Source organism: Oryzias latipes, chromosome 1 (genome assembly GCF_053564925.1).
Source record: "Oryzias latipes strain Hd-rR chromosome 1, Olatipes_Hd-rR_3.1".
Classification (NCBI taxonomy): domain Eukaryota; kingdom Metazoa; phylum Chordata; class Actinopteri; order Beloniformes; family Adrianichthyidae; genus Oryzias; species Oryzias latipes.
In genome coordinates this window covers 1,234,443-1,305,769 of record NC_136237.1, presented here as the reverse complement: position 1 = coordinate 1,305,769, position 71,327 = coordinate 1,234,443, and the positions used below count along the sequence as shown (strand labels likewise).

The 71,327-nt window shown below is 47.6% G+C and overlaps 2 protein-coding genes across 21 annotated transcripts in view; both read left to right on the top strand.

The window, feature by feature from the left end:
* Positions 1-5,174, top strand: part of add3a (adducin 3 (gamma) a) — a 138,563-nt gene extending 133,389 nt beyond the window's left edge. For 16 of the 19 annotated variants that reach the window (XM_078947541.1, XM_023951081.2, XM_078947566.1 and 13 more), the window contains one exon: positions 2,294-3,146. In XM_078947541.1, the coding sequence (XP_078803667.1) occupies positions 2,294-2,538 (245 nt within the window). In that variant the 3' untranslated portion in view covers positions 2,539-3,146. Of the gene's footprint in view, positions 1-2,293 lie in introns of all 19 variants that reach the window. The other 3 variants (XM_078947176.1, XM_078947195.1, XM_023951023.2) reach the window with 1 other exon arrangement.
* Positions 5,175-31,763: 26,589 nt separating this feature from the next.
* mxi1 (max interactor 1, dimerization protein) lies at positions 31,764-62,108 on the top strand. 2 transcript variants are annotated; one of them, XM_023952580.2, is made up of 6 exons: positions 31,764-32,124; positions 34,085-34,187; positions 39,880-39,909; positions 55,723-55,837; positions 60,794-60,989; positions 61,394-62,108. In XM_023952580.2, the coding sequence occupies exons 1-6, from the start codon at positions 31,896-31,898 to the stop codon at positions 61,555-61,557; spliced, it is 837 nt and encodes a 278-aa protein (XP_023808348.1). In that variant the 5' UTR covers positions 31,764-31,895; the 3' UTR covers positions 61,558-62,108. The 2 variants fall into 2 exon arrangements, with proteins under 2 accessions (XP_023808348.1, XP_023808371.1); XM_023952603.2 differs by lacking the exon at positions 31,764-32,124 and adding an exon at positions 33,755-33,963.
* The last annotated feature ends 9,219 nt before the right edge of the window (positions 62,109-71,327 follow it).

Genomic DNA, 71,327 nt, shown 5'->3' with positions numbered 1-71,327 from the left:
TCATCGTAAGCTTTCTGTTTGGCCTTTGCCACCTCTCTCTTCACTCTACGCTGCGCTTCCTTGTACTCCTGTCTACCTTCCTCAGTCCTTTCTACATCCCACTTCCTTTTAGCCAACCTCTTCCTCTGGACGCATTCCTGTACTTCCTCGTTCCACCACCAAGTCTCTTTACCGTCTTTCCTCTTTCCAGATGACACACCTAGCACCTTCCTACCTGTTTCCCTGATAATCTCTGCTGTAGTTTCCCAGTCCTCTGGAAGCTCATCCTGACCACCCAGGACCTGCCTCAACTTCTGCCTAAATTCCTCACAAGTTTCTTCATTCTGTAGCTTCCACCACTTGGTCTTCTTTTCTGTTTTCCCTCTCTTCTTCTTCCTGACCTCCAGAGTCATCTTACACACCACCATGCGGTGCTGTCTGGCTACACTCTCTCCTACCACCACTTTGCAGTCATTAACCTCTCTCAAATGACCTCGTCTACATAGGATGTAGTCCACCTGAGTACTCCTACCTCCACTTCTGTATGTCACTCTATGTTCCTCTCTCTTCTGGAAGTAAGTGTTGACTACAGCCATTTCCATCCTCTTCGCAAAGTCCACCACCATCTGTCCCTCCAGATTCCTTTCCTTCACACCAAACCTGCCCATCACCTCCTCATCACCTCTGTTGCCCTCACCAACATGCCCATTAAAGTCTGCTCCAATAACAACTCTCTCTCCTCTGGGAAAACTCTCTATGACCTCATCCAACTCACTCCAGAATCTCTCCTTCACTTCTAAGTCACAGCCAACCTGTGGCGCATACCCACTGACTACATTCACCATCACCCCTTCAATTTCTAACTTTAGGCTCATCATCCTGTCTGAGACTCTTTTCACTTCTAGAACACTGTTTACAAACTCCCCCTTCAGAATCACTCCTACCCCGTTTCTCTTCCTATCAACACCATGATAGAACAGTTTGTATCCTCCTCCAATACTACGTGCCTTGCTGCCCTTCCACCTTGTCTCCTGCACACACAGTACATCTACCTTCCTTCTCTCCATCATGTCTGCCAGCTCTCTGCCTTTCCCTGTCATTGTGCCAATGTTAAGAGTCCCTATTCTCAAACCTATGTTCCTGCCTTTTCCCTTCTCTCTCTGGCCACGGACCCTTCTGCCTCCCCTCTTTCTTCCACCAACAGTAGTCAAATTTCCACCGACACCCTGTAGGTTAACAGCATCGGTGGCGGTCGTTGTTAACCCGGGCCTCGACCGATCCGGTATGTCTAAAGTGTTGTGGATGATTCGCATGGTTATTTTGGCAATTTTTACGCCGGATGCCCTTCCTGACGCAACCCTCTCTATTTATCCGGGCTTGGGACCGGCACAGAAGTTACTGGCTTGCAACCCCTGTGGCTAGATTGGATTCAAACCTGTGACATTAAGAAGAAATGGCAGCATTTACAGCAGAACGAAAGGATTTGTCAGATTCTGGAGTTGGTCCCACATAGAAAGAGGATCTGTAACGTTTGAATACATCACAAGGATTCAGGAAATCACATGATCTGATTTTAAAGAATGTGTTTGAATAATGGAGCAGAAATGAAGAATTTATCTTCTACAAACGACCTTTTAGCTCCTCCATCCTCCACTGGTTCCCTGTATTTATGTCAACTTGTTATCTTTATCAAAGACGCCCTTTAAGAGTCAGACTCTGCCAGGACCAAAGAGCTGTCACAGGACACCAGATCTGAACCAACCCTCAGCACGGGGGTGGAAGCGTCATGCTGTGGGGCTGCTCTGCTGTGAACCGGACAGGATGACGGAAAGAATAAATATGTGGGAAGAAACCTCGTTCCATCAGCGAGAGCACGGAGGATCGCCATGGCAACGAACAAGTGCCGATGTAAAGAGCATTTCAAGGTTCTGGAGCGGACTATCCCGTCTCAGGAGCTCAATCCACCGGAGAAGGGTTGAGAGTCTGTGTTGCCCAGAAACATCAGAGCTCTGGAGAAAATCTGCATGGAGGAATGGACCAAAACAGCATCTGCAGTGAAGACCAACAGGAAACCTTTTTCATTGAAGGCCAAAGCTACGTTACAAAGTGTTTTTTGTATTTTCTGCTCCATTAAATAAATCAATTCTGTAAAAATCTCTCGTGTTTTCATTCCGTCTGCTGCTGTTGGAGCGTCTGCACGGAGACGCCGCGGCGGCGTGTTGGCGGGCCACAGGCTCATCTCATCTCTGTAAGCGGGACGCCTTTGCAGAATGTGTTTTTGACGAGACCCGTTTGGGTTTTCCTTCTTCTGCAGAGATCCACCCGGGCCTGACGAACGGCAAAGACAACCACGAGGAGGAGGAGCTGTCCAAGCGCGTCAGCGCGCTGACCACCAGCGTGGAGAGCGTGGAGATCACGGTGCGCGCCGGCGAGAAGATCGAGGAGGCGCTGTCCCCGGAGAGCTCCCCCTCCAAGTCCCCCAACACCAAGAAGAAGAAGAAGTTCCGCACCCCCTCCTTCCTGAAGAAAAACAAAAAGAAGGAGAAGACGGAGGCCTAAAGCAGAGGATCAGCATGGGGGGGTGCACGGGAAAAGGAGAGCCCCCCCCTCTCTGTCTTTGATGTTTGTCCTTTGAAGATGTCTTTTTATGTTCATAATTTTATTTGATTTTTTAACCAGATGTTTTATGTGCAGCAGATGCCGTTAGTTTGGAGTTAGAAACTGGAAAAGTCTCAGAGTGACGGTTGGGATATGATGGGGGGGCGTCGGCTCAGGACAAACGGCGAGGATGATGTCACGGCGCCCGGGGGGGCCACAGGGATCCAGAAAAACGTCTTTCTGCTCCTCTCAGTTTTCTGGAATGGTTGGATTGCAGCATGTGGAGTTTTCTATTGTAATCTTGCTGCCTGGAAGCCAGCCGACATTTTTCACTGGAAGCTGGTGGCTGAAGGTTTGTGTCCACCTCCAGCCTCCTGACGGGGGCTTCAGAGACGCCTGTTGGTTCCAATGGGGGGGGGGGGCAGCAAAACCCATATTTATGTAGCAATCTCACACCTTCTACTCGTCATCAGGGTGTGTTTTTGCCGAATGTGGGGTTCATTTTAGTCCAGCATTGCTGTTTGTCTCTTGTTTGTCATGAAATGAAATCTGAATCTTTCTATTGCAAACAGGTTTGGTTTTAGTCTGCATTATTTTGTACCACTTTGGGAGCTTTTCCAGAGAATTCAGATGTTACATCTTTGTTTGTTTTTTAGTAGAAAAAAGTTCTATTTAGTTGACTTTTTCTGTAGGAATCAACTTCTCAAGTAACATCCTGGTCCTCAGAGCACAAAGTCATCACTCAACACGTTTGAAACTGGAAATGTGGGCTAGAATGCATTGGTTCAATGCAGCACCTCCTGTACGGCTGCAGGGCGTGGTGACTGCAGGGCGTGGTGACTGCAGGGCGTGGCGGTTGCAGGGCGTGGCGGCTGCAAGGCGTGGCGGCTGCAGGGAATGGCGGCTGCAGGGCATGGCGGCTGCAGGGCGTGGCGGCTGCAGGGCGTGGCGGCTGCAAGGCGTGGCGGCTGCAGGGCGTGGCGGCTGCAAGGCGTGGCACCTGCAGGGCGTGGCGATTGCAGGGCGTGGCGATTGCAGGGCGTGGCGACTGCAGGGCGTGGCGATTGCAGGGCGTGGCGATTGCAGGGCGTGGCGGTTGCAGGGCGTGGCGGCTGCAGGGCATGGCGGCTGCAGGGCGTGGCGGCTGCAAGGCGTGGCGGCTGCAGGGCGTGGCGGCTGCAGGGCGTGGCGATTGCAGGGCGTGGCGGTTGCAGGGCGTGGCGGTTGCAGGGCGTGGCGGCTGCAGGGAGTGGCGATTGCAGGGCGTGGCGGCTGCAAGGCGTGGCGGCTGCAGGGAATGGCGGCTGCAGGGCATGGCGGCTGCAGGGCGTGGCGGCTGCAGGGCGTGGCGATTGCAGGGCGTGGCGGTTGCAGGGCGTGGCGGTTGCAGGGCGTGGCGGCTGCAGGGAGTGGCGATTGCAGGGCGTGGCGGTTGCAGGGCGTGGCGGCTGCAAGGCGTGGCGGCTGCAGGGCATGGCGGCTGCAGGGCATGGCGGCTGCAGGGCGTGGCGGCTGCAGGGCGTGGCGGCTGCAAGGCGTGGCGGCTGCAGGGCGTGGCGGCTGCAAGGCGTGGCGGCTGCAGGGCGTGGCGGCTGCAAGGCGTGGCGGCTGCAGGGCGTGGCACCAGTGAAGGACAGAGTGAGGCTTTTGGCAGAAGTAGTGTAAGTGGAGAAAGCAAAGAGATGATGTCTGAGAGCCGTCAGGACCAAGAAAGTGCAGCGGATGGAGAGACCAACTCTCTGGTGTCACATTTGACCCGTCAAGCGCCAGCCGCCAGCGACATGTGGGTCGTGGCGTGGAGGCGTGTTGTGTGTAACCAGGTCCTGGTTCTGCCCTCACAGGCGCTGTGGAGCGGTGCAGCTGCTGCGTGGACTCCCGTCTAGAGCAGCTATGTCTCCTTTTCCGTTTGTCAGAACTGGAACTTTCACACATTGAGACTTTGATTTCAAACCTGTTGGCTGTTTCTAAAGCCTCCACTGTTGCAACACAGCTGCTCCGGCGGCGTGTGATGCGGCCCGAACTGGACGCACCGTTATCCCAGCTAGCAATGTGAAGTCTTGGATTTGCAGGGAGGGGGACCTTAAGGTGCAGCTTCCGGTGGGTTGGGCTCGGGGCGAGAGCGGCCATCGCTCAACTCAAAGGTGGAGAAGCTTGTAACTGAAGAGGGGGGGGCGGCGTGGACGGCGTGAAGCTACCGCCGCAGTTTGATCTCTCAGTTTTCCGTTTCTCCGCTGCCTTTAGATTCATCTCTTCCATTCTTCACCGTTTCTTTCCGTTTGCAGAGATCCTAGGCTTCTTTCTTTAATTCAAATTAACCCTTTGAGGGCAGAAAGTGCTCAGAAATGAGCATGGCAGGCTTTATTGCCCCATCCTGTTCTGTTTTCTGACCTTTTGCACCTTTCCCGACTAATGCCTCTCCTCCCTCCAAAAAAATGAAATAAAGAGGATAAAAAGAAGCTGTTTTGCTTTGGCGTCGCCGCGTGAGCCGAGCTGCTTTCTGACCTGTGAACATCAGACATGAATGCTTATCTAATGGAGTTGCTTTAAATGTATTGCTAATCCATGTAAATTGACAAATAAAACAGTATTTTAAGGAATATGACTTTATTTTTTTATGTGTCCATCACATGTCATGTTTAGTTCAACATCAGACACTCACCTCCGCTCTCCCATCATCATCAACGTGCTTGGATGTGCACGGATCGGTGCCTTTGTCATTGTTATAAACAGAAACAGGAATATGTAAATGTGGAAAAAGCACATTGGAGACGCCGAGTCCTTCTGCTGTCGGTCGCCGTTCAGCATGACGGCTGTAGATGTTGTTGTGGGGGATTCTTTCTCAGAAAAGAGGAGCTTTTAAGGGACTCTTGGTGGTTCAGGGATCCAGGAGGATCTCCTGAGAACTTTAGGACGGAGGTCTTTGAACACAGTTGTGTTGAAAGTGCTGATGAGACAGTTGGTGACGTTAGAACGCTGTTTTCTCACCTGAGCGAGTCCAAAAACAAACGTTTTTGGCAAATATATGAAGGGTTTCTTGTGCAAACGTGTTCTTTTTGATATGATATTAGATTTTTAGAGGTAAATATATAAGCATCTCGATTCCATAAAGCGCTCCACATGGTACACATGTGTAATTCTTAAAGAAATCTCACGTCTGATACCAAAGAACCCAAATCCTCCACCTCAAGTTTTTCTGCAGGAATCTGCAGTTTTTTGAAGATATTTTTGCCTTCTTGTTGGAGCTACTTTGTCTCCTAAAATTGCTTGATTTAAACACTGGTGGGGGCCACGTGGCCTTGCAGGCTCTGGTGCAGCTCTCCAGTGTTTGGCCTCCGTCTGTGCAGAAGAAAAGCTGGATTCTGTCTGACTTTGTGCTGTTTTCCTCCAGAAATGTTAAAGGTCTTGTTTGCTGATGGGCTTCAGCTCTCCAGTGTTCAAGCTGCATTTGTCAGAGCAGCCTGGTGCCTTTCCTGCTCTAAAGCTGTCAAATAAAACCCAATGATGCCAAAATCCACATCAGGTCGGCGTTTTACTCTTTGCTTCTGCAGATCCAACATTCGCCTGAATCCCAGTCACTCATGTTTGGATGGATTCATAGAGAACTTTCCTAAATCCCGTCGTGTCTTTTTTTTGGACTAAACTGCTGCACATTTCAGGACTGAAGGTCAAATCTTCTATTTTCATGGTTTTATTTCATGAGATCACTTGGTTTAGAGTCTTTCTTTTCATGAAAAGCAAGCGAGAAACACAAAGAGTCCCATGTTTCACCTCTTCTCCTGTATTCTAGGTTTTATTGCCTCTTCATCTTCAGGGGTCACCAGACGTGAAATCAGTGATGAAGACCTCGTTTGGCTCCTCTGCTCAATGATCAATGATCCACATACAGAACTTGATTGTTTGGAGGTTAAAAGTCTCACAGATTGAATGAAATTTAGATCCTGAGATCCTTGAGGTTGTTTTCTGGATGTGACTAAATGTATCTCATAAACTGTGAAAGCTGAAACGTTTCTCTGACTCGGTTAGCATTTCATCTGCTGCTCTTTTAATCACGACGATGCAGTTTTGGGCTAAAATCTGCAAACCATATAGTCATAAATGTCATAGTTTCTGCAGAGCGGCAGGAGTTCATCAGTTATTCACCTCTGACTTACCTGTGAAGCGTGTTGTTGGACTGAGGGAGGAACCCCGAGTGCCTGCAGAGAGCCCCCCCATGCACACGGTGAAAATGCCGCAGCAGCACGTTAAAGCCGATTCCATCAGAGGCTCTTTGACTGGAGGACGTCTGCAACCAGCAGCCCCTTTCTGTGGTTTGGACCTGAATATGCCAAATCCAGACCCACGATGACCATGCAGACGTTTGAGGGTCACCTTCAAAGCACGTTTGTGCTATCAGAGGGAAACAAGGCTGGATGGAAGAGGGGGGGTCATTTTAAAAACGCCCCCCCCCCCTTTGGTCTGGTCCCTGACAGGTAAACAGTTCTTTGTTTTGAGTCTAATTCTTCACAGGCTTCCCTGGCTGCCGTCTCTGACAGACGCCTTCGCCGTTGGACGGATAACGCGCTAACCACACGTTTACAAATCAATAAAGTTTGAAGTTTGAACTCTAGGGTGGGGTCACATAGACCCCAAGACACTGTTTTCTTTTATTTTTGTTTCTGGGCTGAATTTTCACTGCCGTCTCTGGTAAACGTAAAATCCTCTCCCATGTGGAGGGAGAACGCGTCAAAGGAAGGGTGGGGTCACGTTGACCCCTCAGGACAAATGTGAGGGATCACCAAACCCTGTCCAGCTTTGCAGGTGGGAGGGTTCATGAAGGGGGGGTCCTCTGATCCTGCCCACGCTGCTGATGTCAAAACATGAGCGTCTTAGTGTCCACATGGATTACCCACCAGAGGAGCCCAAACTACACCCCCACACACAAAGCCCCGCCCCCAAAGCCCCCGGCTGGACACGCTTGGAACCCCACGGCTCAGCAGTGATGCAGTTTAGCTAAAGTTACTAGTTACATCGCCCACAATGTACTCGAGTTAGTAACTCAGTTACTGTATCCTAAGAGTAACTAGTTACTCAGCAAAGTAACTCCAGTTAGACCTACACGTGTTTGTTAAATTATGGCACTAATTCTTATATTTTCTGAGCTGCCCACAAAAATCCCAAACACGTTTAGAGTAATAATGTAATGAAAGTAACACTTCCAGTACTCCGGTCTAGTTCTGCTGGGGCCTCATTTATAAAACTTTGCGTAGGATTTGCGTCAGAAGTGGCGTACGGATGAAACATAGGACGTGCGTACGCAAAGAAATATTCGGATTTATAAAACCGTGCGCACGCACATCCTACGCATCTTTCCCTTAATAAATCACAACCAATTCTGAATGCAGCACAGCTTTTGCGGCTTCATGACACGCCCATAGTTGCCCATAAATAGTCCGTGAAACGCCCACAAATGAATATTCATTGATTGCGAAACCATGGCAAACACCGAGAGGAAATCAAAAAAACGTAACTTCACTCAATGTGAAGTAGAAGTTATCGTTGGCGAGGTGGAAAAGAGGAGAATAATGTTGTTTGGAGGGCACAGTGTGGCCTTACTAATGCCAAAAAGGCACGTGAGCGGCAAATGGGGGCAGACGCTGTTAATGCTGCAGCCTCACAACCTCAGACCGTGGCCGAAATAAAAAAGAAAAGGTCGGACATCAAAGTCGAGACAAAAAAACGTCTAGCGCTGAACACCCCCCCCCCCAACACACACACACAAACACCCGGGGGGGGGGGGGGGGGGACCGGAGCTGACCCCTCCTGATGAGAGGCTGGCGGCAATAATTGGGGAATCCCTTAAGTGGAGTGGAGACTGAGGCGGAGGGGGACACCAACGCGCCAGATGAACCAGGTGACACCCCCCCAAAAGCCCGCAGGGGAAGTCAGAACCGGCTCATAAGCCACTCATCCTCGTTTGCCAGCAAGTCTCCTTGCTGTCTAAATATGCGTTCACTCCGAATTCTTCCATTTGCCACATCTTCTAAGAGCGCCAGATCAGCCATTGTGCGTCATTACGCATTGTGATGGGGCATTTTATATCCCTCCATTTAATTACATCTGACAAGCTACAGATGTCGGTAATAATCAACGTGGAAATGGGAAATTGATCAGCAAATGTAATTTCTTGTTGCTTTCTGAATGGTTGAGACATACGCCATACATTGTTTTATCAAAAATAAAACTGTTGGTCTGTACTGTATGTTTGTAACATTTGAGTGTGTGTGGACAGGCCACGCCCCTTTTAGAATTGTTTTACATCTAAACCTGACAGTAATGATTATAAACATCCAACAAACTTGTTGCTTCATGCTGCTTTATGATTTTACGGCCCCCCCCAGCATCCCTCTCTCTTTTTGCATCTTAAGGTGAACCCAGGTGTGTCTTACAGCCTCATAGGACCACCTCAAAGGACGCCATGAAAATGGACCGTCCCATTGTTGTGTGTGTGGTAAGTGTATCATGAAGTATTCATAAGGATGATGGAAGTTAAAGACACGTATGACGTCCAGGTGATGCTGTCGTCACGCCACGCTGTAGTCGTTAGTGAGGTGTGAGTTCTGGCTCCTTCCTGACCGCACACATGCTGCACGCACGGGGCGTGCACGTGATCCGTAGGTGTCTGAAGGACGTCCACACAAACTACCCTCTGATTGGCTGATTTCCTCATTCCTAACAGTCAGGCTGCAGTGAGGAGCGTGCACGTGTCACGTGAACAGCTCTAACGGCTCTTTGTATCGTCTGCAGCATTTGGGAGGTTGAAAAAATGAAAAATTCTGACAACCCGCCTGCGTCTCACCGACTTCCCCTAACGTGTTGTCGAAGGTTTCTCTACGACCTTCCTCCCGCAGCATGAATGTAGAAAAACGTGCACAAACATTTGCTCGCTAAGGGTCCACTGAGCGGTCTACCGCCTTAAACAGCCCAACTCCACCCCCCGTTAGGGCAGCAGGGGTGAAGGCTTGAGGTAAATCAGTGTCATGTGTTGCTGAAGAGACTCTAAAGGTCAAACGTAGCCCTAACTGTTCTAGAAGCACAAGACATGGCTGAATGAGCAGAACTGAAGTTTAACCCCTTTTTGCCTCTTTAGCAGCGATAAAGAGAACAATTTCCTGGCACCTGCCAGATTTATGAGTGCACACGCTTGTGTGGATACATCATGTCTGTGGGGGTCATGGGACATGAAATACACGGCACTGACAACAGCCTAATGGAGAAGCTGCTTTTCTTTTTTCCAGGTCTTCTGTGTTTTGCCTGCACAGCCCATTGAGGGAGGGGAAGAGAGGGCAGATAAGACCATCGACGTCTATAAAGCAGGTCAACGGGGGCAGACAGGCTGCTGTGAGCTGGATCTTCCGGCCTCCTCCTTTGTCTTAGCCGGTATCTCTGCCCTAAAGGCCAGCAGGAGTCTTTGTTTTCTCTAAGTGACGCTGACCATCAGTCGGCTCAGATCCCTGTTCAGTTAAAAAAAATGCTTTTTTTGGGGTTTTAGGTTCCGCTCCGATCATCTCCTGATCTGTTTTCAAAGCGTTTCCACTCGTCTTTTCATCATCATGATGCCGTTTTGAGGCAAATTCCTCACATCCGTTACATTTTCTAGGACGTAGTTTCTGCAGAGCAGCGGGACTTCATCAGAAAATGTGGGCAGAACTTTGGGTGCAAAGTGAGTCTGCCTCAATTACCCATCATCCATCCATTTACACTCTCTCCCACTAGCTTAAAGCCCCTCACAACCCTAAGTTAACACTACGGTGCAGCAAAAAGAGCGATATCAGAGCCATCCAGCCAAACAGTTTCCCAAAGGACAGTTTAGTGAGAACAGTTCTGCAAGTCTTTAATGTTATGATGAGAAATGCTTCCTCTGATCCAGTCTGCAGCTGTTTTTATGATCGTGCCAAATGACTGAAAGGAGCCAGAACTTGAACTCGGTCCAGCCGTAAGCAGCGTTCCTGAATGCTGCTGTTGCCTTAAATGACTCACAGACGACAGAACTATGATGGAGTGAAACAGCGTTAGCTGACTGACAGACGCCAAAAGCCGTCTTTGTCACGGATTTGATTCAGAACCACAAACTAAAGAATAAAGCAAATCAGAAAATCATGACAGTACTGATCTGTCAGGCCGTTTCATGTTGTTCCTTCCAAGTGCTGTTCCAGGCCAAACAGTGGAGCTGCACTACAACAGGAAAAGGTGTCGACTGAAGGCTTAGTGGTTCATCCAGACAGTGTTTCATGGAGTTTTTGGCCTTTCCCTAAATCCTACAGTGGCCAAAGCCCCCGCAGGTGTGAGAACAGCCTCCACAACGTTTAGGTGAAATACTGCAAAAGGAGCTAAAAGCTCAATGACTTCAGAGAATCCTGCAATGTTAAGCTGCTCAGCAAAACCTCAGCCTGTCATTGGATGAGCAGGACCTTCAGGTGCCACCGGTAAAAACTCCTGAGGGACGTATTTGTCAGATGTGTTTTATTGTTGATGGTCATTAAATGTTCCTCCTGCATTATGTTGGAAATGCTGACGTCAATTCGGTTTTGATCTGATCAAAACTCCACGTGACACATAGTTCACTTTTTGTGAAAAAAGGGCTCCAAACCGTAAACATACCAAGAATTTAGGACTAAAAACTGAATATTTATTTGTTTTGTAAGTGATCATGGTATAAGTGAGTTGATGGCCTTGGAAGTGTGTATGATCAGAAATTAACGCACGTCGTGCCAATCTCTAATGATGCACACTTCGTCGGCCATTAACCCTCAATTTTTACATACATTTTACGCAACTGTGCACGTTTTGAAATTTGCAAGCAAAAAAGGCATAACTGTGATAAAGTCATAGATTAACGTGGAAAAAACTCCATCGGTGTCTTTTTACTGGAGCCTAGCTCAAAGATGAAAGATGTGGAACATCTTGTGAAGCTTTATTTCCAGATAGGTTTAAAGAACAAAGACATTCTGAACCTTTTGGCGGCTGTGCGGCGTTGACTTGATGCTCTGAATGCTCACCTCCACTTTAAGTTACGAGAAAAGAACTCGCAAGTTTACGAGTTTTTTTCTCATGATTTTACTTTTTTTGGGTGTAGATGTGAAGCGAAAACAGTCTCTTTAAAAATCCCTTCTTCCTTCCCAACATGCTTTCAACTGGAAACCATGGGCTATCAGAGGAGGGGGGGGGCAGCAGGAGGGAGGAGGCGACATGGAGCCGTGGCTTCATCCTCTATCTGTGTGTTTTCCTGCCATTCAGGAGTCACACTGACCCCGATTCACTGGTCGCTAATGAGGGCGCTGACGCCGAGCGCTGTGACGCTGCACTCTGCACGCACACACATGCGTGTGGGAGACGCTGGAACAGACACTCTTTTCTTACACAGTAGTGCTCCCTCGTTGTGTTTTCGTGCACACGGCCTCTTGCACAATCCGCCCTTTATCCTGCTGGCTCACAAACATGGACCTGTCCACGCAGCTTGGACCCAGAGTTGTAAATGCTCTGGATGTACATCAAACATGCACTCACTCTCTCATCCATATGCACACATGTTTGTAGCGGCGTGGACCCTCAGTAATGCACTGCAGACTCTCAGCATCCGTTGGCTTTGAAACAGCCGTGCACACGTATAGCAGCAGGGATGCAAACGTGCACTCTTTAAAAGCCCTCAGGACAACGTTGGTCCAACACATGTACTGTCTGTGTGTGTGTGTGAGTGTGTGTGTTTGTTTGTTTGCATCGGGGTGTGTGTGTCTTTATGTGTCTGTATTTGTGTGTGTATTTGTGTGTCTCTGAGTGACAATACCTTCCCCTTCTTTCTGTGTGACACCCGTCTTCTCGTCTTCCAGCACATACCGCTACACACCTCACTGTCCTTCTTACGGCGTGTGGCGTGCTGCCAGACGGCGTGCTGCCAGACGGCGTGCTGCCAGACGGCGTGCATACATCCCACTGTCCTTGATAATGCACACATTGTGGTCAAATCCCCCTGGATGAGGAGTGGGATGAAAAGAGCCTCACTGTGCCTGAGGACCCTCCAGATAAGCCACAGTAAGCCTTTCAATATCACAATCCAGGCCCCCCCCCCCGCTGCAGCAGTCTGGATGTGGGTCACGGGGTCAGAGGGAAGAGCTGCACGTTACACAGGAATTATGAAGGATCCTGGCTCTGCTCCTCCTGTCTGCTGCAGATTATCACACAGATTATCCCTCATCCAGTGCTGCCCTTAACCAAACACTGCTTAGGGAAAGTGGAGAATGCATGTTGACACGTTTGGAGGTGCTGACACCTGAACACAAACGGAGGGGGGGGGGCTCCATCAGCTATCAGATGCTGGTCAAATAACAAAACAAGGTGGTCTGCTCTGGGAAAGGTCAGTGGGGTCAAAGTGACATGAACACATGCAAACCACCGTAGATCCCATGTTGACATTTTCCTCTGAACCCTGTTCTGTCTGTCCACCACGTCCCGTGGAAGAGCGCCGTACTGACCCCCCCCCCCTCGATTTTCACCGGAGTCCCTCTGTGATGCGACAGGACTCTCTACCCTGGTGACCTCCTGGTCAGTGCAGGTCATGGCGTCATGCCTGCGCAGCGACAGAGCAGCAAAGGCTTTTTTATCCGCCTGTCAGTCATGGAAGCATTTCTGTTAAAAATGAAAGTCAATAGCAGAAATGCTTCCATGGTCAACACGTTAACGCATCACAGAAACAAGATGGTCAACACGTTAACGCATCACAGAAACAAGATGGTCAACACGTTAACGCATCACAGAAACAAGATGGTCAACACGTTAACGCATCACAGAAACAAGAACACATTCAGGAAAACTCCTCACTGATTACCGCAGCAGGTTCCTGTGACGCCATGACTGCTGATGTGTGTCACTGTTTGTGTCAAACATTACACTTCATGAAACATCAAAGACCCACAAAGTGGATTAAAACGGCATTTCTGAGTATTTCTTCATTGAAGTTGTTGTGAATCTTGAGCAGACGAAGAAATGCCGTTTGAAAAAGTTATGGAGTACAAAAGATGCTGGGGGGGGGGCACAAGCTCCCGCTCTGCTTAAACAAAGAGCTCTCAGCGGTGGGAAGGTGGAGCGGGGTTGCTTTGCACCAACGGTCCCACCCACAACTCAGAGGTGAATTTTTAATGAGCCCCTGTCGCTCTGCAGAAACTATGTCCTAGAAAACGACGACAAACGACATCACCAGCTTTTAAAAAGCACAATCTGAAAATCCATCAGAAGATGATCTGAGGGGGACCAAAAAACGGAGGGAACATTTTCTCTCTTTTTGTTCAAGAGCTGCAGGTTCTCATGTAAAATCCACCAAATGAAATCAAATGATCCTAGATTTTCTGCAGGAACACATTCCAGCTTTGATTGTGTTTAGACATAAGGCAGCTGTTGAATGAGGAAGTAATGATGGCATCTTTGGAATTCAACAGTAATGAACAGAAATCTGTCCTTTCTCTTCAGGTCCGGCTTTTACTACATCTGAGCCTCGTCAGCATAAATGCAGCCGCAGCCGCAGCTGCAGCCGCAGCCGCAGCCGCAGCCGGCTTGTCTTGGCTTAGCAGGAGAGGACAGAGGGCAGAAGCAGGCCTGGCCCATAGAATATTGGATCATACTCACTGAATCCTGTGTGATAACAGCTCAAAGCTCACAGGGCTGTCATCGGACACGCTGACAAATCTCAATACATCAGATCTATTTTAATCTGCAGCTTCATGATTTATGACAATGATGTTCAATGTTTTCTCTGTTTAAACATGCTTGGCGTTCTGCTGTAGACGAACCAGCAAAGATCCCAGTTCCTCCACCTTTTTGGCCTTCTGGCATCTTGTTCTTCCTGAATCGCTGCTGTTTTTGCACGACCTACAGAGACACCTTCTATAAAGTTCATCGTTTGCCTTTTCCGTATTTTTCCCTGTGGCACCGTGATGCCACCATGGTGGCGGTTTGCCTCTGCGGGGAGACGTCTGATCACATGACAGACACAAAAGCGGCGGCGGGAAAACGTTCTTGTGTCTTGTTGGTTCCCTGCGTTCGAGCCTTTCAGCCAAAACGCTGATGACCAACAGAATTAACATAAGTGTCTGCTGCAGCAGGACACCCCCCCCCCCCCCCCAACGCACTTACTTACTTGGGCCGTTTCCATGACAAGGTTTCCCCCCCCCCCCAAACACACACACACTAAAAAGACTAGTTGGGCTGTAGTAGGAAAGATCAACTTTTTTACATTGATTTAACTTAATTATATAGTTTGGTGAACATAAATCATTTTTTTAAAATAACGCGTCTGACGTATTTGTTTTACTTTTAACTTAATTCAATGAAGTTGGATCAACTTTTGTCTTTTTAGAGTGCATTTCCATGTTTGGGCATCCTTCCCACCTTCCTGTGTGACCATGCAAGGTGCAAAGGTTGGGGGTCAGGGGAGAGGGGGGCATTGGGGTGATAAAGAGTGGGGGGGTTCAAGATCTGCAAGGTCTTATTCTAAGCAGCCCCCCCCCCCCCCCATCGGCAGCTTCTTTCATTGGGGGGCTGACATGAATTCCATGGGAGGGCATGGAATTCATGTCAGCCCCCCAATGAAAGAAGCTGGCGTCTGCTTGCCCCGCCCCACCCAAAGCTGAGGAGGGGCAGCTAGCCATCTGCGCCCTTTGTCTGAGACAGGGGGGTGGGGGGTGGGATTGTTACCCTGTTTCGTTTCTCCACACCCCCTCACACACAAACAGGACAGCCTGCACATTTTAAGATTTTCTCCAAATAAGGGGGTGTTTGGCCCCTTGTTGACACACTGTCCAAATGAGCCCCCCCCCCCCCGTTCAGTCAGTGTATCAACTTTTCCCTCTTCTGTCCGCCTTCACCTCAGTTTCTGCCGTCACGCTGGCAGACAATGAGAGGCTGTGTCTGCTGGGGAGTCGACGATTGACTCACTGAAGTTGTCCTCACAGCTCATTGTCTCTGCCCAGACAGTCTGGGGGGGGGGGCACAAAAATGTCCCCCCAAAAGGTTGAGGACATTTCTTCTGACCAAACTTACTGTGATATTTCGTTTTTTGTGTCAACACAAACCGCTAAGCTGTAACCCTTGATCCATCCTAGGCACTTTAACATTGGGAGTGGGGTCATCTAGACCCACTAGACAGTGCTCTGAACCTTTTTTCTTCAATGATTTGTGATCTTCACTGGTGTCCATGGATTACATGAAATCTTTCCACCTTTATCCACCTTTGTCATGGTAGGGAGAACACCTCAATGGAAGGGGGGGGGTCATAAGATAGCACAAGGGCTAAACTACCATTAGCTGTCACACACCTAGGTTCATTAAATTTGTTCTCCACATTTGACCCCTCCCCTGGGGGAGCAGTGAGCTGCAGATACAGCTGTGCTCTGGAACCATTTGGGGGTCTAACCCCCCCCAATCCAACCCCTGAATGCTGGGAGTCCAGCAGGGAGGGTAGGGTCCCATTTTTAGAGTCTTTGCTATGACTCGGCCTGGATTCGAACTCACGACCTTCCAGTCACAGGGCGGACGCTCTACCACAAGGCCACTGAGAAATAAGCAAATTATAACATGAGACCTGAGACTAAGCCCCCCCCCCAAACTTTCAGATCAGAGACCTGAGGGTTAAACCCTGAGTGTCCTGGTGGGGGTGACGCCTTCTGTTTGGGTTTTCATGTCCTCTCCTTTGCTAAAGGGCTCCCCGTGATCACACGCTCCACGCTCTCCCGGTTCCTCCTCCACACGGCTGTAGAGTTGTGGCTCATCTGCTCACACGCTCCCTCACCCCATGCCACTCCATTGTCTGTGGGGCTGAATGGAAGACCTAGTTTTTGGGTGGGGGACACTTTCCCTTCGGCTGCTATTGTTTGGCTGCATCGCTCCATCCCAGATCTATTTACCCAGAAACCTCCGAATGCTAAGACCCCCCCGCTTCCCCCCAGTTGTCAAGGTAGATGTCAAGAGGTGATCTTTGTCAGAGTTGTCGTATTGTTGTGTATTGTTAGCACAGTTTAAAGGCGCACATGCAGGTATCCTCAACTAATGATTCCACGATGAAAGCAGAACAACACAATCAGGGGGAGCCCCCTTCTGCTGTGAAGTAAACTCCTCTGGATCCATGTGGGGGCTCTTTTCCACTGACATTTAGCTGTCAGCAGCCGTGGTTACGTGTGCAAACGTACGTGTCCGGCCGCTGCCGGTTGTCTGAGTCCATGGAGGGTCACAGGGAGGAGCGGTTGCATCTTCAGAGGAGCTTTTCAGCCCCGCCCAGCAGCTCAAACTGTATTTTGTTTTCCTGCTCCTGGTTCAATTCAGTTCCATTCAATGTGATTTATGTAGCCCAATATTACAACAACGGTCAGCTCTATCAATGAAGACATAAAGAATAAAAAAATACTCAGAAATGCAGTTTTAATTCTGATTTTCCTTATGTATCATCAGAAAAATGCCACAAGAACAAATTAAAATGGACCTTTTTGACCAGAATGCGTCTTTTAGACTTACTTCATGTGGACGGTTACTATAGTAAAAGCTCCAACTCGCTGTGATCAGCTCTTTGTCCTAAAGACGTCTCCAAAGCGGGTGGGAGGTAAAAGGGGGGAGACATTTTGGAATTCAGTGCTGAACCGATGAGCGTCTGCATTCATGGAGCAGCTGAACAGCGTTTGACGAAAGGGAAGTTTGACATCAAGTTCTGAGGTGGATGAAGGAATCCATCAAAGCTGCTTGTGACATGCTTGAAATTCTTGGCATACCCCCCCCCCCCCCTCAACGTTCCTTGAGTCTGCACCCCCTGACCACAAACTGTGGTCCAGAGTCAGGAAGCAGAGAGACGTCTGTGTTTGATTCCTCCTGTGAGGAGGATCCTCATGACTCAGATGGGATGCGTTGCCATGACGCTTGATCTTCATCTTCATGGATGCCAGGTGCAGCCTCAAACCCTCCTCCAGGACTCAGCTTTTCATTCACCCCCCTGATAATGACCCAAACATCCTGTAATACCCCAGAAAGGGTCAGATTTTGCTGACAGAGGCTCTGGAGTGTTGGACTGAAGGATTTGGGAGCTGCAGTCCCACATTTGGGGGTCTGTTTGTGTGCAAACCTGCAGGAATGTGTACGTCTCATTTATTTACCCCTTAGGTTTAGTCAAATGCCCTGAGCCTGTTACCCCCTATTGCCCCCTCCTCCATTTTAACCCAAGCACACACAAAAGGGAGCTAAATGGGCTGTTTGAGCTGTCAGGGTGATGGGGGGCTTAGTGACGGGGCACTCCCCAAGATGATAATGTAGGGAGGGGGGCCTCTGGGGGCCACGCTCCCTTATAATTTACTCATGTTATTCCAAAACACTATTGTGCTGTGCAGTGGTCTTTAAGTGTGGGATGTGTTTTATTCATCTATTTCTGGTTTTCTTTCGTTCTGCCTTGTTGATGCCGTGTTCACTGAACAGACAATGAAGTCTGTTTAAATCCACATTTCCTCATTGTTTCCCAGAAATGATGTATTTTCTTTTTCATTGCTTGCATTCTGACACAGAGGAACACGACCAGCTTAGGCCTCTGTCCCAGCTGCCCTCAGGGGGGGGGGGGGGGGGGGGGGGGGGGCTGTCTGCAGGTGAGACATGGTCACACCTGTGGCGCTCACGCAGGTGAGCCGCAGGAAACGTGAGGTCGTGGGCCGCTCAGTGAGCCCAGAGAGAGAATGTTCATGCACAGTTTTCTACGTCCATGCTGCGGCGACAGGTCATGGAGGTCACTTCTACAACACATGAGGGGGAGTCAGGGGGGCGTAGGTGAGACGCAGAAGAAGAAGAAGAAGAAGAAGAAGAAGAAGAAGAAGAAGAAGAAGAAGAAGAAGAAGAGGTATAAATGAATTAGCAAACCTTCTCCTGCACCGACAAAGACGTTTCTTGTTTTAAACCTGAAAAATCTGGTGTCGCACAGCTGCGTCTATCAAACCTCCATAGCGCCCCCCCACCCCCACCCCCCAGGCAGCATGCCTCCCCCCGCTAGGCTCCGTCTTATCCTGATGGGATTGCCATGGTGGAAGTCTCCCAATAATGACAAGAAGGAAATCAGCAGAAGAAAGGGGACCACGCCCCTCATGGGCAACCACCTCCAGCCAGACTGAACTCTTCTCACCCTCCCCCAAGCCCCCCGTCTCTCAGGGAGGGGTGGGAGGGGAGGCAGGACTGATGATGAAGAGTTAAGTGAAAACTAGAGAAGTTCCATTAGTTTGTCCTCTTAAAGAACGTCACTAGATTAAGTCGTTTTGATGCATTTTCTAACCAAAAAAGCTTCTTTTTCTCATTTGAAGTTCTCCGTGTTTTGCAGACCGAGCAGGTAAACGGGAGCTTCTTCTGTGACGGGAAAATAAAAGCGGAGGCGACAGGAAGTCCAAACAAAAATGACAGATTCCAGCAGCATGCGTGCTTTCTTCTCCAGGATGCTGTCACAGTTATCTCGTGTTTCATGGGGTTACATGAGGGCAGCCTCCCCTTTAAGAAGAATAAAACAAGACTTAATGTTACAGGTTAACATTCCTGCTGCATAGACTAATGTTTACCCTCCTGTGTATATATTTTAAAGACACAGAGATGCAGCAGACGTTTCTCAGTGTCCCAATATCAACAGTATCAAAAACCCTATTTTTGACTGTCTGATCAGAAGGACTGTTTAATTAGGAGTGGAAAAATGTTGTATCTTCATCACACGATGACGGCTTTGATCCTCTGGCCTCTGGGGAACTTGGGCGCCAAGTGGCAGAAAATGCCCCGTCTCTGATTCCTGCTTCAGGCTGAGTCCCTGGACAAAATGAGATTCATGCCTTTCGTCATTTCTGAAATTGAAATGTCCAGTCGTATCTCTTTAATCTCTTTTATCTCTTTCGTGTCTCTTAGCCGATGTTCCAATGGTGTCGGGCTCTTTGCTGCAATGACTAACGAAGACAAACCTGGAAAAGTCCTTTGGTGTGAACAGCTGAGGAAGACTCTAAAGACCCCTTTTTACCCTTCTACTGCACCACGTTCCCTGGGATTCTAGTCTTAGGTTGTTTTTGTGAGTCAGGCTTTTTACACTCGAGCTGTCACATCCACCCAAGTGGACCATTTCAGGTCAAACCGATTGTGGTGACATTGTGCGGCAGGCGGAAGGTGGCGGGTGGCAGGCGGCGGGTGGCAGGCGGCGGGCAGCGGGCGGCAGGCGGCAGGTGGCGGGTGGCGGGTGGCAGGCGGCGGGCAGCGGGCGGCAGGCAGCAGGCGGTGGGCGACAGGCGGAGGGCAGCGGGTGGCGGGCGGCAGGCCCACTGCCATCATCTTCTGATCTGTTTTTCAAAGCGTTCCCAGTCGTCTTTTCATGATGATGATGCTGTTTTCAGACAACATCCTGTCGTTTTCTAGGACATAGTTTCTGCAGAGCAGCAGGAGTTCATTAGCAATTCTCCTCTGAGTTGTGGGCGGGACTGTTGGCACCTGCCCTCATTTCCCATCATCCATCTGTTTCCACCCTGTACAACTAGCTTACAGCCTCCAACCAAACATTAGTGGTGCAACAAAAATGGCAGACATTCATGGATCCATTTGTCTGCCTCCGAAGGGGGCGGAGCAGGGAGACTTTGGCCCCGCCCAGCGTATTTTCTGCATCACATGTGTGATCTTTTGTCTCATCCTGATTTCAGCATTTGTTTCTGATCCTGGAATTAGGATTCTTGTGAATCAGAGTTTTTCAGTTTGATCAGCGTTCCTTTGATCTGAAGACTACACAGGGATGAAACCCCGTGTCTTTCTCAATGACTCTCTACATGGCTGCAATAACTGCCCCCCTCCACCCGATCTGTTCGTTAGTGTCCTGAACCTGCTGTCCTTCTCCGTCCGGGCCACACCCACTCTCTCTGATCTCCCCTCTTTCTCCTCTCTGTAATTAGCAGAGGAGACACGCTGCCCCAAAGCCTTTCCTGGCTAATTTGGCGATGTCTCACATCAGAGACAGCGGGTGCGGGCGGCTGGCCGAAGGGCGTGTTGTTTTAAGGGAGGTGAGCGGCCGCAGCTCCAGCGGAGCAGCAGAGACGGCAGTCTGAAGCCCCGTGGATGGAGGACATTCTTCTCTCTGGCGTGCAGGAGAAGGTCCCACAGAGAGGATGTGTCCCATTTGTTTGTCTGGTTTGCTCCACAGCTGGAGGGAAAAATCTGCTTTCGTCTTTGTGCTGAAATGCTGCTTTGATGTAATCCCTAAAACCCTTAATAAGCGTTTACAGCCCTGACTGGCCTTCCAGGAGGCTCTGTGTGTTTGCTGGTGTCATTCTCAGCATCGTTGGGGGTTGAGTCAGCCGTGTCCCGTTCTTCAGGCCTCAGCTTCAAAATTCATTTCTGCACAGAAAGAAAGTTTTATCTTTTAAACCACTTCGAAAACTCCTGAAGTTCTGCATATGCTTCCTGTGAGGAGAAGAAACAGATCTGCTGCTCTGCTTGTGCTTTGGTTTTCTCATTTTCTTTCACTTTTCTGAAGCCTGGGAATCCAGCCGGGTTTCTTGGCATGAACTGTTGTCTTTTCAGTGGCTTCCTACCGGCCAATGAGATCCCCACAGATCCGTGTCTGCATGGGAACGGGGACAAACAATGACTGCTAAAGGCAAAAGGGAACCTACTAGGGAGGCCGTAAACAGGCTTGTGTTTCACCCATCTCGCCTTTTCAGCAGCGTATTTGTGAGGGACGTGGCTGTTTTGTTTGCTGCAGACCCCTGAAGAGTCGGTGTAGAAAGTGGAAAGCCTGCACAAAGCAGAGTTTATGACAGAGAGTGAACACCATGACTGACAGGTCCAGCGGTTGTTGCATCAGCTTTGCTGATTTGGGCAAGAGGGTGCAACTGTGTGATTTCATGTTTGGGACAGGCTGGAAATATCCCGAGCTAAAGATGGAACATGGAAAGGATTTCCCAACGGCTGTGAGACGTAAGCCAAACAAAAGAAGTGCAATGGGGCAATCTGGATGGAAGACAGATGATTATCTGTGTCAGAAAGCCCGGACACACCAACCACAGCCTGTAGAATTTACATGAGGAAAAGGGCTTACAAATAAAAAAAGTCTTCCTTGTTTGGATCCCGGGACGCCATTGGACCAGTGCTCATGCTTTGGACAGAGTCCTGCTTAGCTAAATCCTCAGTTTAGCTGTAAATTTGTCTGGGATTTGGGGATTTGGCACTCAGGTACAAACAGGTTAACATATGAGCTGCAACTGGAAGTAAGTTTCATTTATTTTTTAGTAAGTTTTATTTCTATAGTGGCTTTCCCAGATGAAATCACAAAGCGCTGAACAATAAAACACAGAAACAATCAATTTAATGTGATGTTAAACAAAACTAAAAATCAGAAAATAGAACAGAAATAACAATGAAAGCAGTCAGCTAAAAGCTTTTTAAACACAAGTGTCTTGAATGTAAGTGATCCATGGAGGGAAAAGACCACCGTGATGATGACGAATGAGAAAGCTCAACCTCCCCGATGACAAAGCAGCTTTGGTGGAGGAGTTCAGACGAGGAAAACACAGAGCAGACCAACAGAACTTGACTCTTCTGGATCCATCTATCTAAAGACATTTTTGACCTCCTGCTAGTGCCTGAATGTGGCTTCATGACATTTAGCTGCCCCGTCTGTCAGTGAAGGTCTCACAAAACGGCAGTTTGTAGTTTGATGGATGGGAATTACAGTTGTTGGGCCAAAATAATGAGGAAACTTATCATACGTGTTGATCTGACGTGCTCATTTTGACGATCATAAAATCATTTGTGTTTGTTTTCTCTAATTAACCCTGTACATTTGTTTTTCTTTGTCCTTGTGCTGCAGGCGGCTCTCGGCCAATGAGAATGCGGCTCTTTGCCTCTTACCATATTTTCTATATACCGTATTTTCACGACCATACGACTATGGTGGGGTGCACCTAATGTCTTGTTGCATGACTTTGGTAAAGACGATGTATGAGAGGACAGCATGAGAATGGTAAGGAGAGAAGTGAGGACCTGAAAGAAGACACCCCCCCTCCCCGAATAGTACAATCGTGCAGGTATGTGCATAATGCAGAACAACATGGCTGAACCACAGCTTCAGAGAATTCAAGATGAATGAATCCACGGTTCACGAGCGGAGGAAGCTGGAAAACGAACTCCAACAGTCAAGAAGACGCAGCTGAGTTTCCATGGAAACAAGGCGAGGCGGCTCGAGACCGACTTGACTCCTCCTTCTTCCTCTTTCGGCTTCTCCCATCAGGGGTCGCCACAGCGAACAAGTCGCATGGTAAATTTGGCAATGTTTTACGCCGGATGCCCTTCCTGACGCAACCTTCTCAAACCGGGCTTGGAACCGGCACAGAGGTAGAGAAGGGAACAGGGAGCAGCCCGGAGTTGAACCCTGGTTTCACGGACGGAAGGCGCCGCAAACCAGCACGAGCTAAACCAGCTCGAGACCGACTTGACTGAAGGCAGGAATGCTAGCAGAGGAAATGAAAACTGAACATTTTCAAGGAGGTCCGTCTTTGTGCTTTAGTTTTATGAAACGGGGTCATCTTGCCATCCAGGTGAGGACTACAGTCGCACAGCAACTTCCAACGGATGACAATGAAAAGCTGTCCACCCTCTGCTCCTTGTGAGGCAGCGCCAGGCGAGTTACGCCACAGTTTGTGAATGGATGGTAGCTTGGGCTAACGTGTCAGCTTGCACTGCTGTTGAAGGGCAGAAAAGCCGGCAACATTCATGAGGAGCCGCACGGCAACGAGACGGACTCTGACGATGATGGAAGGGAAGCTGGTGTGTTTGATAGAAATGTAGCCCAGCTGTTCATTTCAGACACGGAAGAAGATGACTTTGATGGATGTTTGGATGCTGATTGATGACTGAAAAAATGAAAAATAAATCACTCATGATCAAAGGGTCGATCCCCGTTCCCTCCAGTCCACTGTCGTTGTGTCCTTGGGCAAGGCCCTTCACCCCCCCTGCCTCCAGTGTGGCCCCACTGGTGTGTGAATGTGCATGAATGTCCCGGTGATGGTCAGAGGGGCCGTAGGCGCAAACTGGCAGCAACACCCCCGTCAGTCTGCCCCAGGGCAGCTGGGGTTACATCAGTGGTTACCATCACCAAGTATGAATGAATGATGGACACATGGGAAGAAGTTTGAGCACCGAGAATTAGTGCAGACAAACCTGATCCATTATTATTATTATTATTGGCAGGAAAGGGGGGGGGGGCTCTTTGACTCTCACCGTTAAAAATTTCAGCTCTTTGTGTCCAACTTGTTCGCCAGCCCTGTTTTATACTACCTGTCTCCTCTCTGCTTCCTCATGCAAACACACATTTGCACACAGCCTTCAGTGTTATTCAGAAACCAGCTGAAGTGGTCCTAAAAGAATGATCCATGATGGTGAATGCATGGAGCCCAATATCACAACACGGTCGTCTCAACGGGCCTCACTAATTGTACAAAACATAAAACCAATTCTAAATTACAATAGCTAATTGCTAAGCTAAACAAACTAAGCTAAATGGGATGTTTCCCAAAGTTTCTGGGCAAAGAAATGAGTGACTGCGAATAGTCATTGTGAAATAAAAGTCCAAATATTCAGACCCTGAGGAAAACTCTACAAAAGCAGAAAAATCTCCATCAAAAACTTTCAAACAGAGGTGCAGCTTCAATCCCTTCAAAAAATAAGGAAAGAATGATCTTTCCTTCTAGACCTCCACAGCAGGGGATAAAAGAGTTTTACAAGAAATGGAGGAAATGAAAAGAAAAGAATTAGGGACAAGAGTTAACACAGCATGAAAGGCAGATTAAAATTAAACAAGTATAAAAAATATACTTGTAAAAACTGAACATAAAGAGCACATAATCTATTTTTAGAGCAATAAAACTGTGAAGCAACACAAAGTCAATTAAAGCCGCAAGCGGCGTTGTATGGCCCGCAGACGCAACCCGCCTTCCACGCCCAACTCTACGCACCACCGCTGACCTCACCGCCCTCACTGCCCTCACCGCCCACAAATTAAAAGCTAGTCAAGGCTGATTTTGCTAATTATGCTAACTATGCTAGCTATGCTAATGTAGCTTAAAGTGCTAGCATAGCGATCAGCATCATCAACTGACTCAGAAAAACACATTACCTAAAATGCTAATTATGCTAACTATGCTAGTTATGCTAATGTGGCTAAAAGTGCTAGCATTGTGATCAGCATCATCAACTGACTCAGAAAAACACATTACCTAAAATGCTAATTATGCTAACTATGCTAGCTATGCTAATGTGGCTAAAATTGCTAGCATAGCGATCAGCATCATCAACTGACTCACAAAAACACATTCCTCCATTGGTGAGAGCTATATGTCATAAGTTTATAAAAAAAAACACTTTTTCCAAAATGGCGGCTTTTCTGTTGATTTTATCTCCATAGCAACCATTTTATGTTTTGGTCCCCTCTGGAGGACGAACAGATTGACGTCAGTTTCGGACAAATCGGTAAAAGTAAACTTTTTGTTGTCCTTAGCAACAGTGGTTTTATGCTAACCACGCCCACATTCCTTTTATTTCCATATCCAGTGTTTTTCAATGTATTCAGTTTCAGGCATTAATGCATGCATTCAATTTTCACTGTATTGTATTGAAATGCATGGGAGTTATAACAGTGCGCCACTTTGCTAGCTTGCCACGCGCACGCCGTTCAAAATCTACAACTTCTAATTCCAACATTTTTTACACAGTAGCTTGCCATTGATGCCCAAAAAGTTTTGAGACGATCGAAGAAAATTCCAACGACAAGTTTACGTTTGAATCTGGTGGTTAAGGTGTTTTTTATAGAAAATTCAAGATGGCCGCCTTATCCCGAGGTCAAAGGTCGACGAAACTCCAGAGGTGATTGTAGACTTACGCTAGGGACATGCGCGTCAAATTTCGTGAAAATCGCTCGAAAAAAAGTTCATTTATTCATATCGTGTAAAAACGCGAAAAACGCAAAATGGCAGATTTTGGCACAAAATGGCCGCCAAACCGTAGGTCGTGTCGCCATCACGTAATGATTTCAAAACTTTGTTTGGATATACCCGACAAAGTTATCTGGGTTTCGTTAGCCGATTCTTAAAAATAAAATCCGAAAAAAAATTTTTTTGCCGAGTCAGCACTTTTTTTTGCGATCGTTTTTTGTTTACCACGGCCACATTCCTTTATCGATTTTGTCGTATGTGACATCGTTTTGTTCAGTGTGGGCCAGGGTATTGCATATTTCAGTTTCAGGCTATTCCGATAAAATATGTGCGAGCTAGCTAAAATGGCGACGGATGCGAATTCGCCACGCGCACGCGTTTCAAATTCTACAACTTCTAATTCCAACATTTTGTCCACAGTAGCTTGCCATTGATGCCCGAGAAGTTTCAAAAAGATCGATAAAAATCCCTAGGACAAGTTTTCGTTTGTATCCGTTACTAAAGGTGCTTTTTTATGAAAATTCAAGATGGCCGCCCCTTCCCAAGGTCAAAGGTCAACGAAACTTCTTTGGTTATTGTAGAATCAGGGTCTTGGCATGTGTGTGCAATTTCGTGAAAATCGCTTAAACAAAAGTGTCGTTTTCCCATATTGTCAAAAAACACGAAAATCGCCATTTCTCTGTGTTCGCCACAAAATGGCCGCCAAGCCGTAGGTCGTGTGGCCATCCCATAATGATTTCATAACTTCTCTGGGATATCTCCAACATGCGTGTTTTGGTTTTGTAAGTGTATTTCAAAATATTTTTTTTTTGGCCCCATAAGCAATTTTCGGCCCATTCATTTTTTTTACGGGAACGCTCGCTGTGATGTCATCGACTTTGGGGGGGTGACGTTCTCTTTGCAGAAAATTCATTTTTAATTTATCCTAGGTGTGTGCCAATTTTGGTGAGTTTTCGGGTATGTGGCAGGGGTCAAATTTGAGCTCAAAACGTCCGTAACAAACAAGAAACGTAATAATAATAGTGAAACAAAGCAGAAACAATATAGAAGTTTTTGCGGTTAGGATTTCCTATGTATTTCAATGCGGCCTCTCTTTTACTATAGGCTGGGCATGTCTTTTTGGCTTTAAAACAGTCTTTTGAGGGCTTTTTGGGGCTTTTTCGTGTTTTTGTCGTCATTTTTGCGACTACAATTTTGTCGTTTTTGCATTGGTGTTGTACGTGTGTGTGTCTATTTTTGTTGCGTTACACAATTGTCGTGTTGTTGTGTGCTTTGGGCGACTTTTGACCCCATTTTTTGGCGTTTTGACACGTTTTTTTGACGTTTTGGACCTTTTTGAGTGTTCGACCCTCGTAGCAGTTACAATATGGTCCTTGCACTCTGTGAGTGCTGCGGGCCATAATAAATCTTAGATCTTACAGAAGAGAGCAGCATTTTACAGATCGCTGAAACATTGATTTGGTTTGGAGACTGTCCAGAGTCAACATGTTCAACCAGGACGACTTAAAGACTAAAGGGAGGCTGTCATGGCTCGCTTAGCGAAGCAGAACCAGATGCTGGAACCCCGAAGGAATGCACAGGTGAGTAAAGATTTATTTCTCTTGTCAGCGGGTTTGTCATAGCGTGACTTGACCGTGGTTCGTGGCGTGACTGGATCGTGACTCATGGCTGGAGGTAGCAATGGCTCATGGCTTGATTGGAGTTAAATTCTGGTTTGAGGTTTGGCAAAGGAGTCCTCGGGATTCCGTGAGGAGCTTCTGTTCTGTAAGACTGGATACTCAGGCGACCACTCATGGTTAGATTGTCCTGGAGACGAGGCATAGAATGGGGTCAAGCAAGGCATAAACACTTGAAGTAAGAAACTTAGTTGACCAGACTAAGCACCATTAGGGGCAACGAACTGGCGATGAATGCTGGTTCTGGATCCTCTTATGTAGGTCAGGAGGTTGATGAGGTGAGTGGTCACAGCTGGTAGTGTCAGGAACACAGCAGAGAGGGGAGGGGGAGGAGAGACTGCCAGAGGCACCATGACAGAGGCATCACAGGACAAACAGTGCTGTCATACATGGACCAGCTTTGCAGGAAGTTCTCCTTTGGAGAAGCAGTAAGTCAGGTTAATCGACAATTATAACATAATTTTGATGAACATGTTTTAACCCTTGTGCTATCTTAGATGACCCCCCCCCCTTCCATTGACGTGTTCTCCCTACCATGACAAAGGTGGATAAAGGTGGAAAGATTTCATGTAATCCATGGACACCAGTGAAGATCACAAATCATTGAAGAAAAATGGTTCAGAGCACTGTCTAGTGGGTCTAGATGACCCAACTCCCAATGTTTAAGTGCCTAGGATAGCACAAGGGTTAATATAGTCCCACCCACACTTAGAGGTAAATTTCTTTAGAACTTCTGCCGCTCTGCAGAAGCTATGTTCCTGGACACAGGTTTTTTTGTTTTTTATTTTGCCTAAAAATGACATAATTATGATGAAAAGACCACCTCTTTGGAAACAGATCAGAAGATAATTGGAGAGGGACTTTACTTCCAGAAAGGATGAACAACTTAAAAACCCATCTAGTGGTCTGACATCCTAACTTCTGGGGAAAAAGTTCAAATCTCTGAGTTTTGAGGTAAACAGCAACTTCTGAATAGCAAATGATTCAGCAGTTCTAGCTGAAAAGGGCGGTCTTTCTTTTCTGTGATACTTGTTGGGTATTTGCTTGATCTCTTAGCCCCACTGGTTGCTGAGGCTTCCCTCTAAGGCTTGGAAAAGCCTCTCTCAAGCATTTGACCTCTGTGCATGACTCAGCCGGTTCACTTGTGTTATCGAGGACACAGCCTTGACACCAAAGACTCACAGCATAGCCTCTAGTTCAGTGATAGGATGAAGAGACGTGGACTGAACTGACTGTATGGCTGCCGGACTCCGAGGTCTACAGGCTAAACTGTCTCGTTTGTTCCACCAACACTATCCGGGAAGGACAGTTCATTCTTTCAGGTTTTCCAAGTCCTCATCATATGACCCGACCAACCTTAGGGCTCTGTGGGAGTCTGAACTGCCCTGAGCAGGAGAGTGCTCCAAGACAAAAATACACAATAAAGCAAAGAAATTACAGCGTACTCAAGTTTACTCAGTAACCAAAAATAGTCATTTTGAGCTTAAATCCTGAACAGACTTTGGTGAAATGTGCCTCCAAATCCACCCATGGGGGGGTGTGCAGTTCTGAGTCTGTGAAGGGGGGCAGAGGTGGAGGGGCGGAGGAAACGGGGACCTTCAGAGATTCCCTGTGTGCCGAACCTGAAGGTTTCTGTTTCAGTGAACTTTACATCAAACGACCACGGGCTGCTGAGGTCTCTTTGAAGTGGCTGAGGGGCGGGGGTACCAGGACTAAATACAGACCCCTGCCTCAACATGCTTCAGTTCAAGGAGTTACAGAAGTTTGTTTCTAACAGCATTGTCATCGTGTAGACCTTTGCATCAGTACAAGATAGTCAAGCCTGTGATGAATAAAAGCCTCTGAAAACAGGGCTTTACTGTAATGAATTTTAAAATATGAACTCTTTAAAAACTTCCATTTACTCCATTCCTCTAGCAGGGGGTGTCAAACTCCAGGCCTCGGGAGCCGGCCTCCTGCAAGTTTTTCAGAAATCCTGCCTCATCTGCTGGTGATTACCTGTTTCAGGTGTGTTTAGCCAATACGGAGCTTCAATGGCAGGTTGGCTAGAAAACATGTAGGACGCCGGCCCTTGAGGCCTGGAGCTTGACACATGTGCTCTAGAGCTAGCACGGATAGGCTTGATGTTACGGAAAGGAGATGTTTTTAGAGCTTGGCTTTGAACTGTGGCAACAGAAAAGTTCGGTTGTGCCGTTACAACAGTGTTAGAAGCCAAAGTTGGAGCCAACCGCCTCCAGAATCCCAATGGTCATGTCAGATGGCTGGAAAGAGGTTTTCCATCATATCAGGTCAGAGGAGATTCTGGAGAGTTCCTTCCACCAAGCAGACGTTGGTTGGTTCACATGAGCTACCTGTGAAAATACAGACTTTGTTTTTCAAATAGAAAAAGAGGCATGGTGTGGTGTTATGTGAGATTAGTTTTAGAATATATTTTTTACTCGTGGTCAAATTCTTTATAGCAATTTAAAGAGAACAAGAACTAAAAGAATTTCAAAGCCAGTCTTTTATTTTGTCTTGATTGTTTCAGCTTTAGAGTGTTCTGTTCCATCCATGTTTCAATATCTAAAACACAGCTTAAAAGGTCATCAATGGGTCCCAAGTCATCAGGACACACAGCCACATATAACTGGGTGTCATCAGCATAACTATGAAAGTTTATGCTGTCTTCTGATGATGTCACCAAGCAGAAGGATGTACAGGTTAAAGGGCCAAGGATGGAGCCTTGTGGCACACCACATGTCAGTCTGTGCCTCGCAGATGATGCATCATTTACTCTGACAATAAAATCTCTTCCTGTGAGGGCGGATTCAAACCAGCTAAAAACTGTTCGGGTGATTCCAACCATGTCATGCAGTCTGTTTAAAAGAACTGAGAGGTCAACTGTGTGGAAGGCTGCACTCAGGTCCAGCAAAACTAAAACTGATGGTTCTTTATGTCAGTGTTGGAACTGAGACCATTTATGACCTTAACCAGCGCCATCTCTGTGGAGTGACGAGGTCAACCAGACTGAAAATGTTGAGAAATTCTATTTTTGTTCATGTAATAAAAAGCCTAGCTTTTCTAAAAGTGTACTTAAAATGGTAGGTTTGACACTGGTTGGTAATTGTCTAGATCTGAACCATCTAAACCGCTCTTCTTCAGAGCGGGTCTCACCAGAGCAGTCTTTGTGGACGTGGGGAAGATCCCAGTCTGAAGAGAGCGGCTAACCATGTTCAGGAGGATGTTTTACTGCCAAAGGTTACATATGGACTATAAGACTAGAAGAAATTGGATTGTTATATTCTCTGTCCTATAGAGTACGCTGGATTATAAGGCACTTCGCCTACTTCAATTTAGGCATCTGATTGGCCTGTTTATAACTAGAACTACAGAAAAAACATCATAAATATGAGAATTATTGAGAACATGTTAAAAAAAGGAACCAGATCCAGAACGGTTCTTCTGACCAATGGAATGACGTCTACCGTATTTTGTCTTCTTGGAGCCACTTCCTGTTTGGAACGCCAGGGGGAGGAGTCGATCAGTCCCGTTCTCCCACACAGTCAAGGGATCCACGATATCTTTCCATGCAGGCCAGTTCAGCAGCTGGCCCCCTCCAGAGCAGACGTTTGTAGCTTCTGTCGTCTGTGGTTTGCACTGACCAAGTTCCCAAACATCGTCATCATTTGGAGGGGATCATACATTTCCCTAAAACGCTTCTTTACCTTTTGATATTCAGTTGTTTTTGCATTATATGCAGGCTGCCTACACAACAGGCACATGTGCATCCCATCAGAGTCCATGACCTCTGATTACTCTGTGGAACATTTCCATCTCATTAACCTGGAAGACGATTAAAATGTCAAATTTGAATTTGGAGTTTTAGCCCAAAGGACATGACTGTGTTCTACCACAGCTTCCTTTTTGTGTGATAGAACATTTGTTGGCTTCTGCAGACGGTGTGACTGATTGTGTTAAAGTAAAAGTGGTTCCTGGCTCTAATCCTGGACTCACGGTAGAATCACTGACACAGTCATGAAGCTGACAGTTTCAGTGTCTGAGGGTTCAAAGACCATCAGAAAAGGAAACTTTGAAATCGCGCTAAGTTTACGTAGAAAAGGCCTTAACAGAAGTGTTTTCCTATTGGTTGATGGAAGTTGGAAGTTTATTTTATTTATTTCAGAACACAGGCGACATACAACAAAGAACAATACACTGTACAACAATTGTTCAGAGAAAACATCAGGGGGTTTACAGACACAAAATAAACGTATATTAAATCATGAAGCCGAGCATAATGACACGTTTAAATTGCTTTTTGCTTGTACTGTGGGAAATAGAATGTAAGTAAAATCTAATTTGGGCTAACAAAAGTGGGGGCTTTATTGCTAAATTTAGTCTTGTGGATATAATTCTTGGTTATTAAAATCCGGAGGTTTCTTAAATATAATTGATATGAGTTGGAGGTATCCCCCATCATGGAGAGGCCGAGTTCCGGCAGGCACAAGGACCATGCGGAGCCGTGACAGGCGGCGGGGCCGGGGTCTCTTCTCCGTGCAGCAGCATCCTCTGACATTAAACACCCGCTACACAACACAGAATAAGGAACCCGCACAGAAACGCAGCCTGCACGTGCAGCATCCACTGCTCGCTGCGCCACAGTCTCCACCGACCAGGAAGAATGGCCAAAAGTGAGACGCCGAGGAGAAGTTTGAGGACTGAAGGCTTCCTCTCTGACACCGAGCCGTCTGTCCTGGACCCGCAGGACTTGGACGAGTCCAGCTGCGGCTTCAATGACGTCTTTGACTCCAGAGACCCCCGCATGGAGCAGATCAACACTTTCCTGAAGAACGTGCACGTCCTGCTGGAAGCTGCCAGGTTCCTGGAAAGCGCCGACAGGAAGGACGGAAGTAAGTTTGCCTCCCTCTGACTTACTGTGGGGACACTTGGGAAAGAAAAGGCAGAGTTCCCGAGACCACCGAGCAGCGCGCGCGTGGCACGGCACGCCACCTGACAAATGCGTGTGGGCTGCTCATCCCCGCATGCATGCGGGCTCCCAGGAGTTTTCCTGCGCTCTGGTACCGGTTTGCGTGTTGGGGCCCATCCGGAAATACGGATTGTTTTTGTTGTTTTTTTGCCTTCATCGCACCTAAAGCAACACTGACTGTCAGGTGTTGATGCGTGAACAGTGCGTCCCGCACTGCTATAATAAATCTGATCACATTGCGGCGTCCTCCCGCTCCGTATGGAGTGATGTCATTGTGCCTCCGCAGATGGAAATGAAGCAGGAAACATTCAAACAAACAACCTTGCGCGATATCTTCAGATGTGTTGTTTACATTATGACCTTTTAAGAATATAAACATTTAGCACGTGGGTTTGTTTAATGTACCGACTCCTTGTTTCAAAGTAAGTCTTTTGCTGGTGCACAGACCTGGACTGTGCATGTGGACACGTTTGTGCAGAAACATCGACTGCACGAGCTGGATGCGCGTGCACGCTGACAGGTCGCCCGTCTCGTGTTTCGTGGGAATGTCAAGCAGACAGACAAGCAGATGTAGGAGGCAGCGCTTCTTCTCGCTTCTCTTCTCTTCTTCTTTTTTTTGTTGCTTTCTGCCGGGGGTTGGGAAAGGGGGGGTGGGGGCGTGCCGCGTTGGCTTCCACATGGCGCGTGCCTCCTCTGTGGTTGGTCAGGTGGGAGCACAGCCCCCCATGCCTGTCAAAAGTGTCTACCAATGAGACGCTGACATTGCTCATACGTCACTTGTTGCTGGGCCCGGCTTCCATGCCAGGTCCACGCCCCTCGGCACTGCGACCTGTGGGGTTTGTAGGAATTCGTCGTGAACTGGACTAACGGATCTTCCTGAGGAAATTTCCGGGTTTATGAGTCCAGTAGGACATTAGAGAGCGATTTTTGTTAATAAACAAGATACTTTATTGTGTTTGGATCTTATTACGATGGTTATGTGGTATTGTTATGTAATTACTTATTTATGTTTGCATTATCAAATCAGCAGTATTTGTTTTACTGAAATTAGTTTTTTTCTTTCCACATTTTTGCTGTTAATGGATGTTTTTCCGTATTTAGGCATACATTTTGTAATTGTTGTTGTTTATGACCTACAAATACATGCTATCATTTGTTATTATTTTGCTTGGTGCAGGCTAAAACACTTAAAACCTGTTTTGCCACATTTCTCTATCTTGAGCTACTTCCTCGGTTTCCCAGAGTTCTTTGCGCGTCGTCGTCCCGCCTCCCAGCTGAGCAGCTAGGTAAACAAACAGAAGAGGAAACGGCCAGCAGCACCGGGCAGTCTGCAGGCTCTAGGGTCTCTCTCTCCAAAAAATAAAATAAAATAAAAAAGGCATAATTTATATCGCGTTTATTTTTCTAATTAACTATGGTAAATGTCTACAGATTTAGAGTTTAATGTGTTTTTTGTAGTTGTACCAGCGACGCCGTGCAGGATTTGACCTCCCCTTCTTTCTAGCTTCCACTGAACTTCTTTACATTTTGGCCAAAATGCTCATCTTGTAGCGGCAGCGGACGAACCGCGTCGTTCTCCGCGGATGTAGCGATGCCTCGTCGTTGAGGCGATTGTCGTGTTTGTTCGTCTGCTGTTTGCGGGGCTGAAGCGAAACGACACCCGGGTCAGGGGCGCCGAGCTCAGGGAGGATGACGGCGGTTCAGCTGATGAACGTCCAGCGGCTGCTGGAGGCAGCAGAATACCTAGACAGGCGGGAAAGAGGTGAACACGTCTGTGCATCAGCCTGTCAAGAGGACGCGTGGAAATGTCGCACGCGCAGATCTGTCATGAGTGTGGTGTTCGTGTCTGGCCGGTTGATCAGCTGTTTCCTTTCCCTAAACAGAATGCGAACACGGCTACGCCTCCACCTGCCCCTCAGACCAAAGCACAAGCTACCAGAGGACACGAAGGTTCCGAAACAAGAAGTTCAACAACAACCACAACAGGTGAGAGCTCTCTAGTTCCCTATTTCCACTGACACGTCTGCGCATGCGTGGGACGTCTGCGCCTTGGCTTTGCACCTGAACCGGCTCCAGAACAGATAGCTTTATTTAGCTATATATCTGACTAATGTCACTGGAAAGAGCTTAAAGAAACAATAATAAAACCTCTATTTTATTAAAAATTACCAGATTCTAAAAGTATTTCTTTAAGCAACATCTGCTCCTTTATGTTTGTGGACAGTGGCTGCAGCCAATCAGCTTACTCAAAACTGGTCACATGACCTCATGTTCCAGCATTCTCTGCTTGGACACAGAGACTTGTGAACAAAAATCAGTACCTGCTAACTTTTATATTCTCGTGACATTTTCAGGAGCTGGAGAATGCAAACAATTAAAAATAAATTGTTTAGTATCAAAATTAGGCACCAACTTACTTGAATTAAAAAGCTGACGAGTGGTTTTGAGAACCGAAATTTTTGCCTGGAAAATTTGAAAAGCAGGTCGAAGACAAATTAATCGACTAAGTTATTACTAAATGTGCTCGACATTAAGCTACCCACCGATCAAGCTAGGTGTTTTCCCAGAGAGCGTCGTCGCTGCAGCCCGGCGCACAGCTGATCGCTGGTTTGGAAGAAACTTCCGGTGGCTAAGCTACTCCTACGCGCATCCCTACGTTATAACACCTGGTGCACACTAGCTTCTCAAATGAGGACTCTGGGTAATTACCCAACACGCTTTTATTCTCTCAACCCAGCCCCCCCCCCAAACAGAACAAAATAGAGTAATGCATAGACCGGGCATGTCCAAAGTCTGGACCGTGGGCCAGATGCGTTTAAATTCCCAACTGGCTTTTAAAAAATCAATCATATGCGGTTCTCGGCGTTTTCTAAAAACTGTGTAGGATTTCTTGATTGTGGTTGTGGCTAAATTACGTTTACAGATATCACCTCGAAGAGGAGGACCAGGCGAGACATGCTATCTGCGACAAGCTAACTTTGAATGACCAGTGCCAAACGTTGACAGCGGTTTTGGTAAAACGCATCTAGACGTATTTGTGTTCTGTGTGAAGAAAGGAAAAGTATGCCACAGCAATGACTATGAATTAAATAGTGCATTCAAATGTGAATGTTATTAAAATAGTTAAAAGAACGTCAGGCCGAACGGTGGACCTTTACAGACCCTAATCCAGGCGTAGACATGCACTTTAATGTAAAAACATTACACAACAGTTACTAATAATATTGCTATTATATGACTATACAGATGTTTTTATTTCTATAAATCCTCCTCGTTGTGTTGATGTGTAAAAGGCATTTTTTTTGTCCACCAGAGTAGGTTTTCACAGCATTTTCTGCACCAGCATTGGTCTGAAGCCAGCCGATCTCCACAAACACTCACTTCTTCTGCAGTTCAGACTCCTCCTCACATTTCTTTGAGGGTGGAGGAACCCAAAAAATTGCTCCAAGGAGCTGTTTCTTCTTCAACGTCTTTAACACTCGCAAACAGAATTCTGTCTTCCTCTGTGAAATCTTTAGTGGGCAAATGTACGGAGGCCCAGAAGGGTCACAACACAAAACTTTAACAACTCAAAACCAAAATATACCTGCAACAGAAGTTGCAGGTATATTTCCGTTGTAAATTATCGTGTAGTGTTGTAATTTATTGTGTCGTGTTATTGTTTTGTGTTGTGAGTTATAGTGTTGTAAGTTATTGTGTTGTGACAAATTGTAGCTTGTTATTTTGTGTTACGAAATCTAAAGTGATGTGTTGTGACCCTTCTGGGCCACCGTACAAATGCGCCTTGTAATGTGACGTGCTTTTTATTTTCACGCCGCAGGCACACCTGCATCCTGGTTTATGATGGAGCCTCAACCAATCAGAAGTCCCCTCCAAGAATAGTCGTGTCTATTGTAAATCGTTCCCAGTGGGTTTTGGTCAAATTTAAAAAAACGCTGTTGCCTTTTTTAAGACATAGCAGCAGGAGTTCATCAGAAATTTACCTGTTGGTGTGGAAGTAACCCTGCTCTGATATCCCATCATTCCTTTGTTCACACTCTGTCTGGCTAGCTTACAGCCCCTCACTAACATTAGCATAGCAAAAACCGACGCGCGATATGGGAGCTGATCCAGACCACAGCTCAGACTGGGAAAATAAATGGATTTATCTGCAGGTGGGGGCATCCCAATGGGGCGGAGCACGGAGACTTTGGCCCCCCCATCACCGTCGCTGCGTCACAAACCTGAGTTTCTTCTAACGGCGGGTTTTTCTCTGCAGCTTTAATCTCAAAGTCTTTTCTCTCTGTCCTCCATCATGGAGATAAAAACACCATTTTCATGAGGAGTCGTGTTTTTGAAGGTTTTGACGCAGAGACCACCATTTTTCATATCTATACTAAACATTTCTGCTTGTGCAGAAAGCAGTGGTGCATTGCAGAAACAGGCATGTTGTGGTGCCAGGTGAAAATTGCTGGGCTTGGTGTCGTTTTGGCACCAGGCAGGTGAGTTGGTTTCATGCATGGAAGTCGAGCTTTTCTCTATTTCTCACCAAACCTTAAATATTAATGTTAGAGATCCACAACAGGAAGTGCTCATCCTGAGAACTGCCTGCTGCCAGAGTCTGCATAGCAACAGTCACCATCAGATAAACTGTAAATCTGCTGCCCTATTTATAGCTCCTCATATGATTCTGGCCTCATAACCACTGGAGCCAAAATAAATGGCGTTTTAGAGGAATTTACTGTCCAGCGGTCAGTAATATTTAGGTGAGGGCGCTTTGAATAAGTCAGAATCCACAGTAGAGGAGAGAAATCAGGATTTCTTTCTAAAAGGCGACTTGTGTCGACTAAAGATGGCTCTGTAGGACAAATGTTGGGGCTTGATGTTGTTCTCTAAGGGGACTTGAACGCATCACAGTTCATTTTACAGCTGCAGATGGTGTTGTGGCTCATTTTATTCCCCGTTGGCTGAAAGACCTCAGTGTTGTTTAAATGTTGTCAGTGTTTATTAGAGGTCCAGTGTAATTACACTGTCCTGTAAATGATTTACTAATAGAGATGCTGTCATTTCTGAAGAGATGCACGTCACACGCTGAAGACGCCAGCCAGATACTCTGTAGTCTCCAGCACTTTTAGCAGAACTTTACACAATAGTTTATGACGATGTCAGTTTATCGTTCCCGTGATTGTTGGCCGCTCTGGCCTGTTCCAGTTACCTTGTCAGTGCTGTGGCGAGGCTTAAAGCGACTGGCTTATCTGGCTCCGCCCTCTCTTCCCTACCGTTTCTAGCAGGGGTGCTTTATCTCTCTGAAGCACTCTGAGTGTGCAGAGATGCACGCAGGAAAACACCAGGAAGCTGCAGGTCATGCGAGGCCTTGAGCCGGTTTGTAATCTGGGCGGCGTTTGTGTCACGGTTCACGCACGCCGCTTTCTGAGGACCGAGACGTAGAGTCGGTGATAAAAGCTGACGATAGACAAATGGATGTCTTCTGGACAGACGCCATGCTAAGATGCTCTGCAGCAGTTGATCTACAGCTGGGTTCATGTACATATGGACTGTGAACGCAGTCATAGATACTGACACAAAATATCTTTATTGTGGCGACGTTTTCTGATACGAATAACAGACATCCAGAGTCTGCACTCAAAACAAACCGACTTTTTTTCAGTACAGACACATTCTGCCTTGTCATGTCACTGGAGCTGCTACTGATAAGAAACGGGTTCAGACTAATGCTTCAAAGCTTAGTCACATGCACCCGTATGGGGGGGTTGACCCGGTTGTCTGGGGGGAGGGTCATAGAGAGGAGTGGCTGCATGGTACGGGGAGCGCAGGTGCATCTTGCATCGTATGCCCACCCAAAGGGACATCATGAAAATGGAACGTACCGTTGTCGTGAGGTGTGGGTTCCGGCTCCTTCCTGACCGCACACATGCTGCATGCACGGGGCGTGCACGTGATCCGTGAGTGTCTGTAGGACGTCCACACAAACTACACTGATTTTCTAACTTCCTCATTTCTAACAGTCAGGCTGCAGCGAGGAGTGTGCACGTATCCCGTGCACACAGGATCTGGAGGCATGGAAAAAATGAAAAATCTGTCTGACCCGCCTGCGTCTCACCCACTTCCCCTTACGTGTTGTAGAAGTGTCCTCTATGACCCGTGGCCTGCAGAAAACAGCGTTTTCTCTCTACGGGTTCACTCAGCGGTTTACGACCTTGATATTTTGTGCGGCTCACCTGCGTGCCGCGTCCAGGTTTGACCATTTTTCACCTGCAGACATCTGTGTCCACCTGTAAGGACAGCTGGGACCACGGCTTTGGTTTACTGCTTCACCCGCTGCAAAAGCCTCCTAAAACGTTAGTTTGGCTGAAAAACGGGAACAAGCCACCCATGCTTATATGTTCACTTTCTGCCCTGGCGGGGGGGGGGTTGTCCAAGCAGAGGACATGAACACATTGTCATGATGGAGTACAGACATTTTTAGTAATTTCATCGTAAAACAGTCCATTCCCACAGTATCTATACATATCATAGTATTTTATTCCATCTATTCCAAATATCTGTGCCTTTTCTGGACAAAATGACTGTTTTGGTGTTTGACGTGTATTGGAATGAAAGGAAATGCTCTGAAAAATCGCTTTCAGCATTGAAGTCGGGCGCCGCGTAGAGTGGGCGGTCCTGGTGGAGTGGGCGGAGAAGGAAAGGCGTCTGCTTTAGAGGAGGACGGTGGGAGACGAGCCGTCCTCCTCAGGAAGGCACTCTCACGGGCCGGCACATTCACTTCACGTTATTAACCCTCGTGCTATCTTAGATGACCCCCCCTTCCATTGAGGTGTTCTCCCTACCATGACAAAGGTGGATAAAGGTGGAAAGATTTCATGTAATCCATGGACACCAGTGAAGATCACAAATCATTGAAGAAAAAAGGTTCAGAGCACTGTCTAGTGGGTCTAGATGACCCACCTCCCAACGTTAAAGTGCCTAGAATAGCACAAGTAAGGGTTAATGGCCGACGAAGTGGGCGTTATTACTTTTTAAGGTAATAACGCCTGAACCGTCCAACGCAAAGTGCGGAAGCAACCAGTTCCAAATCTTCCGATTTGGATCGCGTTTCTCACAAAAAGCGGTCGTGATGCACCGCGTCACGTAACATATAGTCTGCGTCGCGCAGAACCATCAAGATTTGGCGATATATCTATGCTGATGGTCCCGATGGGTTGAATAAAGCATCAGTTCAGAGAGAAAGTTCATCTCTTACCGCTTGTTTTTGTCCAGATGATGAAGATAAAGGTTGTTTTAAAGAAGCCAGAGCAGTGATACAAAACATTTAAGCTAGCTGACCGAACTTCTTTTTTCACCGTGCAGTAATCAGGTTTTAATGCACACCCAGCAGCCAATCAGAATCGAGTATTCACCTGGACCGTGGTATAAGGGTTGAGATAGGGTTGAGCCCTAGGGTTGAGCCAAGCCTGTCCGATGGAGCTCCTCCCCCTAGCAGGGGGGGGCTGTCCCTCACCATCTCAGACTGTATCGCTCAGGAAGAAGCTGGGGAATGTATGGTCACAGTGATGAGCCACATCTGCTGACTGTGTTCAGTTTGGACAGACTGCTGTGCTTTCTAACCATCCTTTCTTTCATCTGATCAGCAAATACGTTCTTGAGTTTCATTTGACCGTTTCTTTTCTGTTTTTTTCAGGTCAACACACAACGAGCTGGAAAAGAACAGGTGAGTTGCTTTCATTCCCTCATGGTTTGACGCAACTGCTGGACAGGAATGCACATTTGTGGAACCATCGCCAACATCTGCTGTCCCATTGGGGCGTTCCCTCACTCGTTACAGAAAACTTTCCATATTAGCCTCGCCTTGACCCAAACAAAGGGGATTCCTAACGCCTGTTCTAACAGTAAAATCGGTCCAACACCAGAGGCCTGTTGGACAGGATGAGTTAACAAAAACTAAGAATCAAACTAAAGGGAGGTTGTCAATCGTGTCTTGGGTTTCTTCTCTTATCGCGCAAACTGAATTTCCTTGGTCATGCTTTGTTTTTCCATCCATGCTGCTGTGTGTTACAGCTGATGCAAATGCTTTTATCTGGACCGCATATGGATGCAGAACCACGTTGCACGCCTTCCTGGACTACTGCTCTAAGTTGTTTTAGTTTTTTATATTTGAACATGTGACCATTAAAACTATTCTGGGTCAAACACATGACCAGAATTCTTCCACATAGGTGCAAACAGCTGGTTGGAGTTTTTGGCCCAGGCTTAAAAAATGATGCCGTTTCTTTTGATGCAGTAAATAAGATGTCACCGATTTACAGGAATTAAAGACTAGTAGCTTGCTGTCATTTCATTGTCTCGGAGTCTATTTGTGCAACAAAAAGATGTGTGTGTGTGTGTGTGGGGGGGGGGGGGGGGTATTCAGTCTAGTTACATACAGTATCGTCTCAGCCTGCCTTTCTCTGGCGGCTGAAGGATGGTAATGTTGGAGTTCTGCTCAGTCTTGCTCTTGTGCTGCCGTCCACCTGATTATAGCATCAGATCTCTGTTTACTGGTGTTGATGTGAGGCGTGGAAGTGCTGGCGTGAAGAGTTTGAGGCCGTGGGGCAGAGTTGAGCTTTCGTCACATGCACCCATACGGGGGTTGACCTGTACAGGCGCTGTGGGGCGTCGGGGGCCGTGGAGGGTCGTAGAGAAGAGCGGTAGCTGTACGGGGTGTTTCCCTCGGACAGCCACCTCAGGGGACATCGCCCAGAAGAGTACACCCCATTGTTGTGTGTGTGGTAAGCGTATTGTGAAGTATTCGCAGGGATAATCAAACACGCACTTATGATAAATGGCTGATGATGTCGTGTAAGTTCTGGTTCCCGGGAACAAAAGCTGCATGAATGGGGCGTGCACGTGACACGTAAGTGTCTGTAGGACGTGCACACAACCTACACTCTGATTTTCTAACTTCCTCGTTTCTAACAGTCAGGCTGCAGCGAGGAGCGTGCACGTATCTGGTCAACAGCACTGATGCGCAGCTTGTGCAGTCTGCAGGATTTGGGTGGGGTGGGTTGAAAAAATGAGAAATGTGTAGGACAGGCCTGTGTCTCACCTGCAACCCCCTCACTTACCGCTACACGCAGCATGAACATAGAACGCTTTCTCTCTACGGGTCACTGATCCTTGATGACCTTGATGTTTTGTGGAGGTCACCTGCGTGTCCCGGACAGGTTCGCCCGCAGACTTCCTATAACCAACCACCTGTAAGGGCAGTTGGAAAGTAAAGTAGTGCTAAAAGAGTCCAACTCATTTAGGACAGCATGCGTGTGCATTTGTCCATGGAATGAGGTACAAACCTCAGTGGAAGACCATTTACACAGGATTCCCACTGCTTTATGCAGGATTTAGTCAGTCACCATTTGGTTGAAGTCCTCCCACTTAAAAAGACGAGAAAGGCCTGTAATTTTCCCCATAGGTAAACCTCAACTATGAGACACCAAGGTAACTTTGGTAACTCACTAAAATGCATTCATAAACATTTGAATGGAAGAATTCTGTTAAAAGCTGTTTGCAGTTTCTGTAAACACGTCAGTGCTCAGAAACAAGTCAGGTCAGGTCAAAGATGGGTTAAGATGCAGCAGGAAACACATTAACAGGAAATATTCTCTGATTACTAGCTAGTCTGGCAATAAACCTGTCCAAAAAGGAATGTTTTGAGCCTAACTTTGAATGTGATACTGTCTCCTGCACCTTGCTATGGATCCTCCGTCTGGCTCCCCCCAGCCGTCCCCCCAACTCCATCTGGATGAAGCTCGTCTGCTGGACTTTGAATGTGTAGTTGTAGCGTTAGATAAATTAATTCCTCTCTAAGAGTTCTGGTAAAACGCCTGTCCGTCCTGGGGGAGGAGCCCTCCTTCATGTGGGCACCCCTGAGGTTTCTTCTTTTTTTCCAGAATCCGTTATTTAGGAGTTTTTCCTTACAGAGAAGGGGGGTCTAAGGGCAGAGATGCTAGTTTAGTTTAGTCAGTTTAGAATCATCGTGGGCTCCACGGTGGTTAGCGCTCTTGCCTCACAGTCCAATTTGAAGACGTAGGGGTTTGGCCTTCCAACAAGCTTCTTCTGAAGCTACAGTAGTCTGCACCCTAGATGGTAACCTGTCTCTCCCAACAGCTGAAACATTTAGGTTATAACATTCTTTCTGCTTTTCTTTCTAAACGTCAGTCCTGATCTCCTAGACCGGGGGTCGGCAACCCGCGGCTCCGGAGCCGCATGCGGCTCTTTAGCGCTGCCCTAGTGGCTCCCTGGAGCATTTTCAAAAATGTTTGAAAATGTAAATAGATGGGCGAGAGACATATATTTTTTGTTTTAATATGGTTTCTGTAGGAGGAAAAACATGACACAAACATTATTAACGTTTTCCAATGCTGTAAGAATGTGTAGAATAAATATTGTAGCGCTCGGCAAATACGTCACTTGCAGCGGACGAAACGGGAGCCAAGCTGTCATAAATGGTGAGCTGTCAATCAACTGGCAGCGCTGGAGAACTGTCCGTGGCCCAAACACCGCACGACTCCTCATAGAGGAGGAAGCTTTTAGCGGACCGCTAGGCAGGTGGCTGACGGAAATCGAACCACCGTCAGTTCTGAGCATTGCTTGATGAAGTTGAAAGTGAATATTCTGATCTCCTGCTACACAACACAGTCTGATGGATGTCCAGGGGGGACGTTTAGCGTCACTTTGTCGTCTGTTTAGAACACGTGAAAACATTCCTGAAAGGCAAAGACCTGAACTACCCGCAACTGGAAGATGCTGAGTGGCTGGAAAAGCTGCACATTTTGGTGGATGACTGTGACAAACACCTAAAGGAGCTGAATGAAAGTCTGCAGGCGCCACAAAGGCTTGAAGCTGTTCTGTCATTAGAGCCAAGCTGACTGTCATGGGGAACGTCGTCACGCACCTTCCATTTTATTGGTTTGTGTTCGAATCCTCAGAATAAAAATGACACCAAAAATCGGATTTCTTTATTACATTTCTTTAATTTTATCAATGAAACATAATTCATTGATATTGTAATGAAGTTAAACTTCAACAGAGCAGTCACGTGACGCGTCGTTCTCCCAGAATGCACTGCAGGGCAAATAAACATTTAATCGTTAATAATAAATATAGCTAATATAGATACACATCGCATGTGTTGCCTTCATTATAAGGCTAAAATAGGGCTGTTAATATTTTGCGGCTCCAGACATTTTTGTTTTTTGTTTTTTTGTCCAATTTGGCTCTTTCAACGTTTTGGGTTGCCGACCCCTGATCTAGACTGTGACCTTCCCCAAACCCTGCGTCCTGCTGGTTGGGAACAGCCCCGACTGTAAGCCTGTGTCAGGCTTTTACCAACAGTAGCATCTGCTGCTGTTTAGCTGAAGAGTCTCTGGTGGGTTTCCACCTTATCAAAGCTTTTTATCTGTGGCCACTGAGACGGTCCTCCTTGGTGGGGGGCTCAGGCTGTGATAACCTCCGAGCTGTGCCGGCTCGCCATGATAGCGCTAACATCAGGAAGAACTAAGGGAGGCAGAATGATACCATCCAGACATTTGGCCTCGTTTTGACACTAGAAAACATATCTGCAGCGTTTCTTATGTAATAAATTCTTACAATCTTGCTTTACTTTGTCATTGGTTAGGTAGAGTCTAACAGGAAGGATCTTGCAGGCTGTTGGTTTGCCTGCAGTGCTGCTGCCCCTCTAGAGGTGTCTTTCAGACGTGGAGTGACCCCTGAGCTCACGGTGTCGACTGATATCTGGCTGCTCCTCAGTTGTGTTAAATGAAGAGTATTTTTTGTCTTTTAGTGGCCTGTTGGAGCCTCAGTGATGTCAGGAGATGGAATCAAACATGTGTCTGTTTGAAACAAAACATTTCCTTCTACGCAGTCTTCTCAGGGAATATAAAAATCTCTGATGACTAGTTTGTAGAGTCACAGACATGCAAAAGTGGTTGTTGTTACCGGAGAGATCAGCAGTTACATTTTATTTTCTCTTTCTCTTCACCTCATTGACGAAGAACATCTTTGTAGGGACCTCCTTTGCTGGCCTTGTTGGGACATGTCCAGCCCTGAGCCTGGTTGAGGCTCAGATGTAGATAAAAGCCGGTGTCCTGATGCTTGTTTGGGAGAGCAGGGCCGCTTCAGGAGCCTCTCTTTGTCAGTCCATTGAGAGCAGGCTATTCTCAGGCTCAGCTGTAGGGCCTTAAACTGGGACCATTTGTCCTGAGCAACGTGACAACACGCAAGCTTTTCTTGGCTCTGAAAAGCAGCTTAAGGACTTGATCTTTGGTCTGGTGAGCCCAGCTAGAGCCACGTCCACGTGCTGGGTCGCTTCATCTGCCCTCCCTCTAGGGCCATCCGGTCCCGGTGCTTAACTCCCCGACCAGGCGAGAATTGGCAGGCACCGGGGATGAGTAAAGAGATTGGTCAAACGTACCTGACTAAAGGAAAGCCCTGAGTGGCAAGCTAGCCGGATCTACATTCCAGATTAGTGTTCCGTGATGGTTTCTCTACTGTAATTACTGCAGGGAGTCTAAGCAAATCCTTTACCTGCCCCGGAGTCAAATGTTGGATCTAAGGATTAGTGAACTTCTTCCTTCAGCCAGTGCTGCCAGAACAGAGACGAGGATGCTGTGGTCTGTGTTCAGAGGTTCAGCTCTTAGTGGTCTGCATCCAGCTGGGGGTCATCGGGTCAGTGAACCCCTCCTCATGTAGAACGTCCTTTAGTGATGCTCTGAATCTTCAGCTTCCCTTCATTTGCTGACATGAATGCAAATGTTCAGGCAAATGTACTTCCTATAGACGGCAAAGGCCTGCAGCTTATGGGCAAATGTGGGTGAAGAAGAAACTTCCTGTGAAGGAACATTTTATGACCCGAGGATAGAAGAGTATGTAGACTGTAAAGACGGTAGATCTGAGTCTGATCTTTGCATCGCAGCACAACTCAACTGTCTTTTGTAACTGATTAAAAATGTCCAAAGTTTCTGTCTCTCAGCTGCTTTGTCTGATTGGATTCTTCAAAAGTTATTTCTGATAATATAAAGAGGTAAAAACTGAACATGTCTTTCAGCATACTTAATGGATTCTGATATTTATGCATTTGTTGAAGGAAAAAGCACAGAGAATACTGGATACTGTTAATGCTGAAATGTTCAGAAAAGTGGGAACATTGAAAGTAGATTGTTGCTAAGCTCACTTTATGCAGAATGAAGGTTTATGGACACAAACAAAGTTCATTCTTTCCGTCTAGTTTGCCGCATTAACCACAGCTTCACTCAGGCTGGAAACACAGAAGGGGAGAAAACTGGATGCTCCTTTTACATCAGGGCTGTCTGATTTGGACTAAAGCTAAATACGCGTTTTAGCTGTAGAGTCTGAGCAAAGGGAAACACTTCTGCCTTTTGACCAGGTTAACTACCTTACCTACCTAACCACTCCCCTCAGCACATGCCTGCAGTCACGCTGCTCGGCCTGTGGTCCTACGGTGCGGTGTGACCTTTTTGACGTCTACCTGAAGGATTTGGAATTTGTACATCTGTTTTGAATTTCCTGTTGTGCTTATTAAAGATTAATGTCAAATATGTCAGCAGCATCCATGTCCCATCCCCCATTATGCATTATAGCACACCAAACATCTGTAAGAGGGTTATGTGGTAGCAGAAAACTGCCCCCACCCCGCTCACACACCCTGTTCTCCGGTCTGGCCCCGGAGCCCACATCTGTTGGGATCTCCGGCGGCCTAAGTAGGACATATTTGGTACATGGCCACAGCGCTCTGGTAATCCCAAGCTTCTGCCCTCGACCCCCCAGCCGCTAACGGTTGGCCTGGGCAGAGACGTTTAGGTGGTTCAGTCACAGTTTTAGACCTTTAGAAACCAAAGAACAGTAGAAGAAGAAGAAGCCAAATGACCTGGATAGAGGTGGAATCATTGATATGTGCTTCTTCACATGGAACTACACGTGTTAGAGTTTCCCATCAGGTTTGGATGTAATGTCTCCGTGTGTTTGTTGGAGGGGCCTTCCCTTCCTCCGGTCAGGGCCTCAGTTCCTTCCATCGCTGCCTCCATTCTTTCCATCTGGATGCTCGTTCTGTTCCCTTCTGCTCTCGGTTTCGGCCTTTTTTATCAGAGCAGATTAGGAGGAAGCGAGCATGTGTAAAGTAATCCGTGCGTTAGTGATGGGCTTCAGCCCCACAGCCTCTTGGCTCAGCCATGCAGAGGACGCTTCCTCTCTCTAAACTCCTGCAAACTTTGCACACGCGTGTGAGCACGTGTTCCTGTCTGTGGTGGCTGCTCGCTGACGGGACATCGCTGTGCCTTTTTTTTGTTTTTTCAGTTTGAAGCGGTCTGGCCTGTCATCCGTCAGGAGCATGCTCTGTGCGTCCTGTCCTGGATTTGGTTGTCCATCAGTGTCTTTATCAGTGTCTAAGTTCAAATGGATGCATTTCATTTAACCTTTTTTCCCCCAGTGTGCCTTCAGTCACGACTCCATTAGAAATTGTACTGCAGGCTTAGTGCCGTATGAAAAGATCTCTTTCACACACCGAACCTCTTTTTTGGGATTGAGGTCACAACTGCCTGAATGCTCTGAAGTCCTCGTCATGTCCACCCACTAGCAGCGCTGCATCTCTCCCCCTCAGTGTTGCTTCATAGCTGCACTTGGTCACAGCAGCCATGAAGATCCGAGACTTTCTGCTGATGGCGGTTAGCGTTCCAGTCACTGTGCACTGTAGTAACATGGACCCAGAATGGATGTCAGCCACAGGATGCCTCTAAGCCCCATCACTATCACAGAGTAGTAGAAATAAAATGACAGGACCTAAAATGCCTCTTTCATGGGCGCTCAACTCTTACCCATCATCCACTTTTTTGTGTGCATTGTTGATCAAAACAATAACCAAACATGGTCCTGAAATGAGCCAATCAGAGTGTAGTTTGTGTGGACGTCCTACAGACACTTAAGGATCACGTGCACATCCCGTACGTGCAGCATGTGTGGGGTCAGGAAGGACCCAGAACTCACACCTAACGACTAGAGCGTGGTGTGAGGACGCCGTACCACAGCATCACCTGTACGTCATACGTGTGTGAACCTCCATTATCCTGATGAATACTTTAGATACACTTACCACACACAGGATAATGGTACGTTCCATTTTCATGATGTTCCCCAAACTGTCCGTACGAGCCTGAAGACACACCTCTGAGGATGCAGCCGCTCTTCTGTACGACCCCCCCACGGACACGGACGACCCAAAGACCTGTACAGGTCAACTACCACACGTGACTGAGGCATGATGGACCGGCTCATGTTCAGGCCATGCTGAGTTTCTGGGCAGATTACACAAATCGAGCACTCCCCCTCCTCCCCCGACTCTCTGTAGCACTCCCCCCTCCTCCCCCGACTCTCTGTAGCACTCCCCCCTCCTCCGTATCTCCACCATGGGTTAGTAGTTAGAGAGTCTGAACAGTGGACCATAGCAGGCAGTGTGTCAGCAGCAGATGAATGTGGTGAACACTCTTTCATGTTGCAACATTATTATTTCACATAACTCTCTAAAGCAACGTACATGACACTCTTTCCCTGTGGGATCATTTGGGGAGAAACGCTTTGCCCTTCAGCACTAAACTCCAACAGTACAACGAGCTCAAAAGTTTGATAACCATAGAACCTAAAAGCAGCAACCAAGTCAAGTCAGCTCAAAACCGATAAGCCTGACTGCAGTTATATCTTCATTGGAAACCTAAACCTTGATGTCCAGACGTGATGACGTGGTAACAAACACCCATGAACCGTATGACATGGACTCAGCCACATACTGAGGAGCCAGAGAGGATTGTGTATGAGTAAAAAAGTTACAGTTTAAATTTAGTGTCAACTTAAACATTCTAAGTTCTGATTAACTTATTATTGTTAATTAAGAATAACTTTAAAAATATGATGTAATCGGCTTCCTCATAGACTTTGAGTTCACTGAACCTATTTTACAGTGCACTAGGGCACACAGGGCAGCTGGGGGTTTGAACCCCTGACCTACCTGTGCCAGACCGGATTCTCAATCTATTGAGAGCTACAGACATCCCATAATCAGCCTTCCCTTTGGCTCAAATCACTTGGTAAACATGAAGATCATTTCTACGGCATCAGTGAGAATCTGAGACGGCTGGGAGCTGGTTAACGTTTAAGCCGGGCGCCGTCACCTGCCCGCCACAGTGCAGATAATAGAGCTGTAATTGGCTAAAGTACACATGGAAGGCTCCAGCTGTGCAGCCAGGCTGGAGCCTCTGTGATGACTGTTCCAGCAGTTAACCCGCTGATTTGTAGTTTCCCCCGTTTTCTGTCCGGGTTAACATGTGACTCTGGCTGCACGCCGGCAGCAGCGGCGCGGGGAAGAGTAGAGCGGCTGCACGCTCAAACCTCGACAAAAGAAAGAGACCAGAGAAATGTAAGGAAAGAAAAGCCCTCTCTGTTATTTTAACAAAGAATCAGGAAAAACACAAAAGGCTGTAGTGGAGGATGTGTGTGGAATCTAGATTACAGATCTGTGGAGTGATGATCTAGTGTGTTTGGTCCCTATTTGATATTTTTCTACGCTGTGGATTCTGTGGCAAAGTCTTTAGGTTTGTGAGAAACTAGCTATCCGCGATGTAAACACATCTTTACACATCTTTAAGTCCTGCAGCAGTCGGGACCTCTTAGTGATGCTTCTTTCTTTCTGCACCTTTGAAGGTTCTTTTGCCCCCACCATGTAGTCCAAAACTCACCAAAAAAAACAGTTTTGGGCACAAAGATGTAAAGAAATCAAAAAGATGACATTACAACAGTCAAAACTGTCCAAAATTATTTCTGGTTAAACAAAGCTGCAGATGCCAGGTCGCGCCTGCAGGCCATACAGTGCTGCTCAGGGCTTTCATTTCATCATTTAGTGTAGGGCAATTCTAATTTTTTCAGATAAATCGGATCTCATAGAGCTGATTAGAGGATCTCCAGTTGGCCTTTCTGTTGTTAAACATGTCCCCAGTGGACAGAACCATGTAGTCCACCCCCCACCCCCCACTTTAATGGACATACACAGGATCAATACATTTGAACAGACCTTCATCACTGTGACTGTGAGACTTCCAGTCTCTCTGGAACCTGGACTGGATCTGAATTCAGGAGCTCCTGGTTTGGGGGGTGTTGACTGTCGGACCCCCGGCACTGTTTTGTGCTAGATTTTGTTTTTTAGCAGTTTTGCTTGTTATGTATTACAGCACTGATGAGCCGCCGATTGCTTTAAACAGAAGGATAAATAGCGCCGGACCTGATGATCTGGGATGTCTCAGACGGGGACACAGAAAGAACAGGATAAGCTTTTCTATCCGACAGCCCCATTCCCCAATGGAGCCCGTCTACTGATGCCTTCATTTCCTTTCTCATGTTAATGTAGACGATGGATCACTGAGGCTGTCATTGGTCAGATGTAATCAGTGTAATAACTGAGCACGTTGACCCTCTCTTTACATGTATTGGAAGTGGGTCTGGTCTGGTCTGTGTGTGTGTGTGTGCGTGTGGGTGTGCGTGGGTGTGTGTGTGGGTGTGTGTGTGTTTTAAGTGGAAGTGGGGGTTTGTATGGACTGATTTTTGTTCTGGAATCCCCTCCTGTGTCATCCAGTCATTATCACACACACACATACTGCATGTGTGTCTGTAACATACACACATGTACACAGGCAGAGGCTATCCCAGCTGTCTTTGGGGTTGGGAGGGGGCCATCGTAGCGTAGTCGTGTTAATACGGGCTGATCAATCACCTGTCAAAGCCAAAAGGCGGAGCTTGCTGCCTGTGTGTGGGGCCGTCAGCAACACAAGCCGTCCGTCCCCACGCTAAGGGACATCCGGGCCTGAATGAGACGCATGTCAGTGCTGCTGGTAGAGTGGAAGCGCCTCATTGTCTGGGGGGCAAAGGGAGGGATGGCTGTTTATCAGACGTCCCTGAAGGAGAGAGCATGGACACGTTAGGATGGAGGGAAGGATTTCTGCAAACCACCGGATGGCATGAAGACAAGTCCAACTGCAATAACTGGAGTTTAAAGTGGAGCCGAGTCACTGAAGTCAGCACTAACACCACTGCTGGAAGAGTTTCTGTGAAGCTTCAATGAGACTTTAAGGTTTTCTCATCAGTCAAAGTTCCCGAAGCCTCAGCTACGGCTGTCTGAACCCTGAGTTTCCTCTGGTCCGTCTGCATCTCTGTTGCAATGGATGAAGAGACCGTCAGTTCATTTCCATCCTCGTTGGGTCTCCGGTCCCCCCCCCCCCAGCGGAGGAATTTGTCCTGCTACCCCAGTGTCATCACCAGCTAAACCTTCAGCAGTCAGGCCCCATGCCCTCTCCTTCCTTAAACACTGCATGTTTGTCACACATGATGTCGTGTTTTTGGACCTTCAAAATGAAACTTTTGTTGTCCATGACGACAAAGGAGACAGGTGTTATCTGCTGTGTTCATGTGCGTCTCCGTATGAGCACGCCACCGTAAATATGACATAACGTTTTTATCACGTTTTCTTTGGAAGTTTTTATTTTGTTTCCCGTTTCTCCGCCTTTTTCACCGGGAAATCGGCACGATGGCGGACTGGAAATAGAGGCGCGGCAGTAAAGCTGGCGTGGCGTTGCAGCGGGCCAGACTCCACGCGCAGACATGACGCCGGCCACGTAAACATTCTGGTTGATTCATGCATGTTCTATTTCTTGTGTCAACGCACCGCAGACCAGAAATCCGCCTTTACAGGTAATGGTAAATGGTAAACGGCGTATACTTATATAGCGCTTTCTACCCTCTTTTGAAGGCCCAAAGCGCTTTACAGTCACAGTCCCATTCACACAGTCACACACACAGTCACACACACAGTCACACACACAGTCACACACACATTCACACACACAGTCACACACACAGTCACACACACATTCACACACACAGTCACACACACATTCACACACACACACACACACCGTCACACACACAGTCACACACACAGTCACACACACATTCACACACACACACACACACACAGTCACACACTGATGGCGGCTCCGCTGCCGAACACTGGCGCCAACCTCCCACCAGAGGCAAGGTGGGTTTCAGTGTCTTGCCCAAGGACACTTCGACACATGGGCGTGCAAGGCGGGAATCGAACCTGCAATCTTACGATCATGGGTCGACCGCCATTTTGGAAGAACTTTGAGCGTCTGGAAAAGCAGATAAATCCAATTCATGGACATTTTCTCTACGTTCATGCTGCAGCGACCGGTCGTAGAGGACACCTCTACAACACGTGATGAGACGCAGGCGTGTCCTACAGATTTTTCACTTCTTTAAACCCCCCCTCCCCCAAAATCCTGCGGACTGCATAAGGATCCTGGTAGAGCTGTTCACGTGACACGTGCACACCCCATGCATGCAGCACCGTGCACGGTTGGTAAGGAGCCAGTCCTCACACCTTGACAACCAAAGTGTGGCGTTAGGACGCCGTAGGACAGCATCACCTGTACGTCACACGTGTGTGAAACTTCCATTATCCTTACAGGATACGTGAGCAGGTTAAGGTTTACTGGGAATACATCATATTATTAATGTTTTTCTTTGTCTGGTTTCTCAGGAACATCCGTCCACTGAATCCAGGGTCAAACGGGGTTTTTGTGTGTCTGTTTGTTCATTTGTGTTTCGTTATTGTCAATGACTGAACCGGAACGCTTCTGTGTTTAATGATCTTGGTTGTGTGTTGTGTAATCCATCATCAGCAGACTCTAGAGCTGCACAAAACACAGCTGTGAGGGGGTTTCTTCATGTATCTTCTTCTTCCTCTTCAGTTTTTTCCACAACAAAATCAGTGAAAGCCCCTTGAAGAACCTAGAACATCTGTTAGTCCCATGTTGACCTAAGTAGAAAGTTGAAAACAGCCTGCATTTCTTTAGTTCTGACCCTCCTCAGAGGGAGGGATCTGCCGTCAGCCTCATGGACATCGTGCACATGGATGTCTACGTTCAGGCTCTCTAAATCAGTCCTTGGCCTCATAACTGGTTGTCCTCCAGGCTTTTCTGTTAACCAGCAGCTGTTTATGGAACCAGTATTGGCCTTTTCTGAGAACTTGCATGACTACAAGAGGCAAAGGCAGATTCTGCCTCCAGCTCGCAGGTATTTATGGTCCAGATCTGACACTCACTTTCTAAACCGCACATGGCGTTAGCTTTTCGGCTCTGGATTGAAACAATTCTTGTTGGAGGAGATCACCAATCGTGACCTTTGATGCTTTAACAAAGCAGGCATGCCTGTGTTCAAATGGGACGGTGCTGAGGAGAATCCTCTGAACACAACGTCACTCCTGACCAATGGGACCTTAGCTAATCCCATTGGCACCTTATTGCAATAGAGACTAGCATAGTCACAAAGGGCTACAATAGCTCTCTCAATGCCCAAAATCCTGTCGTTATTCAAAAACAAAATAGTTTTGTTATAGTTCTTTTACTTTTCATCCCCTGAAATGATTAAAATATTCCAAAATAAACTGTTTTTATGCCACCAGCTAGCATTTCAGACAAAACACTGCACTTTATAGAAATCAAAGCTAAACCCAGCAAAAGCGTACATTTCTGTGGGGATGCCGCTGCAGGCTATGCTCTCCAGGAGAAGCGCTCATGCAACCATCCTGGTCTTCTGCTGCCTCTGCCGACGGCGTCTGAAAACACCTCTGTCTCTGACTTGGAATTGTTAGTGGCGGTGAGTTTTTACTTCTTTGGGATTATTTCAAATGTAAGGCGTATTTCTTGATGAAATAGCCATTTCATGTCATGGTGTGTGACGTGTAAGAAACCATCTGCGCTTAGTGTTTCCTCCAATTTTGAAAATCCTGTCCACGTTTTGCTTTGGGTGTTTTTCACCAAATCACGTCCTCCCCTTATTAGTCTGGTTTGCTTTTGCTACATGTGCAAGACGTGTTTACTGGCCCCGCCCACATCCAGTCACCCCTCAGGCATTTGTTGCCTTTCTGATGTTTTCCAGCCATCCTCTGATCAGCGCTCTCTGCCGTGTTTGCCTTCAACCGCGTCCTTCTGGACAGCCAGGTTGTCCTCCTGAACACTTGTTTTGCTGCGGTGCAAAGTGCATCACGCATGTGTGAGGACACACGGGAAACATGAGACTCCACAGGGTGATCCTCAGATGTGTGAGGGCGTTGGTGACTTTACTTTGGTTCAGCAGAAGTCCAGGTTGGTCGTTTCTTACCTGCCACCTCATTCCACACCTAGTAGTTGTGTCCAAGTGTTGGTGGCCATAATGGGATATTTTTGCTCACTTCCAGGGTTTCAGGTCCTTAGCAGCTTTTGTCTGAGGTTCATGAAGACCAGCTTGTGAAAGAGGAATTATCTGAGATCATCTATCAAGAGGATGACGGTTCAAGTCTTCACCCGGCAGTCAGTAGCTCGATTCCCAGACAGACAGGCCCGTACATGATCTGAGTCGGACTCGTCTCTGGCGGCGCTCCTCGTCCCGCCCTCTTATCGGTCGCTGTCTGCTTTTGTTTTTGAGCAAAGAATAAAAACATGTCATTTTTTTAGATGGACAAATGGCAGAGCGGTTTTAAGCAGAAGCTTTTTGTTAGAGGGGGAGGTCTGAGCACAGAGTGGATTTAAAAACGTGACAGATCTGCAGTTTCACATCAATAATTCATCGGGACGCCAGCAGAGCTGCAGCGTTTTCTGCGCGGCCCGCTTTCCGTTTAGCCCACAAACACGGCCGGTTACCGGGAGATGCTTTTGGTTTCCTGACAGTTCAATGATCCTGAATGCAGTGTTCTCTGTCTGCAGTTAAAGGCAGATGTTGTCTCTGTAAAATCACCCAAGTGGAACTGCCCCCCCCCCCCCCCCCATGCACCAGTCCTATGAAAAAGCCGCTACTGAACAGGCGAGAGGGGGGGGGGGGTGTAGACGTCACACAAGCATGCCGAGTTAGCGGCTGTGGGTGTGTCACGTGCAGTGGACTCTGGACACCTCCCTATTGGTTCTACAAACGAGTACTTCTCATCAAGTCAGAACTGCAATGGCCATAGCAGCTAAGTCTCATGTTCCTGTCGTCTCCATCCATGCGGAGTCTAAAGACAGACTGAGCTGGAAGAGCAACAGCACTGCTGTGTGCAGGAAGGCCAGCAGCAGACTCTGCTTCCTGAGGTCCTTCAATGTGTGCAGCAGGATGCTCGGGATGTTCCACCAGTCTGTTGTGGCCACCACTTCTCGGTGGTCTCCTGGGGGGGCAGCCTAGCTGCCAGGGACACTAATTGACTGAACAAACTGATTAGAAGGGCTGGCTCCGTAATCGGGTACAAAGGGACACATTTGAAGCTGTGATGGAGAGGAGGACTTTGAACAATGGTATCCATCATGGATGTCTGGAGTCTCCATCCTGTTCTTGACGGACAGCAGAGAACCTTCTCCAAGAGGCTGAGGCTTCGCTGTCCCACCAACAGCTCATTCCGACCTCACTTCATCAAACTTTATAGCTCATCATCCATTTGCTATAGATAAAGTCATTTGATGTCTGTTTTCTAGAGCTGATAACCGAACTGACAGTTTTCCTGATTGTCACTCATTGTTTGTTTGTTTGTTTGTTTGTTTTGAGCCTGTAAACAGACGCTGCAACAACCCAATTTCCCAAGCTGGGATCAATAAAGTATCTTTATCTTGTCTTCGTACACACGGTCTACGCTTGAGCAGCAGAGTCTTCAGCGTCTGCAGCTAATTACTGCTGCTCCTCTGGAGGAAGATCTTTGAGTTCACGGATGTCTTTCCAACCTTCCCTTCAGGCCACTGAAACAGCAACCCTACTAATGTGGTGCTGACCGAGTTAGAGGTGCAATCTTCTTCCTTCACCTCTCAGCAGGGTCCATTAGATATGATGGACATTTCCTGAGGCCTGTCCATAGTCCCAAACCAGGGCATTGTCCAGATGAAGAGGCCGCCCCCTTCAGAGACCTACCTGCCTGATAGAAACCTTCCCAGGAACAAAGCAAACAGAACTAATTCTTTGTGTTCTCCTTTATTTCAAAGCCACTTCTTCTTTTGTCTGATAGCATTGTGATCCTTACTTTGGGCTAACTAAGGGATAATGCCCGACGACGTGTCCATTATCAGAATTTAACGGACGACACTGAAGCCTGAAGCACGGCAGCTTTCGTGAAGTTAGGTTAATTTGTGATCATTCCTACACTGAAGGCCATCAACCCGCTTATACCACGGTCACTTACTAAAGAAATAAGTATTACATCCGTTTTTGGGACTTTATTCTTGTTGTTTTTTCGGATGAAATCACTTTTTCGCTAAAAGTGAACAATTTGATAAGTGGAGCGGTGCGTTGTCACAGTAACCGGCACTGACATCGACAAAGGGAAGTCATATATGAAGTGGAACATGTCTTCTTGTTCCTTCCAGACGGTCTGTTCTGTTTGTTTGACTGTAACCGCTTGTTCTGTCTGTTTCCTTTACAGACGAGCTCATCTGCGGCTGTGTCTGGAGCGCTTGAAGGCACTTATACCTCTGGGCCCCGACTGTACCCGGCACACCACCCTGGGCCTGCTCACCAAAGCCAAAGCACACATCAAGGTACGCGCGGTTTCTGACTGCGCATCCGGATTACACGCCTCAGCACAAAACCAGTTTATACTAAATCCATCAGATGCAAAAAGTGCTGTTCACACTGGCAGGTTTCATTCACACCTGGATTTGTGTTAGGGGTTCAGGTGTGAAAGCTCACCTGAACCCGTGTCGGCTTCAGAGTCAGGGTCTCAGTGTAGTTGCAAATGAACTCTGGTGTGCTTTGCTTACGTGTGAATGCAGTCTGGACGGCCAAGGAACGTTCATTTGCTGCATCCCAAATACCAAAGACGTGCTCATGTGCGAGTTGGAATGAGTGTAAATGTGGGCGGTACACGCGGTGCAGTGCTGGTGGAGGTGCCTTCGAAGACACGTCCGTCAGAGAACCAGCAGCTTTTTTCTTCTCCAAGCTTCCTTTTATCTCCTGGTCAGATCCAGACGTTCCTCAACGACAGCAAACATCCTCCGGTCTGCGTGACGCCGCGCTCATTCCTGTGGCTCTCATGGATGTTTTGTCCATGTCCTCTTGTGTGTCGTACCTGGACACCATCAATCCACAGATCACAGATGTTTGTGAACCTTCAGGGGTGAAGGATGAAGAATGTTTCTGCTCTCCGATGAACCTTTAGTGGTAGAAGATGCCGCTTTCTGGTTTTCCACTTTCAAGTTTCTACGTTTTTGGTATAAAAAGTGAAGCGATTTGTTGCTGTTTTATGATCACATGACATCTAGAGCTAGAAGATATGACTGAAGAAATAATCTCAGATTTTTTCATTCCAAATTCAAATTTCCTTCCTGCTTTTACTTTCTTTAACAAAAATGACAAATGTATTTAACAAAAGCTCTTTGGAATTTGTCTCCAACACAAAGTTCTACTAAACACAAGCTGTAAATGTCTGCAGAACAAAGCAGCAGATGTTTGGGAGCTACTGCCAGCTTGATCATCTACAGAGAAACACTAGAACCGCTGCACAGCGTTTCTGGGAGCAGCCACCGTCAGACGGATTTAACTGTTTGTGGTTTGAAGTCACAACCAAAGACCAAAATCTCATTTTTGACCAACCAGACAAGTTTGACGGTGGATAAGAACAATCTACCACCCAATAATTCCATTATTTTACAAAGAAAAACTGTAGATGTTATCTTAAGAATGATATTAGGTAAAATTCTTGGTTAAAATGCCCCCAGCAGAAGAGGGGTTTCAGTCGATCCCCTTTGGTCTGAACCAACTGGAAAGAAGCTGCTGAGAAAACAAGGACAGATTTACTGAGGGGGAGCAGACTGACAGAAAAAACACTTTTTTTCTGATTCTGCCTCCAGTGATTCATTTTTACATGAACTCAGAACAAAAACAGCCCAAAATTCAAGATATGGATTCTTGATATTGACAGTAAAGATGCTCTCGGGGTGGGGTATGATATCATAATAGCATGATAGCATGGTAGCATGATAGCATTTAGCATGATAGCCTTTAGCATGATAGCATTTAGCATGATAGCATGGTAGCCTTTAGCATGGTAGCATTTAGCATGATAGCCTTTAGCATGGTAGCATTTAGCATGGTAGCATTTAGCATGATAGCATGGTAGCCTTTAGCGTGGTAGCATTTAGCATGGTAGCATTTAGCATGATAGCATGGTAGCATTTAGCTTGGTAGCATTTAGCAAGGAAGTATGAGATCATAATAGCATGATAGCCTTTAGCATGGTAGCCTTTAGCATGGTAGCATTTAGCATGGTAGCATTTTGCATGATAGCATGGTAGCATTTAGCTTGGTAGCATTTAGCATGGAAGTATGAGATCATAATAGCATGGTAGCATGGTAGCATGGTAGCATGATAGCATGGTAGCATGGTAACATGATAGCATGGTAGCATGGTAGCATTTAGCATGATAGCATGGTAGCATGGTAGCATCCGTGTGTAATGACCCCGCTGTCTCCAAATCAACACTTTCTCTGAAACGTTCTGTTGCTGCTGTGAGTCCAGCAGGTTTCTCCTCCGGTTCTTTCTGGATCCTGGTACAGATCTTCACGTTTTCTTGTGAGCATCAGTTGAAGCTAATGAAGCAGCTGCTTTAGAGACTGTCGAACCGACTTTACTCCTAACAGCGGAAGAGAGCAGAGAGCTGGGAACATAAAATCTCCATTTTCCCATAATCGTCTGAAACAACAACTTTGAATGAATTGTCCAGTTTTGAGGATTGACCCGAGGCGTTCTGTTTTTTACATACTATGTGTGAAAGAAGTGGTTAGCCCTCCTGTCAGAGCAGAGGAAGAGGACAAGGCCCACATTGTTGCCCCCCCCCACACACACAATACCCACCACTGCTTTGCACTTGTGCGGCTGTCAACTGCAGCCTCTCCATTGCTTTTTGAGGGTTCATTGTTGTGGTCTGTTGCTGGGAGCCGCGCTCATTGGTGGTGGCGGCAGCTGGGACAGGAGGCTACAAGGTTACAGCACCAGACTGTTGTATCAGGCGCTGCCGCGACCCCGCTCGTATCAGAATGTCACCACGGCAATGCAGGGACAACAAAACCAATCATCTTAGGCCATCGGAGCCACGGCGAACAAATGCTCAAGGTGACGAGGGAGAAGTGAGAGCCCGACCAGAACACCTTCTGTCTTTGCTTGGAATTTAAGTTTACAGCTTTTACCATTGTAGTGCTAATGCTACAGTTTGTTTCAGACTCTGTGAGTTTTCCCACACATGCACAGCAATGTTCACATGCTAATACGAGCACCTTCTTATCCAGAATAAGTGTGACCATGGAAACGAGCCGGTTTGATCTTCCTGCCTAGAAGAAGGTCATATTCCTGACAAGCCATGAGAGCGATGAGACAAGCCGGAGATTCCAAACCTGTTCACAACTTTGGAGCATTTTTTAGCTTATTTTCAAGAACAATGAGCATCAAGAAAGAGAGAAAGGAGGACATGTATATCTGGCTTGTACTTCATGAAATTCTCTGTCTTCAGTCTCTGATGTGAAACTGAACATGCCAACGTGAACCAGAGGATTTCAATGTAGCTTTTGATTTCTCTGCAATGTGCTAACCTGTTCTAGTTAGGATTGACTCAATGTGATCGATTGGATGAGAAAAAACATTCTCTGGATTTGTAAAGACATGTCTTTGCGTTTCAAATCTAAGCAAACCCTCACCCTGATACAGTTCAGACAAATTCTTGAAAAAGAAACCCATCCAGTTAGACCTTCATCATCACATTAAACCATATCATGGCAAACTGTACTTTGTCCAGAGACTTCGTCATATGTTCTCTGAGTCATGCAGGGACTGTAAACACAGCATGATGGACCAAACCCCACGCCACAGCCCTCAAAGAGCATGCTAGTGGGGTTTTTGCATGACAGAGCCTGTGATTCACTGAGTCTGAAATGTCTTTATAGAAACTGAACGTCCTGTATCAGGTGGATAGTTTTCCTCCTGTCCTCTTTTTTCATTTAGCACCAAAGTTACACCTACTTAATTCAATTAATTTGAATGAAATTAAAATAACTGTCTGATAACTACATGTTATTTTTAAGCTGACTTAACTAAAAAAATATTTATCTTAACTGTAGCAAATAATTAAGTTAGATCAAAGTATAAAGTTTCTCTTTCCAACATCCATATGTGGTCTTATCAGCCTCTCATGGTGGAAAAAGTATTATCTGAGCTTCTTCATCCACTAAATCATCTTCAAATGGACACGCCATGCTGCTTCACCTCTCTGTAAACAAACTAACCTTCAACTAAACCTGCTCCAGACCAGGTTATGTTCAGAGCATGGGTTGCTATGGTAACTTGACATACCCTGAAACATACCTCCATTTCTGGAACCGAAAACTGAGGTTATCAACTTCCTTAGCCTCAAACTTACCGTGGGAGCTAGCATAACCTGCTTTCTGGAATAACCCCCCCATAGACCCCAATCATGTTGGTGGACTGAAACGGCCAAACGCAAATGTCCAACGCTGGGGAGGAGATGAGGAGGAACCTGACAGTTGATGATTCTCATAGGACAACCTCACTCATCCCACCAGAAGTGGTTTGGGGGGGGGGGGGGGGGGGACTTGTGTCCCCTCGCAGAATAAGCTCCTCTTCTTTGCTAGTTGCCTTTTTCACCTTTTTACTAACTCTTTAATCGATAAAAACGATTTATTACAGAGGCATTTCATATGGATTTCTCATTTTTTAACCCCCCTTCACATCCTGCAAACAGTACAAAGAGCCCGTTAGAGCCGTTCACGTGACACGTGCACGCTCCTCACTGCAGCCTGACTGAAATGAGGAACTTAGACAGAGTGTAGTTTGTGTGGACGTCCTACAGACACGTTTGGATCACGTGCACGCCCCGTGCATGCAGCATGTGTGCGGTCAGGAGGGAGTCAGAACTCACACCTCACTTACGACTAGAGTTTGGCGTGACGACAGCATCACCTGGACGTCATACGCGTGTGGAATTTCTAATATCCTTATGAATACTTTAGATACACCCACCACACACACAACAATGGTACGATCCATTTTCATGGCGTCCCTTAAGGTGGTTTTATGGGCCTTAAGAGAACTGCAGACACACCTGAGCTCACCTGAAGATGCAGCCGCTCCTCTACGACCCTCCACGGACCCGGATGACCCAAAAACCTGTATGAAGATCAGGAATTCTTCTGCTGTGCATCTCTTTCCAAACCTTCCAGGAGTGAAAACCTTCACAGCCCAACAATCCAGGGGTTTTGTGTGGAAGTCTGTCTTCAGGATTTCACCACTTTGATGACGTTTGAGCATCGGAATCATTGAAAAAAGGAACCAGATAACAGATTTAGATTCATTCTGTGTCATATATAAAGTGTAGGATTAAGACTATATAGAAACTGTATCCTGAACTACATTTAACGTGGCGAGCAGGCGTCCTGGTGCTGAGCATGATGGGTAAACCGTTTCTCTTTCTCGTGTTTCTGAGCAGAAACTTGAAGAGGCCGACAGGAAGAGCCAGAACCAGCTGCAGTCTCTGGAGCGCGAGCAGAGGCACCTTCAGCTTCAGCTGGAGCTGCTGCGCGGCGGCGGCGGCGGCACGCAGAGCAACCCGGGGGAGGGCGAGAGGATACGCATGAACAGTGTCGGCTCCACCCTCTGCTCTGACCGCTCCGATTCTGACCAAGGTGTGTGATTTAAACACATTCTCCTGTTCCATCCTACTGCCCTCCTGTAAGGGGGCAGACTTTGCCCCAGTGGACGACACGGGGCAAACGCTGCAGAGGTTTGAGGACTTCATGGTTGTGTCCCAGTTAGTGCTCTAGAAAAGGGCGTTTGCATTTTTCAGGGTTTCTGGATCTACTATTCCAGAATCCAGTGCTCTAGAAATTTCCCAGAAGCCTCAGTGAGAAACCAGTGTGCATCCATGCTCACTAGATTGGCAAATATAGACCATAATGCATTGCGTTTGAAGCATTTTTCATGTTCTGTTTTATAAAGTGTTTTTCATCAGAACAGTCCAGATAGTCGGGCAGCACTAAAACTGGGACTAGGAGACCAATCTGACGGCTTTCTTCCTCCTCTGTTGCAGAGGAGATCGAGGTGGATGTGGAGAGCACGGAGTTCTCCCATGGGGAGCTGGACAGCGTGAGCACGGCGAGCACCAGCGACCTGGACGACCACAGCAGCCTGCAGAGCATGGCCAGCGATGAGGGCTACTCCTCCTGCAGCGTCAAGCTTGCCTTCTCCTCCTAGAGGCTCCCGCCGCCACGCCCGCCGCCGTCCCTGCCAACCCCTCCTGTTCTCCCATCTGTTTATCCGTGCAGTCCTGTTGCCGCCTGCGAGGATGGGCACGCCATCAACTAGCACCCCCCCATCCAGGCCTCTCAGTTCCTGTCCGACGGTTGGAGGAGCTCCAACCGGCTCTGGCTGCGTCTGAACTTTGAGCCGGAAAGCGGTTTGGGGTTTGCTGCAAAGGGAGGCGACAGACTGCCGCCATTTTTAACCCCGTTTCCGTTTGAAGTGTGAGATAGTCGGAACGATTTCCGACTTTTGCTTGAAATCATGAAGCACTTAAATATCAGAATGAAGAACTTTTCTGTTTCCTCATGGGGGGGGTCTCCTGTCGTCATCCCGTCACTCTGGCGTTGGGCTTGGAGAAACCGTGATGACAGCAGGGGAACTGGGCCGTATGGCCACAGCTGGCTCCGCCCCGTAAGCGTCACTCCAGCCCCAGACGTCGTCTGAAGCTCGGACTGTTGAACGGGCGCTATTGGGAAACTGACCAAGGAGGAGGAAGGCGATCCGATCGACGCCAAGCTTTTACCGCAAACGTCTGCGGCGAGCGCTTTCAGCCGAGCTCGGAGGAACGCAGATGCAGCAAAGCAGGGAAAAACGCAGACATTCCTGTCGAATGTGGATCCATTTTCATACGAGTGGAAAACTGGAACTTTGAATGTGTGTGCTGGGTTTTCCCTTTTCCCTGACTCCCACAAGCCCCGCCCCCCAGCGCTCCATAAAGGCACAAATGAAGAAGACAAAAACGGAAATGTGTCCAAAGCGCCACAGACTTTGGGAAACGTTTCGTCCTCTTCCCAGCAGTAACAAGCAATAACTCTCATCCTCGTTTTTGGCTCGTCAGTTTACTTCCCTCCGCTTTTGTCAAAGCCCTGTGTGTGTGGGCGCGTGTGCAGGTGTGGGCACATGTGCACGTGTGTGTGGGCGCGTGTGCAGGTGTGGGCACATGTGCACGTGTGTGTGGGCGCGTGTGTGTGGGTGCACGTGCGGGTGCAAGTGCGTGTGGACATGTGGTTGCACGTGCGGGCGGGTGAGTGAGCATGTGCGGGTGTGTGTGCACAGGTGGGGTGTGTGGCGCATGAGCACATGCGTGTGTGGGGCGTGTGCACGTGTGGGGTGTGTGTGCATGTGTGGGTGTGTGTGCACATGTGGGTGCGTGTGCACGTGCATGTGTGTGCACGTGCATGTGTGTGCACGTGCGTGTGGACGTGTGGGTGCGTGTGCACGTGTGGGGTGTGTGCACGTGTGGGGTGTGTGCACGTGCAGGTGTGTGGCGCACGTGCGGGTGTGGGTGCGTGTGGATGTGTGGGTGCGTGTGCACGTGTGGGGTGTGTGCACCTGCAGGTGTGTGGCGCACGTGCATGAGCACATGCGTGTGTGGGGCGGGTGCGTGTGCACGTGCGGGTCTGTGGCGCACGTGCGGGTGTGTGTGCACGTGTGGGTGCGTGTGCACGTGCGGATGCGTGTGCACATGTTGGTGCGTGTGTGGTGCGTGTGCACGTGCGGATGCCTGTGCACATGTTGGTGCGTGTGTGGTGTGTGTGCATGTGTGGGTGCGTGTGCACGTGTGGGGTGTGTGCACGTGTGGTGCGTGTGCACGTGCGGGTGCGTGTGCACGTGTGGGTGCGTGTGCACATGTGGTGCGTGTGCACGTGTGGGATGTGTGCACGTGCGGATGCGTGTGCACGTGCGGATGCGTGTGCACATGTGGTGTGTGTGCACGTGTGTGTTGTGTGCACGTGTGGGTGCGTGTGCACATGTGGTGCGTGTGCACGTGTGGGTGCGTGTGCACGTGCGGGTGTGTCTGCACGTGCGGGTGCGTGTGCACGTGCGGGTGTGTGTGCACGTGCGGGTGTGTCTGCACGTGCGGGTGCGTGTGCACGTGCGGGTGTGTGTGCACGTGCGGGTGCGTGTGCACGTGCGTGTGCACGTGCGGGTGCGTGTGCACGTGCGGGTGCGTGTGCACGTGCGGGTGCGTGTGCACGTGTGGGTGCGTGTGCACGTGTGGCCGTCCAGAACAGCTTTTGTAAACACACACAGCTTGAACCTTGGTTTCCAAAAGCTGGCGTTCGTGGACAGAAGTGCTGCTGTCTGACTGCGATGCGTTTGAGTTCCGTCTTTGAGGAGTTTCTGGTGCTTCTCCGAGTGGCAGTGAACGCACCATTCCCATGCGCTCAGACTGAACCCTTTTTTTTCTTGGGTTCCTGCCACATTCAGAAAAGGGGCTTCTTCCAGAACGACCTCCGTCTGTTTTTATTTATTCCAGCGTCCTGATTGGTGGAAACGCTGCCTCCCAGCAGCGGTCAGATCTTTGACGTTTGGTAGGAGAATGAAGAACCAACCGGTTGTTATGATGTCAGGATCTCCAGCCCGCCTCCACTGGCATTAGGAATTGCACTTCAGCCACAGTGGTCTTCATTGTCTTCATCTACTGTGTGAACAGAGAAAACCACTTTGATTATTTATCTCTGACCCCACTAAGAGCACAAACGGGGGGAGGAGTTTATTTATTTGGTTCTGACGTCTTCTGCTCTTTTTTCTGACTCCTTCCTGATCTTAAAACTTGATTATTTAATACTTTTTTGGGTGGGAGGGAGGGAAACAAAACAAAACATTGACTGTATAAGGGAACTGGACTGAGTGGCCCCTCCCCCCTCGTGTTCCAAACAGGAGGGGTTATAAACTGGCCAATCAGATGCCTCAATGAAAGCACCTCCAAAATGTTTCATTGACAGAGTTGAGAATTCGCTTTCAAGGGAAGGGGTGTGGCCTTCCAGCAAGCCCACTCCTGATTGGAAACGGTGGTTGCCATAGAAACGCTGATAAAGACCGACTCGGACCAATCACTGTTTACTAACCCCGTCTGGCTTTAATTAGCGGCGACCTTACCACGGGAAAAACGGCGGCTGCCAGAAGTGAGGCGTTTTCCGTGGCTGACGTCAGGCTCGCTCAGTCCACGTCTCCTATACAGTCTGTGAACTCCATGTAGCCGTTGTTTTTGCCGTTATTTTGTCTCCTGTCGGTTCGGTGGACGTTTAAAGGCGTGACCCCTTTGCTGCTCCCAGTCCTGAGCCTCGCCTGTTTCAAGTCACCAGCCTTGTTCAGAACTGACCCCGCCCCCAGCGGCGCAGACCCACAGCCGCCACTGAAGGTTTTCTGGGACATTCTCCGTCTCGTTGGGGTCCGCTCCCAGGAAGTTGGTTCTGCACAAAGTGGGCTGATTCTGATCCGGCCGCTTGACAATTAAAGAGGGGTTTGCAGGCCGTCGGTCCCGCTGGACTTACCTGTACAAGGCCTCTCACCGAGGGGGGGGCCTTTGGTTCTTCTGAAGGACATCCTTGAGGACATCGTAGAGTTTGACCTGTGACCTCCTGGCAGAGCCCCGTGAAGCTTTGGAATACGGAAGGAAATGCCAAAATGATCCACCTCAGTGTCCTCTCTCCTCTCTCTGAGGGACAGTTTACATGAATTCTGCCCCCTTTAAGTTATGGACCTTCATCTCCTTGTTTGTCCCACCCCCCTTGGTTAAAGGAAGCCCGCCGCGGACTGGAGAGGTCCGGCGGGTCCCAAAGCAGAGTCCAGCTCTGCCTGTACTTCAAGTTGCGTTCAAATGCACTGGGACAAATCAGGCTGTTTGTAAACTGTGTGTCAGTAGTGGCATGTGACAGAATCCTCTGATGATGCATAGATGGTGGGCAGAACCGAACCGTCAGAATGGTCCCTGATCCCGGGCCGGTCTCCAGAGGTTTTCAGGCTGCTATTTATAGCAAGGGGGGGGGGGGGGGGGTCACAGCTGGTTGAGCTTATTGTCGGGTGGATGCAGACCGGTCCCGGATCAGCTCCTCAGCCGGTCCGGTTCTCCGTTTCTGGCGGCGCTGCAGGTTCCAAAGCACATCTTCAGATGCTCTCCGTCACAAAACTATATTTTTCACCTTTTCGTTTTGGAGATGTTGACTTTGGTTAACGTGTAGTTTGTGGTAATGCAGCTTGGCCAGAAACGGACGGCGCCGGGGGGGTGGGCGGGGCGGCGTGCTCCACCGGCGGGCTCTCCGGGGGCCGGATCGGAGACGCTGCCCCGCAGAGTCGGGTTTGCCCACCTGGACCTGGAGAGAGCGTCCTGTTCTCTTCTGTGCTCATCCTTTGTGGAACATGCACTGTAACCATGATGATGATGATGATGATGATGATGATGATAGAAGTGTATTTGAAAATGCAATACTTATAATAAAAACACCCAGATTTTCCAAACCCACGGCTCGGCCTGTTCATGCACACGTGTGCGGTGCTCATATCACGCTCAGATGACATGATGGATGCATGAATCACTGCTGGATGACAGAAACAGCACCATAATCACACGGTTCATGTTTATGTTGGTTCACGTGTTCTTAGCGTGTTCATTCCTGATACATCTGTGAAGTTTTCACAACTTCTCACTACGTATTTTCACGTATGACCGATGTTCATCCGTGCATCACGCACATCATGTCTGTGATTACTGTGGGACGCGGCTGATTCTTTTGCTCATTCAAAGATCTGAAAGCGAGTCAGAAGTTTTGACTTGAGGGGCTTTTTTGCAGGATAACAAAAGTAAATGTTGATTCATCTGATCTGAGCTGCTCCTTTAGATCAGCTGTGGTGAACTGGACTCTGTGGTTCAACCCAAAGGACTGCGTTAGGCCTGAAAATCCTTTTCCATCAGCATCTTTTTATCGTGGACGCAGGCTGAACAGCTGACAGCACAAACATGACATCATCTCAAATTTAGCTTTGAAGCTGAATTTTTGCTGGTGCTTCTTGAGGAGTCTAAAGGTGACAGGAACCCAGCGGGAGGACCAACGTTTGCTTCCAGCCGGGCTCCATCCATCAATCCATCAAAGCCTCGGGCCTGGAGTCTGCAGCCTCCAAAACATCCATGCCGTCCAGTTTCTTACTGACCAAAAGCCACAAAGTTCCACTTTATCATGTGGAGGAACACATAATCATGTTTTGTAGCAATAAATCCTTTCTTTATGAAATGCAGCTGTGAATCTGTACCAGAAATGAACGATGACGCTGTTCTATCCGTGTTATATACAGCAGAGCGCCGCCTCCCAAACGATTGTCTTTCTTTTCATTTAGAAGGATATTTTTAGGGTCAAAACCAACCCAAACAACACTAATGCTACGATCTTTTATAAAGTATTATTATTATTATTATTGTCATTTTGATGGGATAAAGGTTTCTGATGAAGTCAAGAAGCCTTAAAGCCGTGAACACATTTTCTTTGTGCTGTTGTTCAACGGGCTGCTGTCGACCCGAACACAAGAGGAAGGCTAAGGCCGAAGAGCAGCAATAGAAGGAGAAAAGAGCCCCATGTGGCCCCGGGGCCCCAGGCTGCAGACCCCTGCCTCAGCCCAGCTTCAGTCAACAACAAACTACTGACCGAGGCGGTTTGATTCCCAGAACTTGGATCAAACATTTCACGTCTGTCGTGTGAAGAGAAGACTCTGAGCTGAACCTGCAGATGAACATCCTGGTGCAGCCAGAACCTCCAGAAGCTGAAATGCTGAGATGGGAAAATCTACCGCAAACAAACGGACCTTTAAGAGTCTTTTGACTCAATGTTCCTGGAATTGGATTTGAATGAAGTTCTACTGTGAAGTATCACTTCTCCTTTTTATCTCCAGTTTCTTGCTTCTAAAACTCAGTTCACAAAGGGAGACGGCTTTTATTTCTTGTTTATTTTTTGTAGTACTGTTTGTCCTCAGACCGACATGGAGGCGTGTCGCACAGAATCCAAATGCCTGAAGCTGCTCTGAGAATATAACATAAACACAATCACTTCATCTTCATCACACATTCATCTTTAATTCTGCTCTGATGCTCTGATGCCTTTTCTGTCTGGAAACCTGCTGAGACTCCGAGGAGGATTTGACCAAATGCTGCCATCTAGAGGATGAAAGCTGTCATTGCTGCTTTTCCATTCAATCAGACCAAAGGGGATTTTTCTATCACTAACATTCATTCATTCATTCATTCAGGGTCACGGGGCTCCTGGACATCCTGGACATCACCAGTCTGTCGCAGGGCTACAGTCCCACACCCATGCACACACACACACACACACACACCCACACCCACACACACACACACACACACACACACACACACACACACACACCTAGGGACAATTTAGAACCAATGAACCTATGAAGCATGTTTTTGGACGGTGGGAGGAAGATGGAGAAAACCCACGCATGCACGGGGAGAACATGCTAACTCCACACAGAAAGGCCCCCCATTGGTGTTCTGGTTCAGGTCCCCCAGCCGGGACTTGAACCGGGGGCCTTCTAGAGAGTTCTAATCCCTGCAGCACCGTGCAGCCTCTTATTACTATCATGTTTGAATAAAAACCTGCTTTCTCCCAAATCTACCTGCACTCTTTTCATTTGTCTGTTTTAATGTCCGATCGTCACTTTTCCAAAGCGGCTGCTTCTTGTTTTCACACATCTCACTTCGTTCGTTTACCTTTTCAGAATCTGTTTTTTTACACCAAACAGCTGCTTTATGGCTGAAAAACTACCCGTAAAGCTGTGGACCAAAGTTCTGTCACAGTGGACCACTGGGTCAGCGGTTCCTCTGATGGTCCGGTAGACCTGAACCAGGTGGACCGGTCCAGCGTGGGCTGTACTTCTGCTTGAATGGTGTAAAATCAAAAAATCCAAATCACCTGGAGATTTGGGGGAAATTCCACGTTGAGCCACTAGGCTGCGACCAAGCTTTGCATGAACTGAGCAGACATGGAACACTGAAAAGATGTTTTAATTGTAGCTTTCCAGGGTTCTTTGGTAACTTCTTCTAAATGTGTTCTGCAACAGAGATGTCACTGCAAAGATCCAGCATGAACCCCCAGATGAGCATCTGTTCTCCGGTTGGAAATGTGCAGCAGATGGAGAGGAAACCATTTCTGTTGATGGGATTAACATTTACACTGAAGACAAACATCTCAGACAAGAGACACTGAGGTCATCACAGACCTTCTTCAACCCGGGATGGTTTTGACGCTGCGCTGCACGTCTGACCGCATCGTTGAGCTGTTAGACGTCGGCCACTGTCTTCTGTGCAGCTTTTGCTCTGAACCGTAGCGTCTCCACCTGCACAGGTGCTCATCCATGTCTGAGACGGTTCCTGCATTCCCGCTCTGAAGGTCATTTTTGCTGCATGAACGCACACAGTCAGCCTGTCCATCAACGACATGCAAGCACACACGGCCAGTCCGACCGTTTGGGTGAGAGGGTGAAGGTCCAAAGGACAAAAGTCTCATGAAGTTGGGTGTTGAGTCATTTGAACTCACCTGAAGGAGTTAAATGCAGTTTTCAGAGGAGAGAACATGTGTAACAACAGTCCTTTGTGTGTTTACACGCTCTAAGAGCTCAGCCGTTTGTCCAAAAAAACAAACTTCCTACCAGGAGAGGGAAGTGGAGGCCAGACAAACGAGAGTGACTGCATTCAGATTCTCAGGCCTCATGGAAAAAGGTTCATTCATGAATGTAGAGTTCTTCAATCTGGTCAGGAGGTTTCTTCTTCTTTTCCCCTGAAGGTCAAAGGGCAGGGATGCCTGTTTAGTTCAGTTTAGCCATTATCTATTGAGTTCTTTATGGTTCATGTTTATTACACAATCACTGCTATGAAGTGCATTGAGACGACTGTTGTTGTAAATATTGGGCTATAGGAATAAAATGTCAGACTTCATGTAAAGACAGCATCTCTGTGGGAAATGCTGAGAGGAAAGGAGATCAAGGGAAGAAGTCTGGAAATGGAACCGTCATGTTTGATGAAGAACATGGCAGATTAAACTGTTGTTCATGATTTAATCTGCTCCTTCTCGTCCAACATCCACTCCAGTAGAGAAACCAACCAGCAAACGTTTTTGTCATGGCGCCAAACGTCCGCTGAGGGATTCTGGTCCCAGCATCAGACGATGAGACTCTTGGAGGAGAGAATCACCAGAGAACTGCTGGAGTCGCTGTCTGCTTTTGGTTTTCCTGTCAAAATAATCGTTTTTCACAAGAGGGAACATAAATAGGCGAAGGCGCTCAGCTGCAGCACCTTTGAGTGATTTTCTCACAGATTCTCCTGAAAACTGTTTGATTGACACTCCCTGTGGTCTGCTCTGTTAACCTTCACGATGATGCCAAATGCACTGGCTGTATATGAGAACTCGACTCAGTGACTCCGCCCTCCTGGCGTTCCTAACAGGAAGTGGCTCCAAAGAGGGAAAATAGACTTCTATAGAGAAATAAACAGCTGTTACTTCTGCTGTCATTCTATTGGTCAGAACCGTTCTGGCTCTGATACCTTTATTTTGCATCTTCTTGATAATCTTCTTTTTTTTTCATGATATTTTTCTCTGTAGTTTTAGTTATTTAAATTGTAAACTGACCAATCAGAGGCCTGGATTAAAAGTGGGCGGAGCCTGCTAGCCCCCACATCCAATGTTCAAATCCATTAAATGTTTGTATAGCCGTCTCTGAAGATGCAGGTGGGTGTGGCCCTCCAACAAGTTCACTCCCAATTGATGAGAGTGGTTTCGATAGAAACAATGACACCGACCAATCACTGGCTCCAACATGGTCGAGGGGTGGAGTCACAGTCCCTGAGTCTAGTTCTTGCAGACTGTTTATGGTAACAGGAAGTAAACTTCGTTTTTCTGGGTAGAACTGTGTCACTTTGTTTATTATTTGTTGCTGTCAGTTTGGATTATGAAGAGTTTAACCCTTAGATGACCCCCCCCCCCTTGCATTGAGGTGTTCTCCCTACCATGACAAAGGTGGATAAAGGTGGAAAGATTTCATGTAATCCATGGACACCAGTGAAGATCACAAATCATTGAAGAAAAAAGGTTCAGAGCTCTGTCTAGTGGGTCTAGATGACCCAACTCCCAACGGTAAAGTGCCTAGGATAGCACAAGGGATAAATACGTAAATACAATAGATGTGTTATCGGTTTGCAGGCCTTTAGCTCGCTGATCATGGCGTCCCAGAGGTGTCATCAAAAGCTGCAGATGACTTTGCATCGCAGAAGCTGATCCAGTAGAATCTTTTTTCAGTAGAATCTGGCCCAGTAGAAGCGTTGCATAAAAGCTAAAAGACTGTGGACTATTTAGCACATTTTTGTATCCCGGATGAATCTTTCTTGTTGGCGTCTCTATCATCTCTTTTTTGGAACGAGGTCACTGATCCGTCCTCATCACCTCTGATCAAACTGGGTTAGAAACCATCGACTGTTGCAGGCAGCATCCGCTCCCTCCTCCCTTCTTTGTGACTCATTCATGGACTGCATCTCCGTTCAACCCCCCCCCCCAGTCGGCCTGCGGGGGTGCAAAGCTATGCAGCCAATGACGTCCCTGGAAGAGGTGCCGTTAGAGTCCACGAGGGGTTAGGAGGAGGGAGAATTACGAAGGGCAGTGGGGTTGTGTGCTGGGGATATTTTAGGGGAGGGGGGAGGTCTCCTCCTTAGTGCATGAGTCACCATCCCTGTGATGACAGGGTTTGTGACATCACAGCTGCCTTATCGAGGCAGTTCCCACAAACGTCCTCCACTGCTGGAAGAATAGAGACCCCAGCATCTTATCCCCAAGGAGGAAGAGGAGGCTGCATGCTCCTCTTCCTCCATTAGGACTCACGCATGGGTGTCCGTGTGTCGGTGATCGCAGTGTGACAGATGAGACTGGTGCACGTCACGC

Excerpts from the sequence above, each read along its gene's own strand:
- mxi1 (XM_023952580.2), top strand. The coding sequence starts at position 31,896 with ATGGCCAAAAGTGAGACGCCGAGGAGAAGTTTGAGGACTGAAGGCTTC. Across the intron at positions 34,188-39,879 it reads TTCAACAACAACCACAACAG|GTCAACACACAACGAGCTGG; the intron begins GTGAGAGCTCTC and ends TGTTTTTTTCAG. Across the intron at positions 55,838-60,793 it reads AAGCCAAAGCACACATCAAG|AAACTTGAAGAGGCCGACAG; the intron begins GTACGCGCGGTT and ends GTTTCTGAGCAG.